The 60,948-nt window shown below is 44.2% G+C and overlaps 1 non-coding gene, 1 pseudogene and 1 gene segment (V, D, J or C); all 3 read left to right on the top strand.

Moving 5' to 3' along the window:
• Window positions 1-1,929: 1,929 nt before the first annotated feature.
• LOC144485390 (T cell receptor alpha variable 18-like) lies at window positions 1,930-2,310 on the top strand. The segment is given in 1 exon segment: window positions 1,930-2,310. A coding segment is annotated over 1 exon segment (381 nt).
• An 8,087-nt stretch (window positions 2,311-10,397) lies between these two features.
• trnav-cac (transfer RNA valine (anticodon CAC)) lies at window positions 10,398-10,473 on the top strand. The gene has a single exon. It is a non-coding gene; the product is annotated as a tRNA-Val (tRNA).
• Window positions 10,474-14,649: 4,176 nt separating this feature from the next.
• LOC144485389 (Ig heavy chain V region pseudogene) lies at window positions 14,650-33,333 on the top strand (annotated as a pseudogene).
• The last annotated feature ends 27,615 nt before the right edge of the window (window positions 33,334-60,948 follow it).

The following is a 60,948-nucleotide window of genomic DNA, read 5'->3' as shown; positions in this document are numbered from 1 at the left end:
CACCGCGATACTGAGCCAGGTCTGCACCGACAGCAGTTATTAATTCAGTCACTTCAGTTGCAGACAGAGATCTGTACACCGTACAGACAAGGAGGAGTCTGTTGACCCATTGTGCCTGTGCCAGGACTTCGCATGGGCTATCCAAATAAGTCCACATCTCTGCTCTTTACAAAGAGTTCAGAATGAAACCCAGTCCATCACGCAAACCAGCCTCCCATCTATTGACTCTGTCTACACTTCCCGCTGCCTCAGAAAAGCGCCCGGCATAATCAAGGACCCCACGCACACCGGACATACGCTTCTCCACCTTATTCCGTTGGGAAAAAGAAACGGGTGTCTGAGGTCACGTACCAACCGACTCAAGGACAGCTTCTTCCCTGCTACCATCGGACTTTTAAATGGATCTTCCATACATTAAGCTGTTATTTCTCTACACCCTGGTTTTAATTGTAACACTGCATCCTGCACCCTCCCCTGTCCTTCTCCCCTATGTTCTCTATGTATAGTAAGCTTTGTCTGTATAGCATGCAAGAAACAATACTTTCCACTGTAGACCAGTGTATGTGAAAATGCTAAATCAAATCAAATCAAGTTTATCCAAACCCAAGACAATTCTTCCTTTACATCTTTTGAAACAATATTCAGTTATTTCATTCAGAAAAACAATGAGAGAAATAAAACCTGAAATAGAGGCATGCATTCTAATGAGCATTTTCTAAAATTTTATACTGTTGACGGATTGCGATATTAAGAATGCTGAAAATATATTGTACTGAGCTGATGCTCCCAGTTTGTCTGATTCTCGGAGCAGCGCTCCGAAAGCTTGTGCTACCAAATAAACCTGTTGGACCTTAACCTGGTGTTGTGAGAGTTCTTACTGTCATGAATTAGAGCAGAAAGGAGCTCTCAGCCAATTGGATGAATCCAGAGCAAAGAGCCCAGGAGCTTATTGGATATCGCCTAATGACGCTGTCAGGAATAAACCAATTTATAGATTGGGGTATCCAATCAGCTCTTTATTCTCTATTTAGTGATCTCCACTCTTCCGACCATAGGTTCTGTAGGGTGTGACGTCAGATCAGCCACAGCCAATGCTCTCAGCTTTATCTTGTTCAACCTTCTGCAGCTGTCGGAGAAACAAGTCCCTGGAATCCAGGAGCAGCAGCAATGCGGCTCCCCGTTTTCACTCTGATCTGGGTGACATTCATTGTTGGTGAGTTTAACACTTTAAAAATGAGTTATTTTCTGGAGGAATAAAGTTGAAAAGCAGGACATTCATGTTATACAGGTATTGGACATGCTGTAGAACACAAATGAATTCTTGCGAGTGGTTTTAGTCTTTTGAAAATAGATTCGAAAAGCACACTGAAAAGGCGATTTCGAGAAATGGTACTCGGATTGGGAGATGAGAGCTATCAGAATGCAAGATTATGATTACTTTCTCGACTGACCAAAGAAACTAACGCAAATCTGACTGATCTATTTATAATGATAACGAGGATTGGTGTGGTGGACGGGGAGGGGATGATTCCACTTGTGGGAGGATTCCAAACATATGTCCCACAATTCCAATGAAACAATGAGATCAACTGGGAATCGGAGAGAAACAGCTTTAGAAAGAGTTGGGTAGAATGTGACTCATATTAACACAGTGAACACTTGAGGAGAGGAGCAAAGACTAATTTAAAGGTAAACTCAGCTAAACAGCTGAGGAAGAAAGGGACAAATGCATTGAGAAGAGGCGAGAGGGAAGAATCTCCAGGGGATTGTAAACGGGAGCATAGATCAGTTGGAGAGAATGTGGTATGATTCAGTACATTCAATACATATTTTTACGTTACACTGTCAGTGAATGTTCTCCCTTAGTTCAATTGAACTTTTAATCAATGTTTTTTTCCTTTCTTTAACCGTGTGTTTCAGATCTGAGCGATGGAGATTCTGTTACTCAGCGGGAATCCTCACACACGGACAGAGGGAGAAGATGTCACTTTAAACTGCACCTTCACCGACTATGCTTATTATTTATTCTGGTATCGTCAATACCCAGGAAAACAGCCCGAGTTTGCAGTCCGGAGAGACAAAAACGGCGGTTTTGAATTAAAGGCGGATTTCGCTCGGACCCGGTTTTCTGATTCGGTCCAGCAGTCAGACAATTTGTACCGAGTGACTATTTCGGAGCTGCGGCTGTTTGACACTGCGGTCTATTACTGTGCACAGAGTCTCACAGTGATGAGAACGAGTGAAATCCTCGTACAAAAACTGCCGCAGGTTTCTGAGTCACAGCTGCTGTCTGTCGAGTGCTGTTTCTAACAGCGGGTTATACACTAACACGTCAATACATTCCGTGAACGCAAACCAGACCACAATTCACACAAACATCATCTAAAATCGTTCACAGATTCCGTCTGATTATTACATTCACTGTGCGAGGGAAGAATTAGCTGTTGTTTATTTGGAATCACCGGGAAATCGGCACTAATATTGAGAATTCAAAATGCTGCAGGTAGCCTTGAACTAGTTGTACCCTTGTTCAGATGTTTCAAAGAACACTCGGGGCAAAGAAACCAATACTGTTCGGTTTGATATGTCAGTCAATAGTGTAAACTGATGCCCGCCTGCTGAGGCAAATCCTCATAATCACATCAGCCTGATTAAACATCTCTCAATGTTACAGTAATGAAATAAAAATATCAACTGGGAATCGAAGAGAAACTTCATTGGAAAGAGTTCGGAAGAATGTGACTCATATTAACACAATGAACACTTGACACATGTTAAAACTAAGAATTCTTAACAGTAAAGGTACAAATGTTTATTTCAATACATGCTTAGAATCCAATGAACAATGATTAATATCTCTATTAATAATCTCTAAGAACAGGTTTGGTGTACTCTAGACACTGGAACATTTGGTAAGAAAATCGACTGAATGCAGAAATCTAATTGAGAAGAGCGTCAGAAAGTTCCTGAAGGACAACTAGGGATGGGCAATAAATAGCGGCCGAGCCCGCGACGCCCACATGCCCGAAAGTCTTTCTTTAAAAGTCTGCTGTAATCACCAGAAGTGCTTTGGGAAATCGAAACCGCGGGATAAGTCTTCATGCTCAGGCAAATATTTTGTTGGGATATGGGCCAAACGCGGGCAATTGGGACTTGCATAGTGGTTAGAAGAGGGTAGCATGGACAAGTTGGGCAGAAGGGTCTGTTTCCATGCTGTAAACCTCAATGACTCTCTGACTACTTCCATATCCGTTATTTCCCTGAATATCCACAAATCTATCAACTGCCTTCAAGAAATCAAACGACTGTACAATCATTGCTCTCTTTGACACATAGAGTGCATTAAAGCGAATGTATGGTTTTTGACTGAGATGATTTTTGAGATATGACTCTGATGAGTTTTATTTCATGTTGTAATAACAGCACCAGAGTCTCCTATTCAGAGTTGCTCGTAAACGACAGAAACTACTATAAAGAGGGATTTTACATACACTGACAGACATTCAGCACAAAGAACCTGATCATTCGGTTTAATTGGTTTTAATGAGATGATTTTGTTTCTATTAACTGTTCACAATCCAGCTCAGAGATCGGATTCAGTGAGAGGAGGTGAGAATGCCTTTGCTGGTTTTTGTACGGACTAACTGTGACTCTGTAACTGCGGTTCAGCGCACACTGTTACAGATACACGGCAGAGTCAGAGACACGGACCCCGGTGATATTTAATGGAGCTGTTTTCTTGTCTCTGTCCAAATTAGCAGAAAACTGGTCCGAAAAATCAGGAGACTTATCCCCCTTCCCCTGGCCGTAACTTTTCAATAAATATCTCGGAGCTTCTCCGGGATACAGGATGTACCAGAATAGAGTTTGGTCAATGTATTTAGCTTTATAACTGCAGTTCAAAATTACCGTCTGTACTTCCTGAACCGTTAATTCAGGCGGCTCCTGGGAAACTGAAGTTTGGCCATTGGTTCCTGTAACAACATATAGACTGTGTGAGAAATCTGTGAGTGAATATAACCCATTGAACACACACTGAGGATTTGAGCTCAGACTCACGGGGCAGCATGTCCATTATTATCAGTAGAACACGCAGGGAACATGTGGTTCCTGAATGGACAGTAAACAGCGACACTGTTTAAAATATGTTGTTGCTTCTAGTCTTATATCACGGAGTAAACTCAGACCAGAGGCAGCTTCAATAATTGGCAAATTGGGGGGTTTTCCCAGTGTTGCAATTGGCTGGTCCCCTTGAGATAACGTCAGCTGTGGACCAAACACTGTTAGTGGAGGACTAAACACAGCTGGCTCCCTCCAAACACATTCCATCCCGGGCTGTGTGTGTTTTTCTCACGCTCTTTCTCTCTCCATGAGAGGTGAATAACATTATCAGTTACACTGTCTCTTTCTCGGTTAACCCTCTTTCATTCGAACTCAATGTCCCCCTTTTTATAGATAGATTTTTCTTTCTAAATAAAGTTAAAAGTGAAATAAATAATTTACCCTCATTTACTCTGCGGGTATTAATGAGTGCATCCACTGCATGAACATAATAGTAGCTACTGCTTTATTTATACCGGGGATAAGTAATCACCCAAGTCCACATTGACTTGCATTTCCACTGGGATTACTCTTATACTGGGAAAGTACTGATTCAATCAGTCATGATTTCTGTCCAGAAACTTCAGAATGTGACAACTCTCAGTGTGCCTTTAATATTGGATCACATTTAACAGGTTCCCCTGACAGATAGGCATCTGATACAGAAAGATGGGAAGTACTGATTTATTAAGTTATTCACTCGGGACATCTGTGGGTTTTGTGATTGGGATCAGGAAATGATTGGATTTATCCAGGAATAATCTGAGCGCCAAATGTCACATTTCCCCAACAGTGACAATCACTGACGTTAGGGAGGGAAAGCCACTCAGCTGGGGCAGCATTGTCAGGTTCATCATCTGTACATTTTCTCTGAAATTCAATGCAATGTGTTTTGCGGACAAGGAACCATTGATTGAGGACCTGCGCCAGTTTTTGTACGAAGCCCGCGGGATCCTCATTCAGTGTGGGTCTCAGTGCACAGTAATACAGGGCGTTATCTGTCATCTTCAAATCTTTCATGGACAAGTGAAAAGTGCTTTGTGTCTCGCTGAGATTCCAGCTGAAATGTTTAAAGCCGGGAGCCGTATCGGTAAATCCATAACTCTCGGCTCTGAGCAGATACTGAGGAGCTCGGTGTGGATACTGGCGATACCAGAACAGGACATAGACTGTAGCTAAACTCGATACAGAGTAACTGCAGGGTATTGCTGAATCTTCACCCTCTGCTGCTTCAACTCTTGGTTCTGACTGGGACACTGAGTCGCCGTTACTCATCTCTGAAAATAGACAACAGACGCGCAGCGGTTTAGAAGGAGTAACAACAACGGAATAATCGCCTAGAAATGGAAATGGGCAATTAATATGGTGATTGGCGGATTTCAGTCAAAGGTTCAAAATGACCGTCCTGTGAGCAGGACAATAAGAAGTTTCACAACACCAGGTTAAAGTCCAACAGGTTTATTTGGTAGCAAAAGCCACACAAGCTTTCGGAGCTCCAAGCCCCTTCTTCAGGTGAGTGAAGGGGCTTGGAGCTCCGACAGCTTGTGTGGCTTTTGCTACCAAATAAACCTGTTGGACTTTAAGCTGGTGTTGTTAAACTTCTTATTGTGTTTACCCCAGTCCAACGCCGGCATCTCCACATCATCAGGACAATAACCAGAGACAGACAGACTTTCACCCCCATAGTTCCAGTCTGAACACCAGAAACAGAGGCAGTGATCACTGTCTGCATAAGACCTGGAAATGGAGAAGTTGAAACAGTCAGTGGAATGGTATGAGGCCGAAAGTCACTTCGTCTCTCCGCCCATTTTTACATCTTCAAACAGACGCTTCCTCTCGAAGGGAATCGTGATTTTTCATAAGTGATCAGAGAGCGCCCTCCCGTGGACAGCAATGCCGCATATTGGAAACAGATACACACACGGTCACCTGTAAAGGCTGATAGATACATATCCAGATAATAGAATCATAGAATCATAGAATCATAGAATTTGTACAGTACAGAAAAATGCCATTCGGCCCAACGAGTCTGTACCGATCACAAACCTACCCAGGCCCTCTTCCCGTAACCTCATACATTAACCCCGCTAATCCCCCTGACACTAGGGTCAGTTTATCATGGCCAGTCAAACTAACCTGCACATCTTTTCGGACTGTTGGAGGAAACTGGAGCACACGGAGGAAACCCACGCAGACACGGGGAGAGCAGATACACACACGGCCACGTGCAAAGACCAACACGTGTCAGGATATATAAACATATCGATAAAAGCCCAGACACAGACATCAATTCCAATGTCCCTCGTTATAAATCCAGAATTATTCTGTAGATTTCTGACACATTAGTCTGAGTTGCTAACTATGAAAATACATGAATAACTCCAACTCCGTGTTCACTAGAAGCCTCGTATACCGCACAGAATCAACAAAAGCATAGACACAGGGACAAGTAAACACAGTGATCGATTCTCAAACTGATCGACTCAAACATAGACACACAGACAATCACTGAGGAAAATAAACAAACAGATTAACACATCCACTGACACACTCAAGAGAAGTTCACCCATGGACAATGTCAAAAACGTACTAGTTCCAGAGTAAACTTCCTGAACTGGAATTCCCTGGGGTCGTGTCAGTGCGGCAATACCGTGTTAGATATTCATTGCGATGGAACTGCCCATTTTAGCAACAAGGAACAGCCAGAAATCTATTTCTCATCAATGGTGATCATTGATTGATGACTCAACAGTGGACACTTTTGGAGAATAGGCAATAATGGATGTATTTATTTTTACAGCCAAACATATCTGCATGTGTCCGTATCATGTTTAAAGTTTATTTATTAATGTCACAACTGGATTACATTAATACTGCAATGAAGTTACTGTGAAAATCCCCTAGTCGCCACACTTCGCCAACTGTTCGGGTACACGAAGGGAGAAATTTAGCGTGGGAATGCACCTAACCAGCACATCTTTCGGACTGTGGAAGGAAACTGGAGCAAATCCACACAGACACAGGAAGGACGTGCAAACTCCACTCAGACCCAAGCCAGGAATCGAACCCGAGTCCCTGTCGCTGTGAGGCAGCAGTGTGCCACTGTGCTACCGTGCCACCCCGTGTGAGGTCAGTGTCGGTAAGACAGATTCCCCACCCATTCTCGAGGTTGCCAGATCGGATGTTCGGGACACAGGAGGACAACACAAGGAGACTGCTTCAGGTATAGGTGATTCATTCTCCTCTGTTATATTCCATACTCTGGAAAGTTGTGGAGTTAATTAGTTATATTATATATAATTCAGAAATAATGGGGAGATGCTTCATCCGATTAAACTCGTTTTGTAAATTTTGTAAATTTGTAAATATATGTTTACATTGAAAACTATATTGGGAAGCTATATCCAATACTTCATGCCATTGGGTCAGTGAAACGTTGTAACTTAAAGCAAACTGTACATGGATTCCACAGAAACTCCTTCTTCAAATGGGGATTGGCCAATGACTTGAAAGGGAGAAAAATCAGCTTCATGGAATGAGAGGAGGAAACTGAAATGAGAGCAAAGAACAGTGCAACACAGGAACAGGCCCTTCGGCCCACCAAGCCCGCACCGACACGTCAGTTTGGTAGCTCGTCATAAAATAACTGGCATAGGCATGGTGGGTCGAAGGGACTCTTATTGTTCTCTGCCATTGTCAACCATTTTCAATCATTACAACAATCTGAGGTCCCTATCTTCTTCAAGAAGATGACCATCATCCCGGTACCTAAGAAAAATCAAGCAGCGTGTCTTAATGACTATCGGCCGGTGGCTCTGACATCCATCATGATGAAGTGCTTTGAAAGGTTTGTCACGGTACGAATCAATTACAGCCTCCCGGACTACCTGGATCCACTACAGTTGCCTACCACCGCAACAGGTCCACAGCAGACGGCATTTCCCTGGCCTTGCACTCAACCCTGGATCACCTAGATAACAAGGACAGACTCATATTTGTTGAATACAGCTCAGCCTTCAACACTATTATTCCCACGAAACTCATCTCCAAACTCCGTGGCCTGTGCCTCAGCACCTCCTCTGTGACTGGATCCTAAACTTCCTAACTCACAAACCACAATCTGTAAGGATAGGCAATCACACCTCCTCCACGATCGTCCTCAACACTGGTGGCCCACAAGGCTGTGTTCTCAGCCCCCTACTACACTCCTAATATACGTATGACTGTGTGGCCAAATGCCTCTCCAATTCGATTTTCACGTTTGCTGACGACACCACCGTAGTGGGTCGGATCTCAAACAATGATGAGACAGAGTTCAGGAATGAGGTAGAGAATCTGGTGAACTGGTGCGACAACAATAATCTCTCCCTCAATGTCAACAAAACGAAGGAGATTCTCATCGACTTCAGGAAGCGTAAAGGAGAACATGCCCCTGTCTACATCAACGGGACGAAGTAGAAAAGGTCGAGAGCTTCAGGTTTTTAGGTGTCCAGATCACCAACTATCTGTCCTGGTCCCCCCCATGCCGACAGTATAGTTAAGAAAGCCCACCAACACCTCTACTTTCTCAGAAGACGAAGGAAATTTGGCATGTCAGCTACGACTCTCACCAACTTTTACAGATGCACCATAGAAAGCATTTTTTCTGGTTGTATCATAGCTTGGTATGGCTCCTGTTCTACCCAAGACTGCAAGGAACTATAAAAGGTCATGAATGTGCCCAATCTATCACACAAACCAGCCTCCCATCCATTGACTCTGTCTACACTTCCCGCTTCCTGGGCAAAACAGCCAGCATAATTAAGGACCCCATGCACCCCGGACATTCTCTCCTTCACCTTCTTCCTTCGGGAAAAAGATACAAAAGTCTGAGGTCACGTACCAACCGACTCAAGAATAGCTTCTTCCCTGCTGCTGCCAAACTTTTAAATAGATTTACCTTGCATTAAGTTGATCTTTCTCTTCACCCTCGCTATGACTGTAACACTGCATTCTGCACACTCTCATTTCCTTCTCTATGAACGGTATGTTTTGTCTGTAGAGCGCAAGGAACAATATTTTTCACTGTATGTTAATACATGTGACAATAATAAATCAAATCAAATCAAAGTCATTCTTGGATCAAGATGTCTACAGCAGTCCCAATGAATGTTGCAACATTTCAAGAGAGTTCCATTGTGTCCTACAGACGCCAGCAGTTTCTGTAGTGTAATGGTGGTTGCATTCGCCTCACACACAAAAGTCCCTAGTTCAAAACCATGCCGAAATATTATTAACATTTGTTCATTAAGAGTGAGGGAAGTTTACATGATTGAAATTTGTTGCTGAACATTATCCGAAACTCAATATTAAAGCCATGTTATCTTTGCTCTGTCCTCGGCCTCAAAATCTTTCAGCAAAATCAGAGATCTTGTATTTTTATGACTTAATGAGAGGAAATAGATGTTGCTGTTTTGACACCGTGGACATATCAGCAACTCATTCAGTCCACAACAGAATTTAATGGCTTTGTTGATGCAGACTAACAAAGTTAATCATCATCTGAACCATGTCTAATAGTATTGTGTGCTCAAAAAGGCAGAGACAAGTGAAACTGTAACTGAACTAGAGGAAATGACGCACATTGCGCGGAACCATTATTTTAACATCATTCTTCAGAGGAAACAAAGAGGGAAAACCACTCAGACAGTTGAGGAAATCGAGAATCAGTGCGGATCTACTGGACTTTCCCACAGCTGAACAGGATTTAGATGCCTGAGTGTTTCACACACAGAATAAAGAGGGATCAAGTATAACTAACAAGTCATTCTTAAATCTATTCCCTTTAAAGATATTTGATTTTGTTTAAAAGCTGATTGTGGTCAATCTCAATGAAGCACCGTGACATGTGTATTACCCAGTGATTCGATTCCTTTCGTTGGTCAGTCATGTTTGAAATTGAATGTTGTCTATTTCGGAGATATGTCATTCAGAATGAGGAGATATGTAATTAATAAAAATATATTAATATTAAACATTGAACAACGAACAAATACTGGGTAGAACTGGTTGAAATTATTCGAAGGAAGATGAGAATGATGCATTAATGATTGAGCAGAAATCATTGCTTCCTTCGATATTTGCCCGACGACCGCTTTTAAAGGTTGAAGTTCAAGATAACTTGAGAAATCAGGTTGAAAGAAACGATTTTTGTCTTGTATTCAGTGACATGGGCTCTCCGGATAACCATTCGAACCTGCAGCAACACAGTGGAGTTGAACACTGTGGCCAGGCCAATTGGCGGCGCAATACAAACAGTTGTTTCTGTAGTGTAGTGGTTATCACGTTCGCTTCACACGCGAAAAGTCCCCGGTTCGAAACCGGGCAGCAATATTCATCGTCATTCAGTGTGAGGCAAGTTTTGCATGGTAGTTGTTTGCTGAACATTATCCGATTCTCCATGTTGCAGCCATGTTATCTTTGCTCTGAACTCGGCCACAAATGCTTTCAGCAAAATCAGAAATGCTGTAATTTAAGACGCAGTGAGGAAATAAATGTTTGTACTTTGACACCGTGCGCATCTGAGCAAATTGTTCAGTCCATAACAGAATTTAATGGTTTTATAAATGCAGACTAACATAGTTAATCATCATCTGAAACATGTGTAATAGTAGTGTGTGCTCATAAAGACAGACACAAGTGAAACTGTAACTGAACTAAAGGAAATGACGCACATTTCCCGGAAGCATATTTTTAAAATTGTTCCTCATAATAAAGAAATGGGAAAAAAATCACTCAGGCAGATGAGTAAATCGAAACTCAGCGTAGATCTGCTGGACTTTCCGACTGGTGAACGGGATTTAGGCGCCAGAATGTTTCACATGCAGAATCAAGAGGGATCAAGTATAACGAGCAAATCATTCTTAAATCTTTTCCCTTTAAAGATACTTGATTTTGTTTAAAAGCTGACTGTCTCAAATAGGCACCATGGGATGTGTGTTACCCAGTGACTCGATTTATTTTATTTGTCAATCATGTTTGCAATGCAATGTTGCATATTCCCGAGATATTCAATTCAGAATGAAGATGTATGTATTAAATACATGTATTAATATTTAATATCGAATAACGAAACAAATATTGAGTAACGAGCCAACGATTCAAGTCTGGATGACCCTTCATCAGAGCGAAGAGCAAAGAAAAGCAGAAAAGATTTAAATTATGAGGTTGGAAAAAATAGGGTTGTTGTAGTGGGGGACTTTAATTTCGCTGGCACAGACTGGAAAGTGCTGAGAGCTGGGGTCCGGACGGGGAGGAATTTGTAAAATGCGTGCTGGAAGGTTCTTTGGAACAGTATGTAAGATAGCCCGACTAGAGAGGGGGCTATACTGGACCGAGTTCTGGGAAATGAGCCCGGTCAGGTCGTCAAAGTTTCGGTAGGGGAATATGTGGCAAATAGTGACCACAACTCTGTTAACTTTAGGATAGTAATGGACAAGGATGAGTGCTGTCCTACGGGCAGGGTGCAAAATTGGGGGAAGGCTAACTATAGCCGGATTAGGCAGGAATTGGTGGATGTTGATTGGTAGAGGATGTTCGAGGGTGAGTCCGCTTCTGGCATGTGGGAGTCTTTTAAGGAAGTATTGATAAGGCTGCAGGATAGGCATGTGCCTGTAAAAAGGAAAGATAGGAAAGGTAGGATTCGAGAGCCGTGGATAACCAGGGAAATTGAGGATCTGATTAAAATGAAAAGGGAGGCGTACGTTAAGTCCAGGCAACAGAAAACAGATGGAGCTCTGGAGGAATACAGAGAGAGTAGGAAAGAACTCAAACGGGGAGTTAGAAGGGCAAAAGGAGGTCACGAGATGTTCTTGGCAGGCAGGATTAAGGAGAATCCTAAGGCATTCTATTCATACGTTAGGAACAAAAGAGTTGTCAGGGAGAAAATCGGACCTCTCAGGGACAAAGGAGGGGAATTATGCTTAGAACCCAAGGGAATAGGGGAGATCCTAAATGAATACTTTGCATCGGAGAGGTGTGTGTTTACCGGGAGTGTCTCGGAGGATGGTGTTGACCCGTTAGAGAAAATCTCCATTACAAGAGAGCAATTGTTAGGTTTTTTAGGGAACATTAAAACTGACAAAGCCCCAGGGCCTGATGGCATCTATCCTCGACTGCTCAAGGAGACGAGAGATGAAATTGCTGGGCCTCTGACGGAAATCTTTGTCGCTTCTTTGGACACGGGTGAGGTCTCTGAGGATTGGAGGATAGCGAATGTGGTCCCGTTGTTTAAGAACGGTAGCAGGGATAACCCAGGAAATTATAGGCCGGTGAGCTTGACGTCCGTGGTAGGGAAGTTGTTGGAAAGGATTCTTAGAGACAGGATGTATGTGCATTTAGAACGGAACAATCTCATTAGTGACAGACAGCATGGTTTTGTAAGAGGGAGGTCGTGCCTTACAAATTTGGTGGAGTTTTTTGAGGAAGTGACAAAAACGGTTGATGAAGGAAGGGCCGTGGATGTCGTCTATATGGATTTCAGTAAGGCATTTGACAAAGTCCCACATGGCAGGTTGGTTAAGAAGGTTAAGGCTCATGGGATACAAGCAGAAGTGGCTAGATGGGTGGAGAACTGGTTTGGCCATAGGAGACAGAGGGTAGTGGTCGAAGGGTCTTTTTCCGGCTGGAGGTCTGTGACCAGCGGTGTTCCGCAGGGCTCTGTACTGGGACCTCTGCTATTTGTGATATATATAAATGATTTGGAAGAAGGTGTAACTGGTGTAATCAGCAAGTTTGCGGATGACACGAAGATGGCTGGACTTGCGGATAGCGAAGAGCATTGTCGGGCAATACAGCAGGATATAGATAGGCTGGAAAATTGGGCGGAGAGATGGCAGATGGAGTTTAATCTGGATGAATGCGAAGTGATGCATTTTGGAAGAAATAATGAAGGGAGGAGTTATACAATAAATGGCAGAGTCATCAGGAGTATAGAAACACAGAGGGACCTAGGTGTGCAAGTCCACAAATCCTTGAAGGTGGCAACATAGGTGGAGAAGGTGGTGAAGAAGGCATATGGTATGCTTGCCTTTATACGACGAGGTATAGAGTATAAAAGCTGGAGTCTGATGATGCAGCTGTATAGAACGCTGGTTAGGCCACATTTGGAGTACTGCGTCCAGTTCTGGTCGCCGCACTACCAGAAGGACGTGGAGGCGTTAGAGAGAGTGCAGAGAAGGTTTACCAGGATGTTGCCTGGTATGGAGGGTCTTAGCTATGAGGAGTGATTGGGTAAACTGGGGTTGTTCTCCCTGGAAAGACGGAGAATGAGGGGAGACCTAATAGAGGTGTACAAGATTATGAAGGGGATAGATAGGATGAACGGTGGGAAGCTTTTTCCCAGATCAGAAGTGACGTTCACGAGGGGTCACGGGCTCAAGGTGAGAGGGGCGAAGTATAACTCAGATATTAGAGGGATGTTTTTTACACAGAGGGTGGTGGGGGCCTGTAATGCGCTGCCAAGTACGGTGGTGGAGGCAGGCTGACATCGTTTAAGACTTATCTGGATATTCACATGAGCAGCCTGGGAATGGAGGGATGCAAACGATTGGTCTAGTTGGACCAAGGAGTGGCACAGGCTTGGAGGGCCGAAGGGCCTGTTTCCTGTGCTGTACTGTTCTTTGTTCTTTGTTCTTTGGAATGGCGGGTGCTCTAATTGGACAAAGGGAATACAAATGAGGATAAAGACGGCTGAGAGAGATGCTAGAAATATCCATTAAGCGATCAGAATAGCAGAGCAGAGGTAAAGGTGGTTAAGGCAGTTGTCCTCAAAGAGGAGTGGGGGCGGGGGGAGTTGGGGGGAGGGGCAAGAAGGAGAGCAGGAATGAAGAGGTGGAAAAATGGAAGTGAGAAAGAAATATGATAAAAATGGGTGAATGAGCTGAAAAGAAGAAACAGAATGAAATAAAATAAATGGAAAGTGGATAAAAGTTGAGGGGAGAGTTCATGCTCTGAAGTTGTTGAACTCAATGTTTTGGCCGGAAGGCTGTAAAGTGCCCAATCGGAAGATGAGGTGCTGTTCCTCCAGCTTGCGTTGGGGTTCACTCGAACATTGCAAAATGCCAAGGACAGACATGTGGACAGGAGAGCAGGGTGGGGTTTGTTGAAGTGGCAAGAACTGGAAGTTCTGGGTCCTGCTTGCAGACGGACTGAAGGTGTTCAGCAAAGTGATCATCCAGTTTGTGTTTGGTTTCTCCAATGTAGTAGAGTAGACTTCATTGGGAGGAGCGAATGCAAAAGACCAGATTGAAGGAGATGCATGTGAAGCGCTGCTTCACCTGAAAGGGGTGTTTAGGACCTGGGATGCTGAGCAGGGAGGAGGTAAAGGGACAGGTGTTGCACCTTCTACCATTGCACGGGAAGATGCTGTGGGCATGGGATGGGATGTTGGGTGGGATGGAGGCGTGGACCAGCGTGTCCCAGAGAGAACTTTCCTTGTGGAATGCTGATGGGTGTGGGGGGTGAGGTAATGATGTGTTGCGGAGTGGCTTCATACTGGAGTTGGCAGCAATGGCGGAGGATGATACTTTGAACACAGAGGCTGGTCTGGTAAAAAGTGAGGACAAGCGGAACCCTGTCCTCTTTCTGGGAGGGAGGGGAGGGGGTGCGAGCAGTGGCCTGGGGGATGGGTTGGACACGGTCAAGAGTCCTGTCAACCACAGTGGGTGGACTCCGCACAGGCAGTCATCCAAGGCAAGAATCAAACCCAGGTCCCGAGCAGTGTAAGGCAGCAGCGCTAACCACTGTTCCACCCGGAATGAAAAGTAAAATATTGCGGATGTTGGAATTGGGAAATTTAAACTGAAAATACTGGATAAACTCAGCAGACCTGGCGGCATCTGTGGAGAAACCTATTAACAATGGATTCTTATGATTTTGTGGGCAAAGTTTTGGAAAGTATTATAAGAGATAGGATTTATAATCATCTAGAAAGGAATAATTTGATGAGGGATGGTCAACATGGTTTTGTGAAAGGTAAGTCGTGCCTCACAAAACTTATTGAGTTCTTTGAGAAGGTGACCAAAGAGGTGGATGAGGGTAAAGCAGTTGATGTAGTGTATATGGATTTCAGTAAAGCGTTTCATAAGGTTCCCCACGGTAATCTATTGCAGAAGATACAGAGGCATGGGATTGAGGGTGATTTAGTGGTTTGGATCAGGAATTGGCTAGCTGTAAGAAAGCAGAGGGTGGTGGTTGATGGGAAATGTTCATCCTGGAGTTCAGTTACTCGTGGTGTACCTCAAGGATCTGTTTGGGGCCACTGCTGTTTGTCATTTTTATTATTGACCTGGATGAGGGCGTAAAAGGATGGGTTAGTAAATTTGTGGATAAGGTCGGTGGAGTTGTGGACAGTGCGGAAGGTTGGTTCAGGTTACAGAGGGTCATAGATAAGCTGCAGTGCTGGGCTGAGAAGTGGCAAATGAAGTTCAATGCGGAAAAGTGTGAGATGATTCACTTTGGAAGGAGTAACAGGATTACAGAGTACTGGGCTAATGGTAAGATACTTGGTAGTGTGGCTGAACAGAGAGATCTCGGTGTCCATGTGCAGAGATCCCTGAAAGGTGGCATCCAGGTTGATAGGGTTGTTAAGAAGGCGTACAGAGTGTTAGCTTTTATTGGTAGAGGAATTGAGTTTCGGAGCCAGGAGGTCATGTTGCAGCTGTACAAAACTCTGGGGCGGCCGCACTTGGAGTATTGCGTACAGTTCTGGTCACCACATTATCGGAAGGATGTGGATGCATTGGAAAGGGTGCCGAGGTTTGGTGGGAAGGTCTTATGAGGAAAGGCTGAGGGACTTGAGGTTGTTTTCGTTAGAGAGAAGATGGTCAAGAGGAGGCTTAATAGAGGCATATAAGATGATCAGAGGATTAGATAGGGTGGATAGTGAGAGCCTTTTTCCTCGGATGGTGATAGCTAGCACGAGGGGACATAGCTTTAAATTGGGGGGTGGTAGATATAGGACAGATGTCAGAGTTATGTTCTTCACTCAAAGAGTGGTAAGGGCGTGGAATGCCCTGCCTGCAACAGTACTGGACTCGCCAACATTAACGGCATTTAAATGGTCATTGGATAAACATATGGATGATATTGGAATAGTGTAGGTTAGATGGGCTTTAGATTGGTTTCTCAGGTCGGCGCAACATCGAGGGCCGAAGGGCCTGTACTCTGCTGTAATGTTCTATGTTCTATGATTTTGGTTGCTGAATGAGGAGACAAGGTCCTGTCGGTTTTATTGACGTTTTATGCGGCGTTACGGTTGAGGCGATAAAAACAATATTTTAAATATCTCTGATATTAAGTGATGTGTATCTTTGTGTGGGGCAGACGTGCTCCGTTTGGACAGAAGATGAAGAAACAATGTGCCCTTAACAAAGATGGCGGCGATGTGGGGGCGGGCCAATGGGCGGTGTACGCAGAATGCTGAGGAGGTTGGGGTCGCACATGCGCATTGCAGCGGGTGTGGTTTGTTGATGGACTCGCGCGGGTTCTTACCCGGATCGGAATCAGATTTGAAAGAGGGGACGGTTAACGGTCTGCGGCGTTGCCATGGCTGCAGGGGAGGGGCATGCCAACCACGCGCGCTGGCACAAGTGGACCCTCGAGCACAACCTGAATGGCAGCAGCAGAGGCCACGCGGGGAGCCGGGGGCTCGAGTAGGAGGCAAGTCGGGCCAGCCCGCCTCTCCTGCGGAGGCCACCGCACACCGATCCGGGGATGTGGCACCAACACAAAACTTCCCAACCCAGGGTTTTTCACGTCTCTTTTACCCCTCACTGAACTCCTCAGCACAAAGCAGCCCTTCAACTTCCTCAGAAACCACTCAGACCCAACTTGGCTTCATATCCCCAGGTCACGACCCTGAGATGCCCTTGTGGTTTCAGCCCCTCCACCTGATCAGGTGCCAACTGCGGTTGAGAGCCAATCATATTGCTGTGGCTCTGCAATCACATGTCGGCTCGATGAGGTAAGGACGGCATATTTGCTTCTCTAAAGGACATTAATGAACCAGATAGGTTTGTACACAATCGACAATGATATCATGGTCATAAGTAGCTACTTAATTCCAGATGTTTTTTACTGAATTTAAATTCCACCATCTGCCATGGCAGGATTCGAAACCGGGTCCTGAGAACATTAGTTGAGTTTGTGGATTAATTGTCTCGCGAGAATAGAGGGATTGAGTTTCGGAGCCAGGAGGTCATGTTGCAGCTGTACAAAACTCTGGTGCGGCCGCACTTGGAGTATTGCGTACAGTTCTGGTCACCGCATTATAGGAAGGATGTGGATGCATTGGAAAGGGTGCAGAGGTTTGGTGGGAAGGTCTTATGAGGAAAGGCTGAGGGACTTGAGGTTGTTTTGAGCCACTTCTTCCCTTCTTCGATCCACTCCCAAATTACAGTGATAGCTATCCACACCTGAAATACAATCATTCCAGCATTAAGTTACATAAATCGATAATAGTTCCTGTAATGAATTATATTTTTGCTGCAATATGTTAGAGACACAGAATTACTGCAAATCAGACTGACGTGTTGACCCTGATAAGGTAATCTCATCTTGTGTATGTCCATTCCCTTGTGAAGGGGTGCAGAAATAAAGGCACTTAATTTACAGTGAAATTGTTTATTTTCTATAACAGATGTTCAAATGCATTTCACCTCTTGGACTAGCAAAGACGTGACAATGGATCTCACTGTTACTGCCTCAGTGTTCGTCTGTCTCTGGAATGTTCCAGTGTCAGCAATCAATTCACCGGGAATAATCCTTGGTGGTTTTGATATATTATGTTTGATTTGATTTCATTTCATTTGATTTATTATTATCGCACATATTAGTACACAGTGAAGATTATTGTTTCTTGCGCATTGTACAGTCAGAACATAACGTACATAGGGAAGGAAGGGAAAGAGTGAATAATGTAGTGTTCCAGTCATAGCTAGGGTGTAGAGAAAGATCAACTTGATGCGAGGTAGGTCCATTCAAAAGTCTGATTGCAGCAGGAAAGAAGTTGTTTTCCAGACGGTTTGTACGTGTCCTCAGATTTTTGGGTTTTGTTCCCGATGGGAAAAAGGTGAGAGAGTATGTCCGGGGTGCGTGGCGTTTTGTTTTCATAGGATTTTAGACATGTTTACGAGTGTCGAATCGGAGGTTGTGTTGACTCAGCCAGAGGCAGAAGCCGGGCGTCCCTGAGGATCTTTGAGACTGACCTGTAAAGCCAAAGCGTTCAGTAGTGGCAGCAACTGGCTGGTCTTGGTGCGACAGGTTCCTGAACAGTGTTTATAGTGTCTTACTCAGTACGATAGTCTTGGTCAACCTACAATTCCTCCGCCCCAGGATTCAGAATCAATTTACTCAGCCCAAAGACACTTCAAACAACGGAAAGAGAAAATGCTGGAAAATCTCAGCAAGTCTGGCAGCACCTGTAAGGAGAGAGAAGAGCTGACTTTTCGAGTCCAGATGACCCTTTGTCAAAGCTTTGTCAAAAGGTCATCTGGACTCGAAACGTCAGATTTTTTCTCTCCTCACAAATATTGCCAGGTCTGATGAGATTTTCCAGCATTTTCTCTTTTGGTTTCAATTCCAGAATATGCAGTAATTTGATTTTATCCTTCAAACGACATCTTCTCTTTGGAAATAACTGAAAACCGAAGATTCCTATATTTCCCCTGTCTGTCCTACATAGACTCCAGTTCCACTGTGACGAAAATGACTCTTAGCCACTATTGGAATTGCCGAGCAAGCCAGTCAGTTGTATCTACGCTGCTATGGAAAATCAAATAATAAAATCATCCAGAGGGCAGGTTTCAACAAGATGGTTCACAACCGCATTCTCAGCAGGGACAACTAAATTTGACTTTGTCAGTGATGTTCACATCTAGAGGATCAATAACAAAGTGTAAAGTGTTGCAGATTCTGTAAATCTAAAACGAAAGCAACACAAATGCTACTCAGCAGGTCAGTGGGCATCAGCAGAGAGAGAGAAGCAGATTCAAATTTCAGATCGAAACCAGGATGCAAAATCTCATTGATATAATTCTGAAGAGCAAGCTGTTCTCCTCAATATCCTACCCTAATGCACATTCTTCAAACAAAATCGCAAATTTACTGGCCATTTATCACATCTCGGTTTGTGTGGAGCTTGTTTTACGCAAATTACCTGCTGTATTTCCAACATTTCAGAAGTGACTAAAATCAGCAAATGAACATCAGTGAGTTTTAAGAACATCGGAACGACATGAGGTCGGGCAAAGCGTTCGATAAATGCAAGCTGTACCAAAATAAATGTAATAAATTGGAAGTGCTGAGATTAATGCGAATATAGTCATTCCTCTGCCTGATTATAGCAGGATATAATCCCTACAGTGCAGATGGAGGACATTCGGTCCATCAAGTCTGCAGCGGCTCTCCAGCAGAGCATCCTACCCAGGCCCAGCCTTGACCCTATCCCGACAACCACACATATTCACAGGCGAATCCCGCTAACCTATGCATCGTTGGACACTAAGCGACAATTTACCATAGCCAATCCACCTTGGGCTTTGGAAGGATGCTCTGCTGGATAGATGGTGCAGACTTGATGAACCGAATGATCGGCTTCTGCAATGTAGAGATTCTATGATTCTGCGTTGCACATCAATGGACGATGAGGGGCAATTTATCATAGCCAATCCACCTAATCTGCACATCCTTGGATTGTGGAAGGAAACCGGAGCACCCGGAGGAAACTCATATGGACATGGGTAGAATGTGAAAACCACACACAGAGAGTCACCCAAGATTGGAATCGAACCCGCTTCCCTGCCGCTGTGACCCAGCAATGCTAATTGCATCTGTAAGTGATAACCACACTGGATGTTTCATTCTTCCCGTGTGAGTGTGATCACTATTTGTGACAGGAAGATTTCACACATCAGATCTGTTTTTTTTAAACTTGTCTACTTGAAGCAAGTTAAATCAACAATCAAATTATCATTCAGTGGAATACCAGCCTGTTCACAGATATTTTATTTATTGTGACATCAGATCTTTCAGAACAAATTCTCAAATATAACGTATTATTTTATTTTAATTAAATGGCATCTAGTGTAATGTGTGTTAAAAAGGTTTCTATTCATTTTGAACCAACTGTTAATATTCTTATAATAACCACTATTTCAAATTGAAACTAATCAATAAGTGACGGTTTATCTGGTTTTGCTGCCATGAACATTTCGATGTAAACAGTGAGTTGCTTATGTAAATACACAGAAATAGAAATCCCAGATTAGATTGTTGACTGACAAAAACACAACAAATATTTCCCCACCAACGCAGCACAGAAATAGAGACAAATATGGAAATCAATCAACGGATTCCAGTCATGATTGTTTTTTGACATTATTTCTTCATAAATTATGTGAGGAAATAAGATATGATGATATCTACGTTCAGAATTAGGAAAAAAACCCTCTGATCCCGAAATGTAACGACACGGCAAATGTGTACCTGGAAATTTCCTGTGTTTCATCTCTCCCTGTGTCTTTCTCATGTCTGTTTCTGTGTCTTGTCTCTCCAAGATGTTTCATCGCTTGACTCTACAACATTGGAGTCAATGTCTGCCCAATGTATTCTCTCAGCCAGAGTTATAGGCTTATGAAATAATGCAATTCAATGAACTGAAATCCGCGAGGGAGCTTTACTCTAAAAGATCTATTGAGCTATGCAATGATTATGGAGTGTTTGATACATTTTCCACCATATCTAACCTCAGTTGTACCTTGTGATAAGGATTCGATGTGGCAGTACCGAAGGATCTTTTCCTGTATTTAGCCTGTGCTGTCCCTATCCTTGGAATGTTTGACTTGACAGAGTAGAGGAATATTAACTCTGCATCTTAACTCACTGTACCTGCGCTTTGAATGTTTGATATGATTTTGTAAAGGGAGATTTTATCCGTTTTTAATCTCTGTTTACCTGACCTGGGTCTGTTTATGGGACTGTGTAGAGGGCTGTTTCCCCTGTACCTAACACCAATTCAAACCTACCTCCCGAATCTCTGAAGGAAGAGTGCAGAACAGGTTTTACAGAGAAGAGAGTCCCTGGTCTTTATGCTTTCATTGAATTTGAGCAGACTTTGTAGAGGGAGCTTCACTCTGTTTCTAGGCAGTCCACCTGTCTGGGAATGTTTGATTTGGAACGTGTCGTGGAAGGTTTACTTTGTCTCTAACTCATGCTATTCCTGCCTTGGGAGTGTTTAATTTGGCAATGTAGAGTGAGCTTTACATTCTGTAGCTAACCCCATGTTAGTCCTGCCCTGTGAGGTTTTGATGGGGCAGCAGGCCGTCTATCCAAATTGCATGGGGAATGAACAAGTCTCTTTATATTACAGTAAATGTACCCTGTGTCAGCTTATATTATATAAGGCCATGCCTCTGGTTATGTTGCACTAGACCCGATCTATTTTTGTATTGCACTACACCCTACCTCTACTCATATCAATCGAGATGCTTTCCCTGTTTTATTACATTAGACGCTGTGTCTGTTTATATTAATTTTGACCTGTCTCTCTTTGTATTAAACTAGATGCAGTCTTATTTCTGCACTTGACCCTGTCCACGTTTATATTGCATTTGACATGGTCTCAGTTTTTATTGCACTGGATAATGCCAGTACCGAGGAAAGTGGATGGGGGAGCACAATTCTCCGCATCCTCCTAAACATTTGAATTCTACGAGGTCTTGGGCAATGGAAAAGCAGAAGCGATGTCTGATATCTACTTCTGCTGACTGCATTGGAAGTGGATAGTGTCTGTCTCTGTTAATACTCTGCTGGATCAGAAATGAGTTTATATTGCGCTGGACAACTCTGTCTGTATAGCATGCACTGTCAACAAAGAACAAAGAAAATTACAGCAAAGGGACAGGCCCTTCGGCCCTCCAATCTTGCACTGACCAAATATTGTCGATCCAATACTGCCCATTTCAGGATCCTGCCAGACACCAATGTTTTTATCCCAACATTTTATCTCTTCTTCTTGCATAACGAGGAGTATTGTAAATATAATTCAAACATAGGCATAGCTAAGTGCAGGAATGACACTGACACAGTCTAGTCAAATATGCGGAGGGTCAGGATCAAATATTACATAACCAGAGAGTGTGTCTAGTGCTATATAAACTGAGTTCTGGTCCAACAAAGTATTAACAGAGACGGACTCTATTCTAATCTGCACAGGGGCCTAGAACATAAGAACATAAGAACTAGGAGCAGGAGTAGGCCATTTGGCCCCTCGAGCCTGCTCTGCCATTCAATAAGATCATGGCTGATCTTTTTGTGGACTCAGCTCCAGTTACCCGCCCGCTCACCATAATCCTTAATTCCGTTACTGTTCAAAAATGTATCTATCCTTGCCTGAAAGACATTGAATGAGGTAGTCTCAACTGCTTACTGGGCAGGCCATTCTACAGATTCACAACGCTTTGTGTGAAGAAATTCCCCCTCAACTCAGTCCTAAATCTGCTTCTCCTTATTTTGAGGCTATGCCCCCGAGTTCTAATTTCACCCGCCAGTGGAAGCAACTTCTCTGCTTCTATCTTGTCTACTTCCTTCATAATCTTCTATGTTTCTATAAGACCTCCACTCATTCTTCTGAATTCCAATGAGTATAGCCCCAGTCTACTCAGTCTCTCCTTATAAGCAAACCCTCTCAACTCCAGAATCAACCTAGTGAATCTCCTCTGCACCCCCTCCAATGCCAGTATATCCTTTCTCAAGTAAGGAGATCAAAACAGTACACAGTACTCGAGGTGTGGCCTCACCAGCACCTTATACAGATGCGATATAACCTCGCCTGACCCAACAAAACGGAAATAAGTTACTTCCGAGTGCCATGCGGGGATGGTCAAAGGCCAAATGCTGCTCTTTCCAGTAACACCCACATCCCATGAAAGAAACATTAAAAATATATATGACATTGTCGAGGAAAAGAAAACCGAGACAGTGTCTCGTGCAATTTTACTGGATATAGGAGTTTGTACGATGTGAACTGAGAGAGAACCCAGTAATTAATGATACTGGACCTAACATTAGATAAACTGAGATAGAGACAAGTGCGTCAGTAATAATTACTGATACAGGACTGAGACAGATATAAACTGAGACAGAGTCCAGTGTGTTAGTAATAATTACTGATAAGTTTACCTAGACTCGATGCACTGGCCAGGCTAAATTTTCCCTCAATGTACCCGAACAGGCGCTGGAGTGTGGCGCCTGGGGGATTTTCACAGCAACTTCATTGATGTGTGAAAGTAAGCCTACTTATAACACGAATAAACAAACTTACAACTTAAAATCTTCCAGCAGATAAGGAGAATGTCATAAATGTTCAGAAAGAAAGTAATTATTTTCAACAATGACGATCCAATGACGATACAGGACAGGCATGTGCCTGTAAAAAAGGATAGGAAGGGTAGGATTCGAGAACCGTGGATAACCAGGGAAATTGAGGGACTGGTCAAAAAGAAAAGAGATGCGTATGTTAGGTCCAGGCAGCTAAAAACGGAGGGAGCTCTGGAGGAGTACAAAGAAAGTAGGAAAGAACTCAAACGGGGAATTAGCAGAGCAAAAAGGGGTCACGAAATGTTCTTGGCAGACAGGATTAAGGATTAAGGAGAATCCCAAGGCATTTTATTCATACATTAGGAACAATGTATCTTGACTTCCAAAAGGCCTTTGACAAGGTGCCTCACGGGAGACTGCTGAGTAAAATAAGGGCCCATGGTATTCGAGGCAAGGTACTAACATGGATTGACGATTGGCTGTCAGACAGAAGGCAGAGAGTTGGGATAAAAGGTTCTTTCTCAGAATGGCAACCGGTGACAAGTGGTGTCCCGCAGGGTTCAGTGTTGGGGCCACAGCTCTTCTCTTTATATATTAACGATCTAGATGACGGGACTGGGAGCATTCTGGCCAAGTTTGCCGATGATACAAAGATAGGTGGAGGGGCAGGTAGTATTGAGGAGGTGGGGAGGCTGCAGAAAGATTTAGACAGTTTAGGAGAGTGGTCCAAGAAGTGGCTGATGAAATTCAACGTGGGCAAGTGCGAGGTCGTACACTTTGGAAAAAAGAATAGAGGCATGGACTATTTTCTAAACGGTGACAAAATTCATAATGCTAAAGTGCAAAGGGACTTGGGAGTCCTAGTCCAGGATTCTCTAAAGGTAAACTTGCAGGTTGAGTCCGTAATTAAGAAAGCAAATGTAATGTTGTCATTTATCTCAAGAGGCTTGGAATACAAAAGCAGGGATGTACTTCTGAGGCTTTATAAAGCACTGGTTAGGCCCCATTTGGAGTACTGTGAGCAATTTTGTGCCCCACACCTCAGGAAGGACATACTGGCACTGGAGCGGGTCCAGCGGAGATTCACACGGATGATCCCAGGAATGGTAGGCCTGACATACGATGAACGTCTGAGGATCGTGGGATTATATTCATTGGAGTTTAGGAGGTTGAGGGGAGATCTGATAGAAACTTACAAGATAATGAACGGCTTAGATAGGATGGACGTAGGGAAGTTGTTTCCATTAACAGGGGAGACTAGGACGCGGGGGCACAGCCTTAGAATAAAAGGGAGTCACTTTAGAACAGAGATGAGGAGAAATTTCTTCAGCCAGAGAGTGGTGGGTCTGTGGAATTCATTGCCACAGAGGGCTGTGGAGGCCGAGACGTTGAGCGTCTTCAAGACAGAAATTGATAAATTCTTGATTTCTCGAGGAATTAAGGGCTATGGGGAGAGAGCGGGTAAATGGAGTTGAAATCAACCATGATTGAATGGTGGAGTGGACTCGATGGGCCGAATGGCCTTACTTCCGCTCCTATGTCTTATGGTCTTATGGTCTTATGGTTGTCAGGGAAAAGATCGGACCTCTCAGGGACAAAAGTGGGGAATTATGCTTGGAGCCCAAAGAAGTAGGGGAGATCCTAAATGAATACTTTGCGTCGCTATTCACAAAGGAGAGGGATGTGTTGACTGGGAGTGTCTCGGAGGGGAGTTTTGAACCGTTGGAGAAAATCTCCATTACAAAGGAGGAAGTGTTAGGTTTGTTCGAGAATATAAAGACTGACAAATCCCCAGGGCCTGATGGAACCTATCCAAGCCTGTTCAGGGAGACGAGAGATGAAATCGCTGGGCCTCTGACGCAAATCTTTGTCTCGTCACTGGATGCAGGTGGGGTCCCAGAGGATTGGAGGATAGCTAATGTGGTCCCGTTATTTAAGAAGGGAAGGAAGGATAACCCGGGTAATTATAGGTCGGTGAGCTTGACGTCCATGGTGGGAAAGTTGTCGGAGAAGATTCTTAGAGATAGGATGTATGCGCATTTAGAAAGGAATAAACTCATTAACGATAGTCAGCATGGTTTTGTGAGAGGGAGGTCATGCCTCACTAACCTGGTGGAGATTTTTGAAGAAGTGGCCAGAATGGTTGACGAGGGAAGGGCCGTGGATGTCGTCTATATGGACTTTAGTAAAGCGTTTGACAAAGTCCCTCATGGTAGGCTGGTGAAAAAGGTTGGATCTCATGGGATAAAGGGGGAGGTGGCTAGATGGGTGGAGAACTGGCTTGGTCACAGAAGTCATGATGTGGAGATGCCGGCGTTGGACTGGGGTGAACACAGTAAGAAGTTTAACAACACCAGGTTAAAGTCCAACAGGTTTATTTGGTAGCAAAAGCCACACAAGCTTTCGGAGCTGCAAGCCCCTTCTTCAGGTGAGTCCACCTGAAGAAGGGGCTTGCAGCTCCGAAAGCTTGTGTGGCTTTTGCTACCAAATAAACCTGTTGGACTTTAACCTGGTGTTGTTAAACTTCTTACTTGGTCACAGAAGACAGAGGGTGGTAGTGGAAGGGTCTTTTTTCCGGCTGGAGGCCTGTGACTCGTGGTGTTCCGCAGGGCTCTGTATTGGGACCTCTGTTGTTTGTGATTTATTTAAATGATCTGGAAGAAGGTGTAACTGGGGTGATCAGTAAGTTTGCGGACGACACAAAATTGGCAGGACTTGCAGATAGTGAGGAGCCTTGTCAGAAGCTACAGAAGGATATAGATAGGCTGGAAATTTGGGCAAAGAAATGGCAGATGGAGTTCAATCCTGATGAATGCGAAGTGATGCATTTTGGTAGAAATAATGTAGGGAGGAGCTATAAATAATGTAGGGAGGAGCAGAACCATAAAGGGTGTAGATACGCAGAGGGACCTGGGTGTGCAAGTCCACAGATCCTTGAAGGTGGCGTCACAGGTGGAGAAGGTGGTGAAGAAGGCATATGGCATGCTTGCCTTTATAGGACGGAGCATAGAGTATAAAAGTTGGGGTCTGATGTTGCAGATGTATAGAACGTTGGTTCGGCCGCATTTGGAATACTGCGTCCAGTTCTGGTCGGCACACTACCAGAAGGACGTTGAGGCTTTGGAGGGAGTACAGAGGAGGTTTACCAGGATGTTGCCTGGTATGGAGGGGCTTAGTTATGAGGAGAGATTGGGTAAACTGGGGTTGTTCTCCCTGGAAAGACGGAGGATGAGGGGAGACTTAATAGAGGTGTATAAAATTATGAACGGCATAGATAGGGTGAACGGTGGGAAGCTTTTCCCCAGGTCGGTGGTGACGTTCACGAGGGGTCATAGGTTCAAGGTGAAGGGGGGGAGGTTTAACACAGATATCAGAAGGACATATTTTACACAGAGGGTGGTGGGGGCCTGGAATGCGCTGCCAGGCAAGGTGGTGGAGGCCGACACACTGGAAACGTTTGAGACTTATCTAGACAGCCATATGAACGGAGTGGGAATGGAGGGATACAAAAGAATGGTCTAGTTTGGACCAGGGAGCGGCGCGGGCTTGGAGGGCCGAAGGGCCTGTTCCTGTGCTGTATTGTTCTTTGTTCTTTGTTGTTCATTCACAATTTAATAATTCATTCAGCAGTTCTCAATCATTCATAATGATTAGCATATTAAAAATTACTTTCCGGTGTTCACGCAAGGGGACATGAATATAGCTGAGGAGGACACTGGGTTGCAAGGGAGTAGAATAGACAGTATTACAGTTGATAAGGAGGATGTGCAGGATATTCTGGAGGGTCTGAAAATAGATAAATCCCCTGGTCCGGATGGGATTTATCCAAGGATTCTCTGGGAGGCAAGAGAAGTGATTGCAGAGCCTCTGGCTCTGATCTTCAGGTCGTCGTTGGCTCTGGTATAGTACCAGAAGATTGGAGGTTAGCGAATGTTGTCCCATTGTTTAAGAAGGGGAACAGAGACTTCCCCGGGAATTATAGACCGGTGAGTCTCACTTCTGTTGTCGGCAAGATGTTGGAAAAAATTATAAGGGATAGGATTTATAGTTATTTGGAGAGTAATGAATTGATAGGTGATAGTCAGCATGGTTTTGTGGCAGGTAGGTCGTGCCTTACTAACCTTATTGAGTTTTTTGAGAAAGTGACCAAGGAGGTGGATGGGGGCAAGGCAGTGGACGTGGTATATATGGATTTTAGTAAGGCGTTTGATAAGGTTCACCATGGTAGGCTTCTGCAGAAAATGCAGATGTATGGGATTGGGGGTGATCTAGGAAATTGGATCAGGAATTGGCTAGCGGATAGGAAACAGAGGGTGGTGGTTGATAGTAAATATTCATCATGGAGTGCGGTTACAAGTGGTGTACCTCAGGGATCTGTTTTGGGGCCACTGCTGTTTGTAATATTTATTAATGATCTGGATGAGGGTATAGTTGGGTGGATTAGCAAATTTGCTGATGACACCAAAGTCGGTGGTGTGGTAGACAGTGAGGAAGGGTGTCGTAGTTTACAGGAAGACTTAGACAGGTTGCAAAGTTGGGCCGAGAGGTGGCGGATGGAGTTTAATGCGGAGAAGTGTGAGGTAATTCACTTTGGTAGGAATAACAGATGTGTTGAGTATAGGGCTAACGGGAGGACTTTGAATAGTGTGGAGGAGCAGAGGGATCTAGGTGTATGTGTGCATAGATCCCTGAAAGTTGGGAATCAAGTAGATAAGGTTGTTAAGAAGGCATATGGTGTCTTGGCGTTTATTGGTAGGGGGATTGAATTTAGGAGTCGTAGCGTTATGTTGCAACTGTACACAACTCTGGTGCGGCCGCACTTGGAGTACTGTGTGCAGTTCTGGTCCCCACATTACAGGAAGGATGTGGAGGCTTTGGAGAGGGTGCAGAGGAGGTTTACCAGGATGTTGCCTGGTATGGAGGGGAGATCCTATGAGGAGAGGCTGAGGGATTTGGGATTGTTTTCGCTGGAAAGGCGGCGGCTAAGAGGGGATCTTATTGAAACATATAAGATGATTAGAAGTTTAGATAGGGTGGATAGTGATAGCCTTTTTCCTCTGATGGAGAAATCCAGCACGAGGGGGCATGGCTTTAAATTGAGGGGGGGTAGTTATAGAACCGATGTCAGGGGTAGGTTCTTTACCCAGAGGGTGGTGAGGGATTGGAATGCCCTGCCAGCATCAGTAGTAAATGCGCCTAGTTTGGGGGCGTTTAAGAGATCCGTAGATAGGTTCATGGACGAAAAGAAATTGGTTTAGGTTGGAGGGTCACAGTTTTTTTTTAACTGGTCGGTGCAACATCGTGGGCCGAAGGGCCTGTTCTGCGCTGTAATGTTCTATGTTCTATGTTCTATGTTTTATGGAAGGCAGGCGATGTTGTCATGGCCATCATTTATTCTCCATTGCTCTTTGCATTCAGTAAACTAGTGGTTAGCCGCCTTCTTGAACCGCTGCACAACCTGCAGTGTAGGCACACCCACAGTGCTGTTAGGGAGGGTGCTCCTGGATTCCGACGCAGCGACAGTAAATGAACGGCAATATATGGCCAAGTCATGTTTATGAGTGTATTGGAGTGGAATTTCCAGGCGGGTTTGTTCCAATTCCCCAATTATCATCAATTCATAGAGATAAACAATTATTTCACCAAATATATTCAGTATTTTGATAAAAGCAAATTCTGGAAACTGAAACAAAAATAATAAATGCTGGAAAATCTCAACGGGTCTGATAGCATCTGTGGAGAGAGAATAGAGCCAACGTTTTGAGTCAGGATGACCATTTTTTATTTGGAGAAAATTGAAGAGGGTGATGAAATTGAGAAATGTTGAGGGTGGATAGTGCGAAGGAAGTTTTTTTAGGATATAGTTAATGATTGAGGCGTTGATTAGGTTAGCTCGGATGGAGAAGTTGATTATGATATTTGGAATCGGTATTTGAATTGATACAACTTGTGTGTGACTCTAAATAGTGTATATAATTAAACAGTATCGATTTGAACTATTCCCATTTCACAGGAAAGTTATGCAGCTTCTCTGACACATTATTAGAAACAATGATGATCTCTCCAACGCATCAGGAATACTCTGCCGAAGCGTCATCCAGACTCGAAACGTTGGCTCTATTCTGTCTCCACAGTGGTTGTCAGACTTGCTGAGATTTTCCAGCATTTTGTTTGTTTTCGGTATTTCATTCTATTCAACATATAATTGTACTTTGCTTCGTATGATTTATTGATATGAACATTTATTGACATTGTATTGGCCTTTTTGTCACCAAGGAATATAATCTGTCCCAGAATTCAGTGGGAAATGGAATTGATTCAGACCGACGATAATGAGCAGCTCTCTCGCAGCCTCTGTGCTTTATTAACAATTAATCACCTCATCATCACACAGAAACTGCTGCTACGTAACTGGAGTGTGTGATGATTTTCAAAGAGATGAGATAAATGAAACTATCTGTACCTCATGTGCAGTTACTGAAGCTTTAAATCCCGATTCTTTATGACTCTGTTTTGGGAAATGAGGTCACACTTGTAGTTGTCCAGTGAGTTTCACAATATCTCTGTTGCCAGATTATTTACTTTTCAGCCTGTTACCTTCACAAATTTGGGTGAGGGCATGTTGAGTGATTTGTTGCACAGATAGAACCACATGTTTGAAATACTACAATCCTTGCTCCTCAACCTAATCACGTTCCCTCTTTCTATCTTGGGTATGAAGATTCAGCATCAGCAGAGAAATGAACCATCCGAGCCGCAGGAAAATGTCCTTCTCTTCGTGAGGATCAACTTGCTAACTCCCGAGCAAATCGGAACGTATTTCACCCAGACACTCTGGAAGAATTGGAGGTATTAGCCTGACACAAATGGAATAAAGGAGCTTCTTCAATTTCTGAAGCAGCCAAGCACAAATATGGGAATGTAGAACAGAATCTTTCAGTACCATCTACCAATGCATCTATCAATCCATTCACTGATTCCTCAATCAAAATATTCAGCCATCAAACTGTCCTTCATCCAACTATCATTCATTCAACTATCATTCATTCCTGCATCAACACAGTCATGCATTTATTGTTTGCATAGATGGTGACGTAATATTACTTTATTTAGGCCAGTGATCCAGAGGCCCAGGACAATGATGTGAGGGCACGGATTTAAATCGGACCATTGCCCCTGGTGGAATTTGAATTCAATTAATAAATCTGGAATAGATACTATTGGTGACCATAGGAACCTCTCTAATTCCCCAATGAAATAAATCTGCCATGGCTACCTGGACTCACAAGGATGTGACTCCCGATGGACAACAAAATGGCTGACTCTTTAATATCTTCAGAGGTGGCCTAGAAAACCAGGCAGTTCAAGGGAATTTGGGACAGGCAAAAAGTGCTGGTCTTTCCACCAACTCAAGCATCCCATGGAAAGGTAAAGGGAAAGAAAACACAAACATACATGTTAATGTATTACAACATGTGTCCTCACTCTGACTCATCTCTCAGAGTCTGCCTGTAATTCTTTCTACCCATCCATCACAATATCATGATGTGTTGGAAAAATCATCATTGTTTCGAACAGGGTGCCGGAGAACCTGCATAACTTTCCTTTCATGAGAGATGGGAAAAACTCATCCAGATTTACAACTGAAAAAAATTAAAGTGCCTCCAGTACTGTTGCTCGGTAGATGTGTTTACAAATGGGCCCCATTGACAATGTGAAGGGTTTTAAGTTGGCTTGCAGCCAAGCAGTCACTACTGAGGAAAGAGATCTTTGATTTACTGCACAAACAAAGCCAGATGCTTCCTGTCAATAACTTTGAGCATTTGGCAGAAGGCTGGATTGCTGCGAAATACTGTGTGGGACAGATTCGCGTGAACCTGAATGGACAAGATGGGATTCAGACATTTAAACAATAAATGTTTCATTCGCAAAAGAAAGACACATTTTAAATCGTAATCATTCAAATCAAATATTTTCATTCAGTGTCCTGTTCATTATGTGAGTAAATAGTATCGCAAAACAATAAAGTGACCAGATGCTTTTTCATTTGTATAACTTCCAAGTAAATGCCATTCCAATAATTAAAGTCTGTTTATTAACCACTTCATAAAATGCGACAGAGAGACGTTGATGGTCCCAATTCCCCAGTCAATTGAGATCAGAGCAATGGCCAAAAATGCATCGAAATAATATTAAAAGCACATCATAAAACTGACATGAACAGCGGGGATTCCTGGAATATTCTGAAAATTCTGTATCGCATTTAAACAGCAGCGTCTCTTGTACGTGATTAATACCCTATTCTATTGTACAGTATAATCTGATTTCCATTATTGAAGGGTTCCTCTCATAGCTGCCAATGAGTGGAGAAATGATCAGGTCATAACCTGATTCAATGGAAGATAAAACATTTATTCTTGTAATTTTGTGTAATGTGCCGCAAAGTCCTGATATCCTGTGTTCCCAACACCAGTGAATGTTCGACAGCTGGTGGCCAATAGAGTGAGCTGCAATGATTTGGATGCTGAAGGAGAACTTTAATGATCTCCGTGTCCGTTCCATTAATTAACTTCTCTGTCAAAATTCGATTTAAGTTTATGTCTCTCTGTCAACTCACTATTCGATTATCCGGAGGGCGGGATTCTTATTATTTTCAAAGGGCTGTCTTCGAGATTGTGCAGTTTGACAAATAGAAGGAGAAAAACTGTATTGTGTGAGAGTTTCTTCTCATCTCCAATTCCAAATTATCCAGTGATAGCCATCCACACTGTAAATAGAATCACTTTGTTCATCCCCCACGTTTAGTAACAGAAATCGATAACAATTATTCTGATAAATTATGCTTTATTATTATAATGTGACAGAGACCAGGGATTGTTGCAAAATAGACTGATTGTCTCTTTATTTTCCGAAAATGTTATTTCATCATTTTCAGATGTATGTTCTTGTTAGGGGCGTGGTAATAAAAGCACCATACTTACAATGGAATTCGTTTTTTCTTTTAAATAAAGGATGATGAACTGCAATATCACCATCAGAAATAATGGAGACAATATAATGAACATATTCAGCCAAACAAATATCCCGACACAAATAAAATGCCAATTTTAATATTAACCTACTGTAAATCTCGGAGTCCATTCTGTTGGGGTGTGGAAGGTGGGACGAATCCAGTCGCCGCCTCCAGCAGGGAATCAACAGGCGGCGCCTCGAAAGCCGCACCCTGCTGCCGGGTATTTAAATGCCGCTCAGTGGGACCGGAATCCAACAGTCGAGGAGCTGGTTTGTTCACTGAGTTCCTGACACAACCATTTCCCCCAATTTACCAGAAGGATGAGGTCGGCGATTTCTCTCAGTTTGTTGCTGACTTTCTTATCCGGTGAGTAGTTTTTATTGTCCAAGTCTCTAACTGTTAGTGTTCGTCTATCTCTGGAATATTCCAGAGTCAGCAATCACTTCACCAGAATTAATCCTCGGCGTTTTTAATCTATTTTTACAGGTGTCTAGACGCAGGTCGTGTTGACTCAGTCAGAGGCAGAGACCGGACGTCCGGGAGGCTCCCTGAAACTGACCTGTAAAACCAGCGGCTTCAGCCTTGGTAGCGCTTACATGCGGTGGATCCGACAGGTTCCCGGACAGGGTCTGGAGTGGCTGCTTCAGTACGACGGTTCATCCAGCAATTACTCCGCGCCTGGAATTCAAAATCGATGTACTCCGTCGAAAGACACTTCTAACAGCATCTTCGCTTTGGAAATTACTAACCTGAAGGCTGAAGACACCGCCATCTATTACTGTTCAAGACACCACAGCGAGAGGAACCAGGGCTGCACCCGAACAAGAACAGCTCCGGAGGGAATGCAACAGCTTCCAGTGTAACCTGAAGGTCAGTACTTGTTTTAAATGTGATATTAATAGCAGAGTTCATAACCGGCCCACAAACCTAAGAGAACGAAACTGCAACACAAAACCTAACAAGCATACCCATGTAATTGGATGTGGTATTTTCTCTGTATATACTTTTAAAAGTTTCAGCAACGACAGACCTGAATATAACGCTCGTTTTAATGTATCTGACACTTTGGATAAGGTTGTGTTCATTGTATTTTGAAAAAGTACTGCATATATTCTAAACTGGTTCGGAAGTAAATGTGTTCTGGAGAGTGAGTGCAGTTTTTGTGCGGGTATGTGTTACTGTGATACATCAGTGGTACTGGGATTACTGGGGACAAGGTACCATGGTGACGGTGACTGCAGGTAAGAACCATGTAATTATTTAGTAACTGTTTTACTTGAGTTTTTGTTTTATATTTTTTAATGGATTTTACTAATTTGTTCAATGCAATGAGGTTTGCTGGATTCTGTGCTGAAAATCTTCACAATGTTTCATGTGATTCTGCTTAAAATGGGGTTATGAAATTCTACTGTTAATTGACAAAAGGTGATGCTGAGTGATTCAGTCCCTGGTAGTTGTATTTTGGTGTTTATCTGCCAAGACATTATGTGGCTGGGTTACTTTGAATGCCCAACTTCTGGTTACCAGTCCGGCGTTTCTGCAATGCTTAAACTCGGGGACATCTAGTGGCTGCGGGTTGTACCATCCAATGCACACGCATTTGAAATTTAACCCAATACTAACAAAATGGGTTAAACTTTCTGTATTAATTTAGTGATCATGTTCCGCTTAGTCAAAATGCTGGTGTTGTTATGACATATTTCTGTTCATTTTAATTATTGATTAGTTTGGTGGTCGTCGGATTGGCTGGATTTTAAATTGAGATTTTCTTGCAATGCTACATTTGATTCTGTTGGAAGTGTTTGTGGAATTGAACTACTTCTGCATGAAACAGGGTTAGTCCCTCAGTGATGTGAATCTCTGGTGAGGAGATTGTGTGTCTGGGTGAGTTCCAGTAAGTAAAATTTGTGAAATAGTTCGGCGATTCTGCATTGTTTAAACTCGGCGACACTGAGCTGTTGCACGCGTTGTGATTTAATACAGTCTCCGGGCGTTAAACTGCTTGACGCATGATTGCAGACAGAAATCAGGCAGGCTTTATTCAATTTGTATTTTTGTTTCAATCTTAAATGATAATTGCAGGTTAAACTAAACCACGGTTTACTCCGTTCAGAACAAATCTTGCCACTGCAATCACGATTTGGGATACATGCAATGTTTAACCTCGGTGGCATATGATGGCTGCAGCTTTTACCATCCAAATGTTTAAATATGTTTACTTCTGTTTGAAATATGACCCAATATGAAAAAAATTTGATAAAGTTTCAACATTAATTGGTTGGACATGCTCCACCTCCTCGCAATGCTATTGCTATTATTCCAGATTTCTGTTCAGTTTAATAATTCATACATTTGGTCAGGAGCTGGTTTGCTGGATGCGTTATTGAGATTTTCTTGCAATGTTACATTTAATTCTGTTGAATGTGGAATTGAGCTGCTTCTCCGTGAAATGGAGTCACTCGCTCAGTGATGTGCATTGGTGTATTTCTGTTGAGGAGATTCTGTGGCGAGGTCAAGATGAATGTTTAAATGTGTGAAATGGTTTGGCGTTTCGGCAATGTTTCTGCATTGTTTGAACTCGGTGGCATTGAGCGGTTACACGTTTCCTGGCTGAATACAAACTATGAGTTTGATAATCCTTGCAGGGAGAATACAGGCAGGTTTGGGAAAAATAAAATAAAGATATTACAGCATTGTTATACATTTTAAATAACACTTACAAATTAAAATAAATCACGGCTTACAACGCTCATTCGGACACTAAGTCATTGCTGCAATCATAAGCTTCTCATTAACAAGTTTGATAGTTTGAGAGTAAAATTAATGTAAATCAAGCAATTATTAATCGGTAATATAACTCCATAGTGACACCAAAGATTATTTTACATTAATATAATTGAGCATTAATCACCGTTAATAGTTCTGCTGTGCTACGCACTCAATTAACATGACCAGAAAAGTTTCGTGAATATTTTGTGAAATTCCAGAAACAGTTTCAATAGTGACGTGCTGTTTCCAAAGCAGCGTTCAGTTTAACAAGATATTTTGCATTAATCGTTACCTCCCTGATTAAGTCCGCATTCACTGGAATACGAGTTTTGGGGAATAAGACATTGCTATTTGGCAATTTATGTATGCAGTTTTCACATTCTTCCTGTGCAGGCGCAACCAGATTATTCCTTCCAAGCAATTTGTATTTGGATATCGAGATAATTAATCACTAATCTAATCTTAAAATTTGTGAAATGGTTTGGCGTTTTTCAATTGTTTCTGTATTTTTTAAATCTCAGTGATACTGAGCGGTTACATGTTTTCTGGCTAAATGAATAAAGAAACTGCCTTTGAAAATTCTTGTCGGGATAAAACAAACAGGTTTCAGAAAAATAAAATAAATATATGTTAGAGCATTTTCTTCATGTTAACTGATGCTTACATGTTAAAATAAAATATGAATTACAATTCTTACTGTGACACTGTATCGCTGTTAGGGGCATTACACTGCCCTGAATCTGTTATATTTGATGCGCTCATTTTCAGAAAAATTACATTTTTGCCCAGTTTTCCAGATTTGCGACAGACAGGGAGAGATAGTTAAAAGTCGAAGGGAGTTTTGAAATTAATATGTTCAATTTAAAATGAGTTATTGTTTTTTGTCGTTGTAATTTGACCATTGAGCAATTAAAATCAAAGAGGTTGAATAAATTTGACAGATTGAACAGAGTTATCTGACAGATGGAATTCACTACCACTCAAGTAATTGTTCACATAATCGTGTTTGAATTGTCGTAAGGTGTGACCAGAAACTGGCTAGAGATTGAGAAGTTAATACTTGAAATTCAAAAAGATTAATTTGTATAAAAATATTATATTTATATTATAAGTATTATAAAAATAACGTTTGCTCTGCACTTAATAATAGCATCCTGTCTCCCATTACTGCTGAGCACAGGATAGAACAATGTGTTGCACAAATGACAGAATAGAATAATTGATCCTATATTAACCTGATGTTTAATTCTTATCAATATTATACTGAAGAAAATGTCTGGACTTGTATTGTGCATCATGTTTCAGTGTTGCAGAGGATTTGAATCAATTGTCCTCATTGTGTTTTGCACTATTTAATTCAGATCTTCTTTAATTAAACAAATAATTAAGCAGTTAAATTATATGGATGGTCTAAATTATTAATTCTCGGAAGCAGTTTTATAGATTTCAAAATGTCAGGCCGTTATAGGAAATACGAATTCAGAAGCATGCATTTTTGACGCATTTGTAGGTGATAATAAGGCATTTGGAGTAAAAGTGAAAAAGTAAAATTTTACAATGTGATTAGATTTAAGCAAATGAATTACATGTGTCTGAACCTTTCCAGTCAATAATTTGATGTTATTGTTTAACAGTGTTTGAGATTTAATTGGAACGTAATTATTTAACAATGATAGAGGCAGAATCAAGTTTTGAATGATTGAAAATTGATTTTATTACAGAGTACAAATCAGCTAACAGGAGAACTAACTGGCAATTAACAATAAGTTAAAATATAATATTGGTGCTAAATAATTCAGAACAAAAGGCCTTGAATAGTGCACTGGCGTGCAAAATATCATCTGTTTTAGAGAATATTTAATTGTATCAAAATTAATTCAGAAGCAAAACATTTTTTACCCTGCTGTGCCCAGCTCGTTAAGCTGTTTTGCCTCGAATATTTTGTTGATTATGATTAATTAAGAAATTCGATTGAAACAGGTAATGATTTTGAATGTAAATGTTTCTTGGTTCTTTTAATTGTGACTGTGTCACTGCATCTCTGTTAGGGACATTGAACTATCCTGAATCTGTTATTCGTGATGTGCTCATTTTCAGTGAAATTACATTTTTACATAGTTTTTGAGAATTAGACAGAAAGAGAGAAATAGTTAAAAGTCGAAAGGAGTTTTGAAATGAATATCAGATTAATTTCAAGGAGGTTATTGATTTTCTGTTGTTGTAAGTTGATTAACTTACTATCAGAATCCAACAGTTTGAATAAAATTGATAGATTGAACAGATCTATCTGCTGGGAACTCGATTGTTGCATCGTTTGTGCTTGTTCTGTTTCTGTGGGCGTGGTGCCATGTTGGGACCAGGAATCTGCCTAACTCGTTATAAACTTTCTGGTTCCTTCTCCTGTATTTCAGGGAGTGAAATTTGATTTATTTCTTCAATAAACTTGTATCTTTTTGGAATGTGACAGGTTGACTTGGTGTTTGACTCGGCGTCTCACAGATGAGATCCCTAAAGCACATTGTGACCGTTAGAGAGAGCAGAACCGTCAGACTGTAGAGGGAGATTTGGTTGATTTTTAACCAGTGATGTACCGGCCTTGGGAAGTTTCGATGAGCAAATGCAAAGGGAGATTTACTATATTGTGCTCCATACTCTAGCAGTCCCTGACCTGTTCAGTAGGACAGTTCGAGGGTCAAATACGTTTGTATCTTATTTTTAATTTCGAAAGGCAATTGAGAGTCGCTTGCCAAACCGGAATTTTAAATCTGTCCCTAATTGTTCCTTGGGAAAGAATTGACATGAATTATCCTTGAATAACTGCAGTCCATATGGTGAAGGCATCTGCCGAGCTGTTACGTAGGGAGTTCCAGGATTTTGACCCAGCGACTGTGAAGGAACTGAGATATTGTTTCAAGTCAGGGTGGTGTGTGTCTTGGAGGGGAGCTTGCAGGTTGTAGTGTTCCTATGCGCTGTTCTCATTGCCCTGTTAGGATGTAAAGGCAGAGGGTTTAGACAATGCTTTCAAGGGAGTCTTGCTGAGTTGCTGCAGTGCATCTTCTATATGATACACACTGCTGTCACTGCTTGTTCGTGATGGACAGAGGGAATGCGGTAAATGAGGGGCAGGTAATCTTGTGGGTCGCTTTGTCTTGGATTCTGTCGAATTTCTTGAGGTTTTTACAAGTTTCCCTGATTGAGGCAAATGGAAATTATTCAATTAAGACTGATTTGTGAAAGATTTAAATTCTTGTCCGTCTTGTGTTCGCTTGTCACTGACTGTGAGAGTGGATGAGGATGTGTGTGGAGTGTGTGGTTGATATTAGAAACTGAATCAGTCAGATAGAGACTTAAATACATCAGACCTCTCACACATATAAATACACAAATGCACATTCTCATATTCTCTCACACATGCGCGCGTGCGCACACGCACATACACACAGACATATACAGATACATAGAACATAGAACATAGAACAGTACAGCACAGAACAGGCCCTTCGGCCCACGATGTTGTGCCGAGCTTTATCTGAAACCAAGATCAAGCTATCCCACTCCCTATCATCCTGGTGTGCGCCATGTGCCTATCCAATAACCGCTTAAATGTTCCTAAAGTGTCTGACTCCACGATCACTGCAGGCAGTCCATTCCACACCCCAACCACTCTCTGCGTAAAGAACCTACCTCTGATATCCTTCCTGTATCTCCCACCACGAACCCTATAGTTATGCCCCCTTGTAATAGCTCCATCCACCCGAGGAAATAGTCTTTAAACGTTCACTCTATCTATCCCCTTCATCATTTTATAAACCTCTATTAAGTCTCCCCTCAGCCTCCTCCGCTCCAGAGAGAACAGCCCGAGCTCCCTCAACCTTTCCTCATAAGACGTACCCTCCAAACCAGGCAGCATCCTGGTAAATCTCCTCTGCACTCTTTCCAGCGCTTCCACATCCTTCTTATAGTGAGGTGACCAGAACTGCACACAATATTCCAAATGTGGTCTCACCAAGGTCCTGTACAGTTGCAGCATAACCCCACGGCTCTTAAACTCCAACCCCCTGTTCATAAAAGCTAACACACTATAGGCCTTCTTCACAGCTCTATCCACTTGAGTGGCAACCTTTAGGGATCTGTGGATATGAACCCCAAGATCTGTCTGTTCCTCCACAGTCTTCAGAACCCTACCTTTGACCCTGTAATCCACATTTAAATTAGTCCTACCAAAATGAAACACCTCACATTTATCAGGGTTAAACTCCATTTGCCATTTTTCAGCCCAGCTTTGCATCCTATCTATGTCTCTTTGCAGCCTACAACAGCCCTCCACCTCATCCACTACTGCACCAATCTTGGTGTCATCAGCAAATTTACTGATCCACCCTTCAGCCCCCTACTCTAAGTCATTAATAAAAATCACAAAGAGCAGAGGACCAAGCACTGATCCCTGCGGCACTCCGCGAGCAACCTGCCTCCAATCCGAAAATTTTCCATCGACCACCACCCTCTGTCTTCGATCAGACAGCCAGTTACCTATCCAATCGGCCAACTTTCCCTCTATCCCACACCTCCTCACTTTCATCATAAGCCGACCATGGGGGACCTTCTCAAACACCTTACTAAAATCCATGTATATGACACCAACTGCCCTACCTTCATCCACACACTGAGTTACATCCTCAAAAAATTCTATCAAATTTGTGAGGCACGACTTGCCCTTCACGAATCCGTGCTGACTATCCCGGATTAATCCGCATCTTTCTAAATGGTCGGAAATCCCATCTCTAAGGACCTTGTCCATCAATTTACCAACCACCGAAGTAAGACTAACCGGTCTATAATTACCAGGGTCATTTCTATTCCCTTTCTTAAACAGAGGAACAACATTCGCCATTCTCCAGTCTTCTGGCACCATCCCCGTGGAGAGTAAGGACCCAAAGATCAAAGCCAAAGGCTCTGCAATCTCATCCCTTGCCTCCCAAAGAATCCTAGGATACATTTCATCAGGCCCAGGGGACTTATCGACCTTCAGTTTATTCAAAACTGCCAGTACATCCTCCCTCCAAACATCTATTTCCTCCAGCCTAATAGCCTGTAACACCTTCTCTTCCTCAAAAACAGGGCCCCTCTCCTTGGTGAACACTGAAGAAAAGTATTCATTCATCACCTCGCCTATCTCTACTGACTCCATACGCAAGTTCCCACTACTGTCCTTGACCGGCCCTAACCTCACCCTGGTCATTCTTTTATTCCTCACATAAGAGTAAAAAGCCTTGGGGTTTTCCTTGATCCGACCCGCCAAGGACTTCTCGTGTCCCCTCCTAGCTCTCCTAAGCCCCTTTTTCAGCTCATTCCTTGCTAACTTGTAACCCTCAATCGAGTCATCTGAACCTTGTTTCCTCGTCCCTACATAAGCTTCCCTCTTCCTTTTCACAAGACATTCCACCTCTTTCGTGAACCATGGTTCCCTCACTCGGCCATTTCCTCCCTGCCTGACAGGGACATACCTATCAAGGACATCCAGTATTTGTTCCTTGAAAAAGTTCCACTTTTCATTAGTTCCTTTCTCTGACAGTTTCTGTTCCCAACTTATGCCCCCTAATTCTTGCCTAATCGCATCATAATTACCTCTCCCCCAATTGTAAACCTTGCCCTGCCGTACGGCCCTATCCCTCTCCATTGCAATAACAAAAGACACCGAATTGTGATCACTATCTCCAAAGTGCTCTCCCACGACCAAATCTAACACTTGGCCCGGTTCATTTCCCAGTACCAAATCCAATGTGGCCTCACCTCTTGTCGGCCTATCCACATATTGTGTCAGGAAACCCTCCTGCACACACTGCACAAAAACTGCCCCATCCGAACTATTTGACCTACAAAGGTTCCAATCAATATTTGGAAAGTTAAAGTTCCCCATGACCACTACCCTGCGACCTCCACACATATCCATAATCTGCTTAGCAATCCCCTCCTCCACATTTCTATCACTACTTGGGGGCCTATAGTAAACTCCTAACAACGTGACCGTTCCTTTCCTATTTCTAACCTCAGCCCATATTACCTCAGTGTGCAGATCCCCCTCGAAGTGCCTTTCCGCAGCCGTTAAACTATCCTTGATTAACAATGCCACTCCTCCACCTCTTTTACCAGCTTCCCTACACTTACTGAAACATCTATACCCCGGAACGTCCAACAACCATTCCTGTACTTGTTCTACCCACGTCTCCGTAATGGCCACAACATCGTAGTCCCAAGTACCAATCCATGCCTCAAGTTCATCTACCTTGTTCCGGATGCTCCTTGCATTGAAGTAGACACACTTCAACCCACCTTCCTGTCTACCGGTACCCACCCTTGACCCTGATACCTTCCCCAATACCTCACCACCCTCACTGACTTCTGGACTACAACTCCTTTTCCCACTCCCCTGACAAATTAGTTTAAACCCCCCCGAAGAGCCGTAACAAATTTCCCTCCCAGGATATTGGTGCCCCTCTGGTTCAGGTGCACCCCGTCCTGTTTGTACAGGTCCCACCTTCCCCAGAATGTGTTCCAATTATCCACGTATCTGAAACCCTCCCTCCTACACCATCCCTGCAACCACATGTTTAACTGCACTCTCTCCCTGTTCCTCAACTCGCTATCACGTGGCACCGGCAACGTACCAGAGATGACCACATGTTTTGTCTTGGCTCTCAGCTTCCAGCCCAGCTCCAGAAATTCCTGCTTTAAATCCCCGTCCCTTCGCTTACCTATGTTGTTGGTACCAATGTGTACCACGACTTGTGACTGTTTCCCCTCCCCCTTCAGAATCCGGAAAACACGGTCTGAGACGTCACGGACCTTGGCATCCGGTAGGCAACATACCATCCGTGAGTCTCTTTTGCTGCCACAGAACCTCCTATCTATCCCTCTAACTAACGAGCCCCCAATAACGATTGCCCTCCCGCTCTGCCCCTTACCCTCCCGAGCCACAGAGACGGACACAGTGCTGGAGATCCTCTCACTGCGGCTCACCACTGGTATGTCATCCCCCTGAACCGTATCCAAAGCGGAATACTTGTTGCTAAGGGGAACGACCACCGGGGATCCCTGCACGGACTGCTTCCTCCCAGCCCCTCTCACCGTCACCCATCTGTTTTCATTCCTCGGAGTAACTGTATTCCTTCTGTCTATGGCCACCTCTGCGTCCCTAATGATCCTAGGTTCATCCAACTCCAGCTCCAGTTCCCTAACACGGTTTTGGAGGAGCTGCAGATGGGTGCACTTCCCACAGGTGTAATCAGCAGGGACACTGTCGTCGTCTCTCACCTCAAACATAGTGCAAGAGGAACATAGCACTGCCTGCACACCCATCCCCTCTAGATACCTTGCCAGTACCAGGTAGAAAGTGCAGAAATGAATTTAAACTCACCCCTGCTCGCCCTTTCTGCCCAAGCTCTGTGAGCCAAAGTCTTATAGCTCACATTCTGCTTCCCACGCACTCCCTGCCCGCTCCCGCCGCTGCCCGCCGTATACTGCAGCCTACCTTTTATACTTCACGCGCTTAAAAAACCCTTCCCAGACTCCTTAGCAGCCCACTTCCAGTTTTCACTTTAAACTTAAAATTCTACTGCAGAAGTAAAGGCCAAAAAAACACACACACTACCTGACTAATTAAATAAATAAACAATTAAATTTTTCTCTCACCAGCACTGCTGTCTCCAATCACTCCCTCTCAGCTTGCTCCAGTGGAACAATGAGATACGTACTCACACTTACTTTATCTCTCAAACGCTCTCTTTAACGCACCCACACACATTATCTATCTCTCACGTTACACATACACTCTATTAAACACAATTACATACATACTTTCGCTCTCCCAATCAATCTCTCAAACCCCCATATCCAAAAACACTCACACGCACACACACCCCCACGGACATTCTCTCTTACACACAGACACACACTCTCACATAAGTACAGTCTCACATTCTCTTACACACATACTCACATGCATTCGGCGTCTCACACATACTCAAGCTGTCTCACATTTATTCACACAGGTTCTCTCACAATCCCTCTTGCACACGCATCTCTCTCTCTCACACGCACGCACATATTTCATTCTGTTTCACACACTATCTCACACATTCACATTCTTGCTCTCACACACTGGTTCTCTCACAAACATTGTCTCACAAACACAGACTTGTGCACACACTCCAACACACACTCTTACACACAGACATCGTCTCTCACATAAGTACAATCACATACTCTCGCGCACACATTCTCTCTCTCTCTCACACACACACACACATGCACTATCTCTCTCACATTGCCTCTTCCATGCACGCTCACTCTGTCTCACACTCATTCACATGCACTATCTCTCTGATAGACACACTTGAACATGCATTGTCTCACACAGGCACATGTTTCCCTCTCTCTCTCTTTCACACGCTCGCTCCATTGCACATTATCTCACACATGCACACTCTTGCTCTCAAACAATGTCGCTCACAACAACTCTCTCTCTGGCACCCACACAATCTCGCACACAGTCTCTCACACATGCACACACATGTCTGCACAATGTATCGCTCTTAAACACTCCGCCTTTCACAGACACACATTCTCTCAGCAGTTACCTCACACACACTCACTGATCCACTCTGTCGAAATTGCAACCATTTTCTTACTCAACCACACTCACCCCGCCCCTCCTCTCTCACACACACAGACACACACACACACTTTCACGAACAGAGACACACTTTCACACACTGCTGTTTGCTGCACCTGCATGCTTACCTTCAGTGACTCGTGCACAAGGAGACCCAGGCCTCGGTGCACACTCCCCTCTCCCAATTTGCAGCCATTTAAATAGTATTCTGCCTTCTTGTTTTGCTTCCAAAGCGAATAATCTGACATTTATCCAAATTATACTGCATCTTCCATTGATTTGCCCACTACACAACCTGTCCAGATCATTCTGAAGGATCTCTGCATCCTCGTCAAAGCTCACCCTCCCACCCAACTTGGTATCATCTGTAAACATTGACATATTACATTTTGTTCCGTCATTCAAATCATTAAGAAATATTGCGAAGAGCTGGGGTCCCAGCAACGATTCCTTTGGCACCCTACCAGTTACGAGCTGCCAATTTAAAAAAGAACCCAGTAATTCATACTCTTTGTTTCGTAATATCCATTTTAATACACTTTCCCCAAACCCACGTGCACGATAATCTCTTCTGCGGGACTTCTTAAACACTTTCAGAAAGTTCGAATATACTACATCGACTGGCTCCCCCTTGCCAACTTTACTCGCTACATCTGCAAATAATTTGAACAGATTTGGCAAGCATGATTTCCCCTTCATAAATCCATGCTGACTCTGTCTGATCCTTCCACTGCTTTCTAAATGCTTTATTGCCAATAAACAAATAACTATATTTATCACATGGTCAGGCAGCATAACTCTGCAACTGCACACTGCACCTTCCTGGGCCCAATTGCCAATCCTCCCCTGGCTCGGAATATGCGCCCTCACACTCGAGTGGCTCCTCGTACCACCTCAACACTCCATAGGGTCAGGCTCGAACACATAGGAAATTCTCCCTGGAAGGAGCCACAATACTGCAGTTGGAAAATGCACGCACCATCCTGACTTCGAAATATGGCAGCTGTTCCTTCACTGTCACTGGGTCCAAATCCTGGAATGCCCTCCCTAACAGCTCTATGTTTGTACCCACTGGACACGCTGCAGTGGTTCAAAAAGGGAGCTCACCACCACCTTCTTAAGGATTGCTGGGGATGGACAATAAATGCTGGGATTAGCCAGCAACACCCGCATCCCATGAAATGAATTTTGAAAGAAATAGGAAGATTGAAAGTTTATGGCTAATGTCTCCACTATTTCCACTTGTCCTGCTTTCAGTGAACATCCACCATTGTCCAGGCTGGGTACATGTTCTATTCCATTGTGCTATGAAAAGTGTTGGATTGAACAGGGTTAAGTGAACCTGTTTGTTTCGTGACTGGAATTGATGTGAGTCTCCATGGATCCGATTAGTGTGCCTGGAGAATTTTCTCTCTACATTAATAAGGGATTCTCTTCAATCTGTTATCCCATTGAGTCAGCGGGAGCCACAGCTCCGACACTAACAGAGATCAGCGGCTGTGGAGAGAGAGGGAGGGAGAGGAGAGATCAGAATCTGGGAACAATGGATTGGAATCTTCCAACAATGGATCAGAATCTGGGAACAACGGATTGGAATGTTACAACACCGAACAGGAATTTTGCTGAGGGTCTGTTCTTCCTTTCTCAAGATTGGTTTGGTTCGTTACCGTTAACAATTCGCATTGAATTTGTGTTCTGGTTTATTCAAGGGTTTTACTATCCAATCCTGGCTATTGTTGGTGTGCCTGGTAAGTCTCTGTGTCCACTTGTTCTATTTGTCATCTATGTTTCAGAGTATTACTCTCCATCTTATTTCAGTTTTGGGAGCATGGAGTCCATTGACTTCAGTTCCACACTTAATCTCTGTTCCCTGTCCATTTACTCCATTCCTGTACCTGAAGCTGGTCCACACTGATTACACCCGCCATTAACCATTTCACCTTGAGCTGATTACTCACCCCATATCCCATGCAGCCATATAAAACATTGGTTAGGTCACATTTCGGATATTGTGTGCAATGTTGTTCACCACACTACCTGAAGGACGAGTGAACTTTGGGGGCAGTGCAATTAGGTTCACCAGGATGCGACCATTCACCATGAACTCAACAAGTCTCACCAGATAATCACAGTGGTGACAACAGCAGGTCAGGGGCGAGCAATACTGCAGCGAGTAAGCCACCTCCTGACTCCACAAAGCCTGTCCACCATCTACAAGGCACAAGTCAGGAACGTGATGGAATGCTCCCCACTTGCCTGGATGGGTGCCGCTCCAACAACACTCAAGAAGCTCGACACCATCCAGGACAAAGCAGCCCGCTTGATTGGCACCACATCCACAAACATCCACTCCCTCCACCACCGACGCTCAGTAGGAGCAGTGTGCACTATCTACCAGATGCACTGTGGCAATTCACCCAAGATTCTGAGAAAACACCTTCCAAACCAAAGACCACTTCCACCTGGAAGGGCAAGGGCAGCAGATACATAGGGACACCACCACCTGCAAGTTCCCCTCCAAGCCACTCAACGTCCTGGTTTGGAAATATATAATCGGTTCATCGCAGTTGCTGTGTTAAAATACTGAAAATGCCTGCTAAATGGCATTGTGGTCAACCCACAGCACACGGACTGCAACGATTCAAGACGCTGGCTCACAACCACCTTCTCAAGGGCAACTGCGAATGAGCAATTTAAAATGCTGGTCACCCAGCAACGCCCATGCCCAATGAATGAATTAAAAAATATATTTCGTGGTCTCGTGGGTGTTGTTTAAGAGGAGAGGCTGGGTAAACTAGAATTGTTTTCACTGGAACGACAGTGGCTGAGGGGAGACCTGATAGATGTCTATAAAATGATGAAAGGAAAAAACAGGGTGGATAGTCAAAGGTTTATTTCCCAGGGTGGAGGTGTCAATTACGAGGTGGCACAGGTTCAAGGTGAGAGGGAGAATGTTGAAGGGAGATGTGCTGGAGAGGTTTTCCATGCAGAGTGTGGTGGGTGCCTGGAACGTACTGGCAGGGGATGTGGTGGAATAGAGAGATACGGTCAGAGAAAGAGCAGTATATTTTTTTTTTGTTCAGTTAGGGCATTATAGAAACATAGAAATATAGAAGATAAGAGCTGAAGGAGGCCAATCAGCCCTTCGAACCTGCTCTGCCATTCATTACGATCATGACTGATTGTCCAACTCAATAGCCTAATCCTGCTTTGTCCCCATAAACTTTGATTCCATTCACCCTATGTGCTATATCTAGCTACCAGTTGAATACTTTCAATTTTTGGCATCAACTACTTCTTGCACCAATGAATTCCACAGACTCACCACTCTTTGGGTGAAGAAATATCTTCTCATCTTTGTCCTAAACGGTCTACCCTGAATCCTCAGACTGTGATCACTGGTTCTGGATTCTCCCACCATCGGGGATATCCTCCCTGCATCTACCCTGTCCAGTCCTGTTATAATTTTATGAGTCTCTATGAAATCCCCACTCATGCATCTGAACTCCAGCGAAAGGGATCGTACCCTAATCAATCTCTCCTCATACAGCAGTCCCGCCATCCCCGAAATCAGCCTGTAAAACCTGGTAAATCATGATTGTCAGTGGCTTGGAGGGCCTGTTCCTATGCTATCCAGCACATCATGAATCCTGTCTACTGTCACCACCAGAAACATCCTTTGCCTCACTCCAGCTGTCACATTTTCCGACTCAAGTTTTCCAGTTTTCTGCTGACCAGCCTCCGAGTTACAAAGCTGCAGAATAAAAGCTCATCTCAAAATCCACTGTGCATATTCCAACTTTCACCAAGTCCCATTTACCATCATCCTTGTGCTCACTGACCTCTGTCACCAGCTGATCTGGTAAAGTTCTCATTTTCACACTCACCTGATCTAATCCCTCCATGACTTTGCTCACCTGATGATCTCACACTATCGATTTTCCTAAATACTTCTTTATGTTGGCATTTCAACAGAGACCACCAAACCCACCACAACAGTTATGTCTTCAGCACAACGCCAGGATATTGTAATGACCCGTAGGCTGCACAGCAGATAACGTAAGGACAATGAGAAGGTGGTGGTTAAAGTAGGAATGATGGTGTTGTATTTGAATGCACGAAGTTTACAAAATAAAGTGAATGAGCTTGTAGTGCAGATTGAAATTTGAGCGTACAATGTTGTGGGCGTCACAGAGAAGTGGCTGCAAGGGGGCCAAGTCTGGGAACTAAATATCCAAAAATACACACCCTATTGAACAGATAGGCGGGTGGGTAGAGGGGGTGGCGTTGCTTTGTTCGGCAGAAAATAAATTAGTTTGCCAACAAGGAAGGATACAGGGTCAGACGATACAGGGCAGGACTTTACGGCCTCGCTTGCCCCAAAGCCGTAAAATCCTGCCCGAGGTCAATCTTTCCCTCATTCGCCCATTGCCCGCTGCGATTGCTGTGGCAGGCAGGTCAGAAAAAGTCTGGCCATAGAATCGGTGTGGCTGAAGATGGAGAACTTCAAAAGTAAAAAAGACCCTGATGGGAGTTATGTAGAGGCCTCCGAGCAGCAGTCAGAATGTGGGGGACAAAATACACCAGAAGAGAAAAAAGGTGTGTAAGAAAGGCGAGGTTACAGTGATCATGGGGGAGTTCATGGGAAAATCAGGTCGGTCGTGGATCCCAAGAAAATAAATTTGTGGAATGTCTGTAAGATGGATTTTTGGAGCAGCTTGTGTTGCAGCCCACTAGTAAACAGGGAATACTGGATTTGGTGATGTGAAATGAGGCAGTCTTGAGATGGGAGCTTAGGATGAAGGAACCTTAAGGAGACAGTGTTCATATTATGATAGAATTAACCCTGTAGTTTGAGCGGGAGCAGCTGGAATCAGATGTAACGGTATTTCAGTGGAGTCAAGTCAACAGAGCATGAGGGGGGAGGGGCCTTGACAGACATCTTGTATCCTCATTGGTTACATGTGAAGTTCCAGAGGACTGGAGAATAGCCGATGTTGTTCCATTGTTTAAGAATGGCAGCAGGGATAATCCAGGAAATTATAGGCCTTGTGAACCTTACATCAGCGGTACAGAAATTATTTGAAAACATTCCAAGCAGCAGGATTTACTCACATTTGAAAAGAAAATGGACCTACTAGTGACAGGCAACATGCTTTTGTGAAGGGGAGGTCGTGCCGCATTAACTTGATCGAGCTTTTGAGGAAGTGACCAAGATTAAAGATGAGGGAAATGCAGTGGACTTCAGTGAAGGCTTTGACAAGGTACCTCGTGGTTGAAGTTGAAGTCGCACGGGATCAGATGGGACCTGGCACAAATGATTCATAACTGGCATGGTCATAGAAGGCAGAGGGTCGCAGTAGAGGGGTGCTTTTCCGAATGGAAGGCTGTGACTAGCGGTGTGTCACAGAGATCAGTTTCGGGACCTTTGTTGTTCGTAGTATGTATAAATGATTTGGAGGAAAATGTAGCTGGTCTTCTTCGTAAGTTTGCAAAAAGTCCACAAAAATTGGTGGATTTGCAGATAGTGAAGAAGATGCATTTTGATTTGATTTGATTTGATTTGATTTATTATTGTCGCACGTATTAGCACACTGTGAAAAGTATTGTTTCTTGCACGCTATACAGACAAAGCATACCGTTCATGGAGAAGGAAACGAGAGACTACAAAATGTTGTGATACAGTTATAGCTCGGGTGCAGAGAAAGATCAACTTAATGCAAGGTAGGTTCATTCAAAAATCTGATAGTAGCAGAGAAAGACCTGTTCCTGAGTCAGTTGGTATGTGACCTCAGACGTTTGTGTACGGAAGAAGTTGAAATTGAGTATGTACGGGGTGCGTGGGGTCCTTGATTATGCTGGTTGCTTTTCCCGAGACAGCGGGAAGTGTCGACAGAGTCAGTGCATGGGAGGCTGGTTTGCGGGAGGGATTGGGCTTTGGTAGTTTCTTGCGGATTTGGGCAGAGTAGGAGTCATGCCAAGCTGTGATACAACTAGAAAGATTGCTTCTTAAAAATTGTTAAGAGTCGTAGCGGACATGCTAAATTTCCTTAGCCTTCTTTCTTAACCATTGCATCGGCATGCAGGGATCAAGACAGGTTGTCCATGATCCGGACACCCAGAAATGCTACATTCACGATGTTTTGTCGTTTCTTGCGGTTTTGGGCAGAGCAGGAACCATACCAAGCTGTTATACAATCGGAAAGAATGCTTTCGATGGTGCATCTGTAAAAATTGATGTGACTCGTAGCTGACATGCCAAATAGTCTTCTGAGAAAGTAGAGGTGGGCTTAACTGTAGTTAAGGCATGGGGGGAATAGGACATGCTGTTGGTGATCTGGAGACCTAAAAACCTGAATCTCTCGATTATTTCTACTTCGTCCCCGTTGATGTGGATAGTGGCATGTCGCCTCAATGCTTCCTGAAGTCGATGACAATCTCCTTCATTTTGTTAAAATTGAGAGAGAGATTTTTTTTCACCAGATTCAGAGGATACAGGAAGATATAGATGTGTTGGAGACATTGGCAGAGAAATGGCAGATAGAGTTAAATCCGGACAAATGTGAGATCATGCATTTTGGAAGGTCCAAACATGTAGGAATTATACAGTAAATGGTAGAACCATTTGGAGTATTGACAGGTAGAGAGATCTGGGCGAACATGTCCACCGATCACTGAAACTGGTAAGGCAGGTCAATAAGATAGTCAAGAATGCATAGAGCATGTTGACAAATACATGAATAGGATGGGAATAGAGGGATATGGTTCCCGCAAGTGTGGGGTGCTTTAGTTCAGTCGGGCAGCATGGTCGTTGCCGACCTGGAACGCCGAAGGGCCTGGTCCTGTGCTGAAATTTTATTTGTTCTTTGTTCTTTGGGCTTCATCGGTCGGGGAATTGAGTATAAAAATGGCAGGTCATGCTGCAGCCGTACAGAACGTTATTTAGGCCTCATTTGGAACATTGTGTACAAATCTGGTCACCACACAACCAGAAGGATGTGGATGCTTTGCAGGGAGTACAGAAGAGTTTTTTTCCTGGATGTTGCCTGGTGTGGAAAGTGTTAGCTCTGAGGAGAGATAGGATGAACTCGATTTGTTCTCACTGGAACGACGGAGGTTGAGGGGCGACCTGATAGAGGTTTACAAGATTATGAGTGGCATGGACAAAGTGGATAGACAGATCCTCCTACCTTCGGTAGAACAGTCATGTACGAGAGAACATATGTTAAAGGTGCATGGGGAAAAGTTTAGAGGAGACGTGTGAGGCACGTTTTTTTACGCCGAGGGTGGTGAATGACCACTTCACTTGCAGGTTTACATAATGGATTCCTCCGCTATCTTTTTGTCCCCGTTACTGGGGACTGCACGGGCAGGTGGTGGGCGAAGGTACGGTAGCGGCATTTTAGGGCCTCTCGGCGAATACATGAATTTGATGTGAATGCAAGGATAGGGGCTCTGTTAGTTCACACGGTTTTAGTTTCTGCAGGCATCATGATCGGCGCAGGCTTGGTGTGCCAAACGGCCTGTTCCTGTGCCGTACTGCTCTTTTCTCTTTGATTTGTTCTTTGAGCTGTCCGCGGTTGATTGGGAGAGAAGCCGAGCAGGAAAGATGGTGGAGCAGTAATGGCAGGAATTGCTGGGCGTAATTCGGGAGACACAGCAAAATGTCATGACAAGAAGAAGCATACTTAGGGAAGGACGAGGCAACCATGGCTGACGAGGATATACAAGGACAGCATAAAAGCAACAGATAAAGCATACAATGTCGCAAAGACAAATGGGAAGCCAGCGGAGTGGAAATCCTTTACAGACCAACAGAGGAAAACGAAACAAGGAGAGAGAAGATACAATCTGAGTGTGTGCTAGCCAGTAATATAAAATAAGATTGCAAGCTTTTCTTTAGATATAGAAAGGGAAATGGAGAGACACGAGTGGTCATTGGACCGCAGGAAATGACGCTGGAGAATCAGTAAGGGGGGACAAAAGATAGTGGAGGAATTGATTCGGTTAACTTGCAAGTTAAGTTGGTATTTTAGAAAGACAAATGCAATATTGGTATTCATTTCGAGAGGACAGAATACAAAAGCAGGGGTGTACTGCCAAGGCTTTATAAGTCTCTGGTCAGACCACATTTGGAATATGTGGGCAATTATGTACTCCGTTTCTAAGGAAGGATGTGCTGGTCTTGGAGAGGGTCCAGAGCATGTTCACGAGAAATATCCCAGGATTGAAAGGCTTGACGTATGAGGAGAATTTGAGGGATGGCGGGTGGGGAGTGGTTTCGAATTAAAACTGACAGAATACTGAAAAACATTTATTAGAGAGTAAGTGGGAAAGATAATTCTATCAGTTGGAGATACTAGGAACCAAGGGCACAACCTCAGATTGAAGTGATGAACCTTTAGAACGGAGATAAAGAGGAATTTATTCAGCCAGACGGTGGTGAGTCTGTAGAATGATTTGCTACATAAGGCTTTGGAGGCCAGGTCATTGAGTGCATTAAAGGCAGAGAAAGCTATGTTCTTGCATGGTAAAGGGATCAACGTTGACGGGAAAGGCAGGGAGATCGGGGTTGAGAAATGTTGAGAAATTGGACTGGACGGGATTGAGGTTCATAAGGAGGAGGTGTTAGCAATTTGGGAAAGGGAAAACATAGATAAGTCCCCTGGGCAGGATGGGATTTATCCTAGGATTATCTGGGAGGCTAGAGAGGAAATTGCAGAGCCTTTGGCTTTGATCATTGTGTCGTCGTTGTCGACAGGAACAATGCCAAAAGAATGGAGGATAGCAAATGTTGTCCCCTTGTTCAAGAAGGGGAGTAGTGACAACCCTGGTAATTATAGACCGGCGAGCCTTACTTATGTTGTGGGGAAAGTTTTGGAAAGGATTATAAGAGATAGGATTTATAATGACCTAGAAAGGAATGATTTGATTAGGGGTAGTCAGCACGGTTTTGTGAAGGGTAGGTCGTGCCTCGTAAACCTTATTGAGTTCTTTGAGAAGGTGACCAAAGAGGTGGATGATGGTAAAGCGGTCGATGTGGTGTATATGGATTTCAGCTAAGCGTTTGATAAGATTCCCCATGGTAAACTTTTGCAGAAAAGTATATTGGTCCCCTTTTTGTTCAGGTGTAACCTGTTTCTCTTGTACAGGTCCCACCTGCCCCAGAAGAGGTCCCAATGAATTAGAAATCTGAAACCCTGCCCCCTAGACCAGTTCCGCAGCCACGTGTTCATCTACCCGAGCATCCGACTCTTACCCTCACTGGTACGTGCCACAGGTAGCAATCCTGAGATTACTACCCTCGGGGTCCTGCTTTTTAACTTCCTACAAAGTTCTGTATACTCAGACATCAGGACCTCCTCACTCTTCCTTCCGACGTCATTGGTACCAATGTGTACCATGACATCTGGCTACGATCAGCCTCCCCCTTCAGAATGCTGTGCATGCGATCAGAGACATCCCTGACGCTGGCACCCGGGAGGCAACAAACCATCTGGGAGTCTCTTTCACGACCACAACCTCCTGTCTCTACCTCTGACTGACGAGTCCCCTATCACTACCGCTCTCCTCTTCTTCCATCCTCCCTTTTGTGCTGCAGAACAAGACTCAGTGCCAGAGATCCGGCTGCCGCAGCTTGTCCCAGGTAAGGCATCCCCCTCAACAGTGTCCAAATTGGTATACCTGTTGTGGAGGGGAATGGCCACAGGGGAACCCCGCTCTGCCTGCCCTTCCCCTTTCCCTCGCTTGACCGTAACCCAATTACCTGTGCTCTGTGCCTTTGGCGTAACTGCCTCGCAGAAGCTACCATCGATAAACTCCTCATTCTCCCGAATGATTCGGAGGTCATCCAGCTCCTGCTCCAGTTCCCTAACGCGGTCTGTTAGGAGCTGCAGCTGGATGCACCTCCTGCAGGTGTCGTTGTCAGGGACCCCGGAGGTCTTCCTGACTTCCCACATCATGGAAGAGATGCATTCCAACGTCCTGCCTGGCATTATGTATACTCTGAAGAAACAATAACAACTTGCCGGAACCTACCCTCGCCTCTGCCTGTTCACATCGAAGCCTGTTTGAGCCAAAGCCATCCCACTCTGCTCCCTCTCACTCAAGCCTGTTTGAACCAAAGCCGTCTCACTCTGCTCCCTCTCACTCGCCGCCCCCTCACAACGCTGCCCGCTGGATGGAGCGGCCTGCTTTTTAAACCTCCCGCACGCCACTGGCTGACATCAGAAAAAACAACTTCCCGGGTCTCACTGGGGCCTACTTCCGGTTTTAGACTTCCGGCTGCCTTGCAAAGACTCCGAAGAAAAGAAAAAAATTAAGTGATAAATCCTTCTTTCCGACCAGCTTTCCTCACTTGAATCCCCTCTGTAGCTGCTCCTCTGGAACAATGATGTGGGACTTCTTTCTGTGCCTACCTCAGTTCAACGCCGGCATCGCCACATCATATTTTTTTTCCCGGATTACCCCTGCTTCATTTCTCAAACAAGGGAACAACATGCTTGACTTCATCGGTCGGGGCATTGAGTATAAACATTGACAGGCCATGCTGCAACTGTACAGAACCTTAGTGAGGCCTGATTTGGAAGACTGTGTACTTTTCCGATTCTTGCACTACAAGAAGGATGGGGATGCTTTGGTGGGGGTACAGAAGGAGTTTCCCAGAATGTTGCTGCTCTGGAGGCTATTAGCTCTGGGGATTGTTTGGATAAACTCGGTTAGTTCTCACTAGAATGACAATGGTTGAGGGGCGACCTGATGGAGGTTTGCAATATTATGAGTGGCATGGACAGAGTGGATAGTCAGATCCTGCTTCTGAGGGTAGGAAAGTCAAGTACTAATGGAGATAGGTTTAAGGTGCGTGGGGAAAAGTTTAGAGGAGATGTGCGAGGTAAGTCTTTTTATATGGAGTGTGGTGAATGTCAGGATCGCGCTGCCTGGGGAGATGGTGGGAGCAGGTATGATCGTGACATTTAAGTGGCATCTAGGCGATTACATGAATAGAATGGGGAAGAAAGGAAACGGACTACGTAAGTGCATACAGTTTTAGTTTAGACAGACATCGTGATTTGCGCAGGCCTGGAGGGCTGAAGGGCATGTTCCTGTATTGTACTCTTCTCCTTTTCCCTTATGAATGGTGGAACAGGCTCTAAGGGCAGAATGGCCTCCTCCCGCTCCTATTTCCTATGTTTCCATGGGAAAATTAGGCTTCTTAATGGGTCAACTGTCACAGGACAACAATGTCTCAATCACCAATGACAAGTGCTGGTACTTACATTGCAAAGATCACAATTCGCCAGCCAGGAGGACCCTCAACCCTAGGCTCATGCCCTGAAGCACAGGTTCAAACCCCATCCCAGGAACTGTTTGAATTTAAATTCACAAACCTAAACTACTATTGAAAGTTAGTCTCAATAATGATGGCCACGAAACCATTGTCGATTGATGTAAGAACCCATCGAGTTCCCTCATGTCCTTTTGTTATGTTTCAGGTAAAAAACACCAAAATACTTTTTGGAGACTGCCTGAACCATAAGTTATGGATCAGGAGTTTGGCTAGGATGAGCATGATAGGTTTCACTTCAGGTATGCTTCACCAATCGATCAGAGAGCTTTTATCAAACTAAGTTTCTTAAGAATAAAATTAACGTGTAGACAGAAAAGTAACAATACCTTTCATCAATTACAAACAAAAACAACAGAAAGCAAGCAACCATAATAATGAAATAACTCTTCATTGAATACCAAACCTGATCCAATAAACCAAAATCTTCCATAGTCAAAACCCTTTTCACAAGCTTCACACAGAATGAATTAAAATCTCACTTGAATGCAATGCATTGTTTCGATGCCTGCATTTCCTTTCGGAAGGCGAAATGTTGCCCTGAGATAACCATGATGTGGAGATTCCGGTGATGGATTGGGGTGAGCACCGTTTGATATCTCAAAATACCCAGTCAAAGACCAAGAGGGTCATTTGAAATCATGAGCATTTGGAGCGTGCTCCTTCCTCAGCCTCCTGATGAAAGAGTAGCTCTGAGGACGCTCGTGATTCCAAATTCTTTACCCTCGTGATGTGAGACTTTTTATTGAGATAATCAGCAGATTTTCCATATAGAGCAGGGAGACAGATACCTCAGCTTCTCTTTTGCTTGATGCCCCTGCGAAAACTAAAAAGTAAACTGCAGGCTCAGAACTCTTAAAACTTAAACCTCAAACTCACTGGAAAAAACTGTCCAAAAACAAGTGACCTTTGCTCCTAACAATGCAGGATCGTAAAACTAACCCCAGAGTAAACACAAACAACCCAATTTGCCACTTAAGGAGTAATGGCAGTGGAAACATTATGTTTGCGCTTCTGCGGATTACCCCACATCTGGAAAATCCCGCCTGAGTTCAAAGGACCTTTACATGGTCTGTGTCCCGTCTACAGCGATACCTGTGATGGGCAGGACGGAAAAAATTCCCCCCATGTCACTATATAATTTATTTAAACACTTTATAATATTCAATACCTCGATCAACTCTCCTAATATTCTTCTCCGTTCTATGGAGAACAAAAGCAGCTTCTCTAGTCCAACCAGGTCACTGTATATTCCGTCCTCACTGAACAATTCTCGTGAATCTCTTCTGTACCCTCTCCAAAGTCTCTCCATCCTTTCCAAAGTGCGGAGCTCAACATTGGGCACAGTATTACATTGGGATTAAAGTAGACTTTTATTGTTGTTTACCATAACTTACTTTTGAACAGATTTATTATTGTCACATGTATTAGCACACAGTGAAAAGTATTGTTTTTTTTTGCACTTTACATACAAAGCATGCCGTTCATAGAGAAGGAAAGGCTGGGTTGCAGAATTGAGAGGTATCTGTACGGAGCGAAAAGCGCTGACGTTTCGAGTTCAGATGATCCTTTGTCAAAGCTGATTGGTTTCAGATTACAGAATCCACAGTAATTTTCTTTTATATGGGGGGTGCAGAATGCAGTGTTATCGTCATAGCTTGGATATAGAGAAAGATCAACATAATATATGGTAGGTCCATGATGTTCTTGGGTCGGTTGATGCATGGCCCCAGACTTATGTATCTTTTTTCCCGACGGAGGAAGGTGGAAGAGAGTACGTGCAATGTGATTGTGGTCCTTGATTATGCTGGCTGCTTTTCCAAGGCAGCGGGAAATGTAGCCAGATTGAATGGATGGGAGGTTGGATTGTGCGATGGATTTTGCAGTTGCTTGCGGTCTTGGACAGCACAGGAGCCACACCAAGTTGTGAGACAACCAAAAAGGATGTTTTTTTATTTTGCATCTGTAAAAGTTGGTGAGGGGGTAACGGACATGCCAAATTTCCTTAACCTCCTGAGAAAGTAGAGGCATTGGTGGGCTTTCTTAATAATAGTGTCGTCGTGGAGGATCAAGGACAGGTTATTGGTGATCTGGACACATGCAAAATTGAGGCTGTCTTGTACTGTTTGCACACATGCATATTACAAGCAGGAGTAGGCCATTCAGCCCCTCAAGCCTGCTCTGCTATTCGAAACATTCAAGGTCTGATTGTAAAGTCAATCCCACATTCTTGCCAACCCGTGATAATATTCACACCGCCATCTTAAAAACATTGAATGACGGCTCCCACCGATTTTAAGGAGTAACCAACCAAGTAGAAGAGGGCAGTGCAGCTGATGTTGGACTTTAGCAAGACGTTTGAAAAGGTACCGTGTGGTAGGTTGTTGCGTAAGGGTAGATCTAACGGGATCCAGGGTGAGGTAGCTAATCGGATACCAAATTGGCTTGATGACAGAGGAGAGTGGGTGCTTGTAGTAGGTTATTTTTCAGTCTGGTGTCTGTAACGAGCGGTGTGCCTCAAGGATCAGTGCTGGTTCTACTGTAATTTAACATTGGTATGAATGATTTGGATAGAAATTTAGGAGCCATGATTAGGAAGTTTGCATATGACACCATGATTGGTGGCATAGTGGATAGTGAAGAAGGCTATTTGTGATTGCAATGGGGTCTTGGTCTATTGGGACAGTGCGCTGATGAATGGCAGATGGAGTTTAATTTGGATCAATGTGATATGATTGATTTGGTAGATCGAATTGGGGCATGTAACACGTTGAGGAGAGTTATAGAACAAGGAGATATGAGGGTATGAGAACGGTTGTGAGGACCTCGTCGGTAGAAACGAAGTCCATTGAGGACACCAGGCAACGTCGAGGGCAAAGTTATGTGCTCCTTGGGCAGTATCCACTGGGCAGTACAAGGGGGTGGGGCCTGAGGTGGTGGGGTCTGCAGGAGGGGGCCTGAAGGTTGCGGGGCCTGCAGGCCGTGGCCTGCAGGGGCGGGACCTGCAGGGGCGGGACCTGAAGGGACTGGGCCTGACGGCAGCTTGGCCCTTGGAGATCCTGTCAGGAGGGTGGCCCAATGCCGCTCTGCGCGTTATTGGTGGCGGGGGAGAGGGGGCCCTGCCGCTCTGTATGTAAACAGTGGCAATGGGAGGGCGGCCCTGTGCCACTCTGCACACTCAAGCTTCCATTCTGCACGCGGTTGGTGAGGTACGTTGTTCCCCACGCCACTCTTACATGGTTGTTGGGAGGAGAGGGTCCCGCTGTCACTCTGCACGCTGTCTGTGGGGTGGGGTGGGGTGGTACCCGCTGCCAAACTGCACGTGGGGGGGGGGGGGTGAGTCCTACAGCCACTCTGCACGCATTCAGTGCTGTAGGGAGTGGGCCTCGCTGCCTCTCTGCATGCACAGTGGGGTCGGGAGGGGCTCTCGCTGCCTCTTTGCATGGACAGTGGGTTAGGGAGGGGCCTCGCTGCCTCTCTGCATGCACAGTGGTTTAAGGAGGGGGGTGCTCGCTGCCTCTCTGCATGCACAGTGGGTTAAGGAGGGGGTCTCGCTGCCTCATCTGCATCGACAGTGGGGTAGGGAGGGTGCTCTCGCTGCCTCTCTGCATGCATAGTTGGTTAAGGACGGGGTTTCACTGCCTCTCTGCATGGACAGTGGGTTAGGGACGGTGGTCTCGCTGCCTCTCTGTATGCAAAGTGGGTTTTGGAGGGGGGCCTCGCTGCCTCTCTGCATCCACGGTGGGTTAGGCAGTGGGCCTCGCTTCCTCTCTACATGCACAGTGGGTTTAGAAGGGGGGCCTCGGTGCCTCTCTGCATGGACAAAGGGTTAAGATTTGGACAGGCTGAGTGAGTGGGCGAGGATATGGCAAATGGAGTATAACGTTGATAAATGCGAGGTTATACACTTTGGAGGAATAATAACAAATGGGATTACTATCTCAATGGAAACAAATTAAAACATGCTACCGTGCAAAGGGACCTGGGGGTCCTTGTGCATGAGACGCAAAAGCCCAGTCTGCAGGTACAACAGGTGATCAAGAAGGCAAATGGGATGTTGGCCTATATTGCGAGGGGGATAGAATATAAAAGCAGGGATGTCTTGATGCACCTGTACAGGGCATTGGTGAGGCCGCAGCTGGAATACTGTGTGCAGTATTGGTCCCCTTATATGAGGAAGGATATATTGGAGGGAGTGCAGAGAAGGTTCACCAGGTTGATACCGGAGATGAGGGGTTTGGATTATGAGGAGAGGCTGAGGAGATTGGGTTTGTACTCGTTGGAGTTTAGAAGGATGAGGGGGGATCTTATGGAGACTTATAAGATAATGCGGGGGCTGGATAGGGTGGAGGCGGAGAGATTCTTTCCACTTAGTAAGGAAGTTAAAACTAGAGGACACAGCCTCAAAATAAAGGGGGGTCGGTTTAAGACAGAGTTGAGGAGGAACTTCTTCTCCCAGAGGGTGGTGAATCTCTGGAATTCTCTGCCCACTGAGGTGGTGGAGGCTACCTCGCTGAATATGTTTAAAGCGCGGATGGATGGATTCCTGATCGGTAAGGGAATTAAGGGTTATGGGGATCAGGCGGGTAAGTGGTACTGATCCACGTCAGATCAGCCATGATCTTATTGAATGGCGGGGCAGGCTCGAGGGGCTAGATGGCCTACTCCTGCTCCTATTTCTTATGTTCTTATGTTCTTATGTTAAGAAGGGGGGGGTCTCGCAGTCTCTCTGCATGGACAGTGCGGTAGGGAGGGGCTCTCGCCTCTCTGCATGTAATTGGTGTGGAGGAAGGGGGGTGATTGGTCCAGGTGGTGGCGTGGGGCTATCCGGTTGGGGGTTGCTGACGAAGAGTTGCGGGCCCCCGGACTATCTGGGAGCAGATGCTGTGTTGAAGCTAGCTGCAGCAGCAGAGAGCTGACAGATGTCTCTCTCAGACCAGGCAGCTCACTGCTGGCTGCAATTGCACATTTGCAACCACATAGGTTTGGTGCGTGGTCGGTATCCGAGCCAGCGCTATGAGAGCTAAAAGCGATGGGGCCACTGCTGAGTGTGGTCTCACAGTCATCGAGTTTTAACAGCACAAAATGAGGCCCTTCGGCCCATTATGTCTGAATGGTCATGAAACACCATTGTCGAGCACTCGATCCACAGCCTTGTATGCTCTGGAATTTGAATTGCTGATCTAAATGCCTCTTGTGGTTGTTCCCGCTTCTCCCATCCTTTCAGGCCGTGAGCTGCAGATCCCAGCACCCTGTGGATCGAAACACTTTTCTGCAAATCCACACAAAAATCTGCCCTTTACCTTAAATCCACGCCCCTCTGGTTATTGACACCTCTACTAAAGGGAAATTTTCTTCCTAACTAGGTGCCACATAATTTTGTAAATATCACTCAGGTCCCGCCACCTGAAAGCACTCCCCACCACCGCCCACTGCACCCGCTCCCCCTCCAGCCGTCTCTGTAAAAAACTTAGCCTCACCAGCCTCTCTTCATAGCTGAAACTCTCCAGGCCAGGCAGCATCCTGGTGAGTCTCCTCTCCACTGTCTCCAGTGAAATTACATCCTTCCTGTAGTCTGATGACCAGAGCTGCACACAGTCCTCTTGCTCTGGTCTAACCAGCATTTTAAACACTTGCATCGTAACCTCCCAGCTGTTATATTCTATGCTGCAGCTGCTAAAGGTCGTCTTAACC

The sequence above is a fragment of the Mustelus asterias genome, unplaced genomic scaffold (assembly GCF_964213995.1).
Source record: "Mustelus asterias unplaced genomic scaffold, sMusAst1.hap1.1 HAP1_SCAFFOLD_193, whole genome shotgun sequence".
NCBI classification, from domain to species: Eukaryota; Metazoa; Chordata; class Chondrichthyes; order Carcharhiniformes; family Triakidae; genus Mustelus; species Mustelus asterias.
Note: the sequence above shows the minus strand (reverse complement) of the source record. Positions and strands in the feature narration are given on the sequence as shown.